Source organism: Schistocerca piceifrons, chromosome 6 (assembly GCF_021461385.2).
Source record: "Schistocerca piceifrons isolate TAMUIC-IGC-003096 chromosome 6, iqSchPice1.1, whole genome shotgun sequence".
NCBI lineage: Eukaryota > Metazoa > Arthropoda > Insecta > Orthoptera > Acrididae > Schistocerca > Schistocerca piceifrons.
In genome coordinates this window covers 339144525-339216613 of record NC_060143.1, presented here as the reverse complement: position 1 = coordinate 339216613, position 72089 = coordinate 339144525, and the positions used below count along the sequence as shown (strand labels likewise).

The 72089-nt window shown below is 41.4% G+C and overlaps 1 protein-coding gene across 1 annotated transcript; it reads left to right on the top strand.

Moving 5' to 3' along the window:
- The first annotated feature begins 24282 nt into the window (after positions 1 to 24282).
- On the top strand, positions 24283 to 56153 carry LOC124803311. The gene is made up of 5 exons (XM_047264495.1): positions 24283 to 24854; positions 39306 to 39405; positions 46863 to 46967; positions 55627 to 55788; positions 56115 to 56153. The coding sequence occupies exons 1-5, from the start codon at positions 24283 to 24285 to the stop codon at positions 56151 to 56153; spliced, it is 978 nt and encodes a 325-aa protein (XP_047120451.1).
- The last annotated feature ends 15936 nt before the right edge of the window (positions 56154 to 72089 follow it).

Here is a 72089-nt window from a genome sequence, read left to right as displayed (position 1 = left end):
TTGCATTTTGTCCCAAACGTTTCTTTGACTCATGTCCACAGGAAGAGGGCGTCTAACAAGTGTGAGAGATTAGTTATTTCTTTCTGTGAGGCCAACCCCTATTTCGCCACTCATGACCCAGGTTCTCGGAGGTAGTCCAGGGTCTGTTGTTCACAACTTGCACACTCTTTCATTAGCGTATAGAATGAGCTTCACGAGTAAACAAAAAGTACGACCGTTGCAAACAAAGTGTTCAGCTGAAGACCAAGTACTGAACCTTGCACGACTCCTACAACGATCCGGTCCTCTGAGAACAGTCGACCCTGATATTTAACGCTTCGCCTTCCAAACAGGCTTTCAGGACATGTGCTGGAATCCCGTGCACAAAGATTTTATTCAAGAGACCCTTATGCCACACAGAGTCAAATGCATGTGATACATGCATGAACTCATCCTGCAATATTTATAAGTATTCGTTTCCACTGCTTCTTTGACACGCCTCTGAACATGATGGTTATCAAGACATTTTTTTCTGAATCAAAACTGCCCCGTAATGATCAGTTGATCTCGATTCTATGTGCCGAAGGAGGCATCTTTAGTACATCTCTCGAAAATCTCGACAGCTTACATAGGGGAGAAAATCGTTACCAGGCGTTACCAGTTTCAGCACACTTGCACGCTGTCAGAAAGATTTTGATGTTATTGAAAGCAGCTTGGCTTTATGACATTCTTTGATATATCTTGTAGCACTAGGTTCATTCTGCAGTACCAGCAATATTATAACTGCTTAGGAACATGCTGGATGTGGACACTTCACAGTTTTCCCTGATCTCTGCCAAGCTCATGGTCAAGGTCACCCGTCACCCTCAAATTTCCGTGGCCCCACATCCCTACCCTGCTTTCATGGGCCATTTGGATGAGGTATAAATAGTGAGAAATTCAAAGGGGTGTTGTCCTGTTGTTTGGCGATATATGTCCAGCCTGCTTGGCAGCCAGATTGATAACCATTCTGTTGCCATCACAATGATCTAAAACATCTGAGCAACTACCATCAGAATTTAATTTACTAATGACTTTTTCCTTGGACGCAAGACTACTGGAGGTAGAATTTACAAAACTTCTAATACAACATTTAAGAAAAACATTTAAGAAATTAATCTTGTGAAAAATTTCAGAAACATTGACATTAAATCCAAATCCTAAAACATAAGGTTAGTAAGATAAACAATATGACATTTAACAATACTTAAAAAATTTAAGCTTTAGAAACCTACAGAGAGAGAAACCACTTTAGGATTATCAATTTCATTTAGTAAAGATCCATTTAGTAAAACGCACCATGTAAACAACGTGCGTGCACATATAAATTACTAGTTACCGCGTTAAGAAAAAATTACAGCACCAAAAGACAGGTGTAAAAATTTGAAAAAAGGAAACTGTGTGCTGAAATCACTTTAAGTACTGTTTAATTGAGATAACAGCAGTTACCACTGTGAAACGCAAGAAAGATTCTTCCTCACCGCCAGTTTTATAGTAAGAAATACACAATATAATGTCTTGAATGCCGGCCGGTGTCGCCGAGCGGTTGTAGGCGCTTCAATCTGTAACCGCGCGACCGCTACGTTCGCAGGTTCGAATCCTGCCTCGGGCATGGATGTGTGTGATGTAGGTTTAAGTAGTTCTAAGTTCTAGGGGTCTGATGACCTCAGATGTTAAGTCCCATAGTGCTCAGAGCCATTTGAACCATTTGTCTTGAATGACACGAACGGCTCACCAAAACCGCTTTACATTTGGCCATGGATAATCAGTATGTCGTGTAACGGAATAGCCTTTTCACGCAAAAACTACAAAGATTGGGACTGGAATTGAATGTTCATCATAATTCCCAGGAAGTACGAACACAAGTCAACAACCGTCCGATCAGTGGCTGCCACCGATTTAGTATATCGACCAATCATTTTCGTTTTCAGTCCTTTGGAACTGGCTGACAGGAAACGTTACGCAAGACCACAGTGAACACAGGCTTCCTAATAATGATTCAGATACAGGTACAAGAAAGTTCCGAAGCAACATACCGAAATAACTTCTACGTCGGGCCGTCTCCACTGATCTGGCGGACACAGGGCATCATGTAACCCACTCTGACTTACATTTCAAATCCAGCAGCCAACCAAGGATCTTATCGATCACGTCGTGACGGCGCTTACTACCCACCATCGCCACACAAAGCGTTTGCAACCAATCACTGCGAGAAAATAACATTTCCAGTGATAGCACTTAAAGCGATCTAATCGTCATGTCGTATAAAAAGGACATAGCTGGTCAAAAGATGTCTGCCTATATGAGTGTGATGCCACAATCGAACACAGCAACAAAGGCGGCGACTGGTCGAAATAGTGCGACCTATGTCATGTCACTACTCCCTCCTCTTCTCTCCAAGAAGAAAACGGGTCCTGTGTCTGATGTATAAGTACATAATACAATTATGAGGGCGCATTAGAGGGATAATTTACAAGCTCTCTAAAAGGAAATCAATTGTGCTTTATTTAAACCATTATTGCATGCATTCAGGAAGTAACAGGACACTTGAAAATGTCTACAAGACCACCTAAATACATTTGCACTGTGATCTGCCTCACTTACTATACTTAGCAATTACACTCCATAAGCAAACATAGAGCAGTGGTGGCATTAATATAACACATCGCACCTTTTAAGAGTCCTCAGATGTGCTTGAAATAGTCCCACTTATTGTATGATATACTTATTGGGGTAAGAAAGAACGAATGTTTCGTGTTGTTGAATGTAGGGCATTGCTGCATAAAAACATAGAGCATTAGGAAGGTTCATGCAACACATCCATTCTCTTAAAGGCCCCAGAGATACGTTTCAAAGAAATGTATACATCTTATGGTTGTTGTTTTTGTTTAGACACTGCTTATTTCAAGAAACCAGCATTCCTATAGTGCACAGAATACTTTGTGTAGTACTGCAGGGGTCACAAGGCCATTTTCAGAATGGCTGCTATGTCCATCTCGTTACGAAGGAAGCAGCTGCTCATGCATGCTATGCAGCCTGGGGTTGGCAGGCGAATGCCATCCATACAATGGTGCTCACATCACATCACGCTCCCTGCACACCGTATCTCCAGCAGTTCCTCACCCTCTCTGTTCTGTAACTTATGTGGACGCATCACTGGCTGCCGTCACTACCACTATCAGCCTGAGCCAGCTGCCCTTACTAATGGAGATGAGGTGCATTACCAAAAAGCAGTTCTGTTGTATCCCACACATCTCCAGCTCAGGACGTACAGCGATCCTCACTTAGGAACGTTCCCAAGCACTACAACAGCATTCCCCATGTAGTAAGTGATGTGTGAAATTGTATTCGGTAGCTGACCTTACAAACACGTAACTTTGTAACAAATACCCCATGTTTCAGCAATATTTCAGTACCTTACACTACACTTAAATTACAGCAAAGCGCATCTCAGTAAGCTAAAATGTTATATAGTCTTATGTAAAGAAGTCTGAAATCGATTACCAACATGAATAACTGAAATATGCAACTGAACTTCTACATCCCATCACTTCTTCCTTGACTGAGAGACCTGAGTTAGCTCCAACATATGTAGCCTGCAATGGACGATTTCAACTTGGTAACCCTTCCCACCAATGTATCTGCTGTCAATAATTATTAATGGTAGACAGGAAATGGAATAAAGAGAGATTGTATATGTGTGTAAATCTACCTGTTTGCATTGCTTTCAAAGCAAAATCTCTGATCAGTAAGTGTTATTTGACCAATTGTAAATAAAAATGCATCTGTGTTAGAACATTAAAGACTATGCACTTCCAGTAGTAACTGCACTAGGGAATGGACTACAACATAGAAAACTTCTGCTCTTAGACTGAGTTGAGGCACTTGTGTGGTAATTTGTAATATATTGACGGTCAGCTCACCACAGAATATGACCCATATGAGGTGGACATCAATAGGCCCTCCAGCATAAATGTCAACTCCAGCAGCAGCATCAGTCATGTTGCAGTCTCTGTAGCAACAGTCATTGGCGGTACAGCGCTGAATCATGAGAATACACATAATGTATGTTTAAAAAGTAAAGTATTATAATCCTGTGTATTTCGCCTTAAATCGAATATACCAATTATGTAGTAGTGTAAAAGAAAATTAATATAACAATATGGTTGGAAATATAATGTAACATAAATTTCATGTTCATGAACATGATTACATACATGCAGAACATAAATATGAAGTATACAGCAAATAGTCGTGAGGAAAGAACAATAAGCGCTTGTTAGTATGATTGAAAACGTATATGAGTAATCAAATTAAGATGTTTCCTTTAAGTAACAATATATGTATAATCGTCACTAAAACATATTACTAAAATTCTGTGCATTACCATTACAAGTGAAATATACCCCCTACTATTATTGTTATTAATGTTGTTATTAATGTGTCCTGATGTAAGACTTGAGAATAACTGTATTCATTAATAAAGATTAGTATTCTGTTCATCTTCAGCAGCTGTTGTCATATGTAATGAAATAATAAGCAACCACTTGCATAAAAGAAATTCAGCGGCTTTACCGTTTTTGGGCCCTTCTGAAGTAAGGCACTAAGTGCCAGAAACTGGTAAACAAATTAAATTTCATTTATACAACTTGTTGCTTATTATTTCATTACATTAAGGATGATGTACTTTTACTGTCACACAGTGAGTAGGGTAACTGAAAGAGTTATTACTACAAAACAGAGAAGTTCCATTACTGTCAACACCAAAATGACTGCACTTTTTATAAGGGCATTATAAGAAAAATGCACATTTTACTATGAGAAGAAATTCTCGTTTTATTACCTTCCACAAGCATCACACTAGTTTAAACGATTATTACAAAAATCTTCCAAACTGACTGGTTGTTGTCAAAATAATAATGACATTGATATCTAAAAGTGGTGACTTACTTTTAAGAGTTATCGTAGTCCTACATGCATAATAATACACAGCATAAAAATGGAATGAAAACATACATGGTGTCCTCCACTACACATAGTCAATTTATGTGACACAATAAATTGCTGTTATAAACAGTCGAGGTTCCCAATTTATTCATCTACACAAATATTACTAACTACAAATATAACACATCAACAAAAGTCAGTAGACAGTGTAGACTGTACTAACTTTTTGGGTGTACATATAGATGAGAATCTTAATTGGAAAATTTATATTTTGGTTGCTCATAAAGCAACTAGGTTTAGCAACATTTGCAATCAGAGTAACTGCCAATTTTACGATTTAGAAATTAGTAAGCTAACACACTTTGCATACCTTCTCTCTCTGGTGTCATAGTAAACAATGTTTTGGGGTAGCTCGGCACTTTGACAAAAAATATTCACTGCCTCAAAAGAAAGTAGTTAGAATAATGTGTTGGAGTTCATAGTCGCACATCTTGTAGGCATCATTTTAAAAGATTGGGAATTCTTACAACAGCCTCACAGTACATTTACTCACTAATCAAATTTATTCTCAACAACATGGACCAATTTAAATATAACAGTGACATTTATGATTATAACACCAGAAAAAAGAAAGACTTACACTATCCTTTACTCAATCTATCTTTGGGACAGAAAGGGGTAAAATATGATGCTACGAAGTTTTTTGGCAAATTATTAGATGAAATAAAATGTCTAACAGACAGCAGTAACAGCTTCAAAAATAAACTGAAATCATATCTCCTTGGCTACTCCTTCTATACTATAGATGAATTCTTGAACAGGAATAAATAAATCTATTAATATAGTATATGCATGTTGTGCCATTTAAGGGAATGGGGCAAATAATAGAAGTATTAATCTTTAACACTGTACTGTAATTTACATATATTTAAAAAAATCTTGTATCATATGTGCATTTCTTGTGCACCTGACATGTTCCACATCACAGCAACTTCCGCACCATGCGATTGATCAATGGATCACCAACTAACTAACTAACTAACCGCTGTGTGTGGCTTGTTGACATGTGGGAGATCAGGCAGGTATGTGTGACCTTGTTGTGATGATGACAGACGCCTCACCCAACGACTCACTGTGCTATTGGTCACTGTAAAGTCTGTATAGACTTTCTGAAGAGCTTGAAAACATCTACGATGCTCCGGTTTCCCAATACTGTCAGTAGTTCTAATGGAATGTTGTCTATTCCCGGGGCCTTGTTTCGACTTAAATCTTTCAGTGCTCTGTCAAACTCTTCACGCAGTATCATATCTCCCATTTCATCTTCATCTACCACCTCTTCCATTTCCATAATATTGTCCTCAAGAACATCGCCCCTGTATAGACCCTCTAAATACTCCTTCCACCTTTCTGCTTTCCCTTCTTTGCTTAGAACTGGATTTCCACCTGAGCTCTTGATATTCATGCAAGTGGTTCTCTTTTCTTCAAAGGTCTCTTTAATTTTCCTGTACGCAGTATCTATCTTACTCCTCGTGAGATAAGCCTCTACATCCTTTCATTTGTCCTCTAGCCATCCCTGCTTAGCCATTTTGCACTTCCTGTCGATCTCATTTTTGAGACGTTTGTATTCCTTTTTGCCTGCTTCACGTACTGCATTTTTTTATTTTCTCCGTTCATCAATTAAATTCAGTACCTCTTATGTTACCCAAGGAAATCTACTAGCCCTCGTCTTTTTACCTACTTGATCCTCTGCAGCCTTCACTATTTCATTCCTCAAAGCTACCCATACTTCTTCTACTGTATTTCTTTCCCCCATTCCTGTCAACTGTTCCCTTATGCTCTCCCTGAAACTCACTACAACCTCTGGTTTAGTCAGTTTATCCAGGTCCCATCACCTTAAATTCCAACCTTTTTGCAGTTTCTTCAGTTTTAATCTACAGTTCATAACCAACAGATTGTGGTCGGAGTACACATCTGCCCCTCGAAATGTCTTACAATTTAAAATCTGGTTCCTAAATCTCTTTCTTACCATTATATAATCTATCTGAAACCTGTAATTTCTTAGACTTTCCCGGCGATTTGATGATATCTCGTGGAAATCGGGTTTTCTGCCGGATATCAGCGTCTTCCAAACACGATATTTCAACGTCATTACTTGATGTCTTCATCAGGTGTTCCCTGAGACTGAATCAGGTAACACCTGATGCAGACGTCAAGTAATGACGTCAAAATATCGTGTTTGGAAGACGCTGATATCCGGCAGAAAACCCGATTTCCACGAGATGTTATCTGAAACCTTTTAGTATCTCCTGGGTTCTTCCATGTATACAACGTTCTTTCATGATTCTTGAACCAAGTGTTAGCTATGATTAAGTTATGCTCTGTGCAAAATTCAACCAGGCAGCTTCCTCTTTCATTTCTTAGCCCACATCCATATTTACCTACTACGTTTCCTTCTCTTCCTTTTCCTACTGTCGAATTCCAGTCACCCATGACTATTACATATTCGTCTCCCTTCACTACCTGAATAATTTCTTTTACCTCATCATACATTTCATCAATTTCTTCATCATCTGCAGAGATAGTTGGCATATAAACTTGTACTACTGTAGTAGGCGTGGACTTCGTGTCTGTCTTGGCCACAATAATGCATTCACAATGGTGTTTGTAGTAGCTTACCCGCATTCCTATTTTTTATTCATTATTAACCACACTCCTGCATTGCCCCTATTTGATTTTGTATTTATAACCCTGAATTCACCTGACCAAAACTCTTGTTCCTCCTGCCACCGAACTTCACTAATTCCCACTATATCTAACTTCAACCTATCAATTTCCCTCTTTAAATTTTCTAAGCTACCTGCCCGATTAAGGGATATGACATTCCACGCTCCGATCCGTAGAATGCCAGTTTTCTTTCTCCTGATAACGACGTCCTCTTGAGTAGTCCCCGCCCGGAGATCCGAATGGGGGACTATTTTACCTCCGGAATATTTTACCCAAGAGGACGCCATCATTATTTAACCATGCAGTAAAACTGCATGCCCTCGAGAAAAATTACGACTGTAGTTTCCACTTGCTTTCAGCTGTTCGCAGTACCACAACAGCAAGGCCGTTTTGGTTAGTGTTACGGGGCCAGATCAGTCAATCATCCGGACTGTTGCCCCTGCAACTACTGAAAAACCAGCTGCCTTTCTTCTGGAACCACACGTTTGTCTGGCCTCTCAACAGATACCCCTCCGTTGTGGTTGCACCTACGGTACGGCTATCTGTATCGTTGAGGCACGCAAGCCTCCCCACCAATGGTAAGGTCCATGGTTCATGGGGGGGGGGGGGGGTTCAGTAACATAACTCTATTATTATTTTTACACTGATGGGTTAAACAGCATATTCCCTCTATGGCGAAATACACAGCATTACATAAACTTTGTATATTTTTTCAATACAAACTATGTGTATTCTTATAATCCTGTGGTTTCATCGCTGTGCCACCTATCATTCCTACTACTGAGGCTATAACATGAGCAGTGCTTCTGCTGAAGTTGTCATCTCTGCTGGATGATAAGTGGTTGTCAACCTCATGTGGTCTGTAGTCTCTAATGAGTTGACTGTCGATGTATGAGAAATTATTGGAGAAGTGGCTCCATTCTGTGCGATCAAACAGAACATTTCTAGAATGTAGTGCAGTCTCAGGTTCAACAATGACTGCAGATTCGTGGTTTGGCACTATCCCACTATTGTGTTTCAATCTGCAATTGGTCATATGAAGTGTACTTGTGAACAAGAACACCGGTTAGATGTCTAATTTCATAGTTCATAACGATAAAAATCGCTATTCAGGTAAAAAGGAAACTAGGCATCTTTGCAATCGTCGTTCGGGAGATAGATGAGCAGATAAAACTGCATTGCATAATATGCTACAGTAAGCTGTGGCAATTTGGAAGCTCATATTATGTGGTATAGTTACAGCTTCACTATAGAGTGCGCCTTTCAGTTCTCCCCATACAAAGGAATAAGGTGTAGTGAAATCAGAGGACCAGACTGGCCATTCCATTAAGTAATACACCAAAATGCTGTCATAAATCTGGAATTTTAATCCCCCCCCCCAGATGTCTTGGACGCCTTCCGTCAGGGGAGAGTTAAATGTATGGACCACGGAATCTCAGCCCAGAAGTGTTATGTGATGACAACACCTGCCGTGAAAGCCTTCATTCTGTGAATTCAGTGTTTATGTTGCTACGAGAGACGAATGTGATTGGCAGCAATCAAATTGGAACCATATACACCATCGGTTTCAGTGGTATCTCGTCTAGAAGAAGAGGTAGAATATTCAGAAGAGAGCGTGTATGTGTATTTACACTGAATACTCAGGGTATGAAATGAGGTCCTTGTGGAATTTCCCATGGTGCCACACCATATGGTTATGCTGCGCGGCCGTTGGAGCTGTATCTGAAGAAACCAGGGGTGATTTTCCGTTGCCTAGTAGTGCCTATTACATAAATTTGCTTTACTGTGGTTTCTAAACATTGCTTCGTTGATATAGAGCACACACTGAGGAATTGTAGCGTCGTCTCCCACGCACGACATATCAAACTGAAAGAATTCCAGACGACATTCGAAATCATGTCCTCCGAGCACGTGATGTTGTGACGATGATGTAAGTGCAATTCATGCTGATGCGAGATGCACTCATCAGTCCTATTCCACATTGCTTGGAAATACATCTCGCGCCACCAATCCGATTGAGTAGTGTCATAGCTAGAACAGCTCTTTCATATCTTCTGTCAGTTGGAATCTTCCATTTCACCCTCATTTTCATATTGAAACTACGTGTTAACCCTAGTGAACTAACAACTCACACAAGTGTCTGGCATGACCAACAACGACGGTCGGAATAGACATTTCTGTACTGCTGCACCATTTCGAAAGCATTTTTTGACATTCACCACACAAATGCAGCCTGCCAACTATCTCCTCATGGGTGTACATGTCTAATTTCTACTTGCTAAGAATGTTGAGCAGGACGGGGCCTACCAAAATACGGCACTGTTCCTGATAACTATGTAGTGCAGACAAGTCAACAGTCAAAAAAGACTGATACCACTATGTGGCCTCGTGGGACTGTATTTGCAATGCAATAGCCAACCAGCCAACTTCCTTTTCAGTTTTAGATTACTTCTCTGAGTATTTTACACGCAGATTCGACCGCAAAATTAACAAGCATTATATCACTTTATCTTTTCAAGTGCTTTCAGATGCCATTATAGACAGTAAATCATTCCATTTAAAAAATCATACTCATGTCAGTATCTCGGTCAATACAAGAGTAAGACTCATTATCATATAGCAAAGTTAATGCCCCTTAGAGTCCTACCGCCTGGCGAAAATCTCGATTTGGTATCTACAACTGTTCTCAAAATAAAAGAGTTGTTGCGTCTTACGTGACTCTTCCTGTGCAACATTTATGTATACTGAGATACAGTAAGCAAGAATTTTCCTGTGGCATAAAATATATTGCAATGAAGTTTTGCTGAAACATGGAGTACATTGTTGCAGTTTGGGGGAAATCTGTTACTGTTTTTACGATTTTGAGAGGTTTTGTCACCGAATCGGACTTTTTGTTACAGTTTGGAGGCATTCTGTCACAGTTCGAGGCAATTTGTTATCATCTTAGGAAAAGTTGTTACGATTTCATTGTAACGTGGTAATTTGTAACAAATTTTACGTAACATGTAGATGTATGGGCTGAAGTGTAATGTAGCCTGCATTTCCCATCATATTACCACTTCATGTAAAATATTCAGTGTTCACTCTAGATTGAAATTCTTAGAATCTAATTATAGTAGAACATAAACCAATGTCCGGTAACTTAGAAACGAACTTTCGCTGTGGTCTGACGTAATAAGAAGTCACAATGAGGATTTCACTGTGGGCTGATGTGTAATGCATGTGTAAGAATATGTGCGTATCCTTCAGACCAATGCTAGTAACACGGGCATTTACCAAAATGATTTAGAAATCCTGCGGAAATATTTGATGTGTATGTCTGCTCTTTATGTATATTGAGATATAGGACACTCACCGCCCATTATAACGAAATGTGTTCTGTCTTTCATCAGGATGGGTGTCTGTGGTACAAGGACCACATCATGCTACGTTGGTTTTTGGTGTATATTGCTCACTGTAATGGCTGTCTGATACATGTAGTTCTAATGCTCTAGCTACCTATTACTGTGTGCTATTGGGTATTGGGTATTGCAGTTATCTACAGACGAATTGACGGAAATACCCTACAGTGAGTGGTTGTACCAAACTCTTTAAGAGAAACTCCATTATCACATCTGGTATACTAGTTGCAAAAACGTGTGTTTCATTCATTTACCTGTAGCGATACTGAGTTAGCGACATGAAATGGTGAGATTCCGCCAGGAGTAAGCAACATTTCTTTTTACCACTTTCCTACTAGTTATTGCTGGAGAGAGAGATCAAGGTGAGAGAGTATTCTGTTGTGTTCGCAATGCTAGTGAAACATCAGCAGTATACTGCTGAGTTTTAAACCTACTTACAATGATAACTTGTGTACTAATAGTAACAGCCTCTTTTTGAGAGTTCTCTTCATAAAGTTATACAATACCACAGCTGTTACATAGGAGAAACCATAAAATTCCCTGTATGCCTGCGCTATACTTCTGGTAGGATCGGTGTCTGTGAACTCTTAAAAGATTCTACGCTGTTCAGATCTCAGACGCTGAGGGTATTCCATTTGTCTGTTTCCACCAAGACGCTGGCTTCCATCATGTTTTCCAGTAAATGTATATTGATAGTAGTCGGCTATCTGTAAGTATAACGGCTAACGAACTTTTAAAAGCCAACAGTTTACAACAGAACCAGAAGCAGATTTGAAATACGTAAAACCGGAATACAATACCATTATCGGGACTTCCAATGATTTGAAAGATATAACATCAACGAAATCGTAGATGTAATCTTTTTGAGATGCTGTACCGCTAAAAATGTGAAATAATCGTGTTTACTCGAGCTACTCACCTAAATATTTAGTTCTTTCATACTAGCTCACACTTTACTACATCTACCATGGTTTTCTGATGTGCTGTATCATTCGATTTTACTCAAAACACGTGACGCCATATTGTTCTGGAAACATGGAAGAAACCATTCCAACTCTTCTTTGCTCCTACGCTCAATCTGCTGACGAGCTTTACCTACTGCGTGTCATGTAAATTGTTATTGTATGCCTCTCTATTTTGGCCATCTGCAAACTTGACCAGAATAAGACTTTGAACGTAAGCGTCTGTTCAATGGAGATGTCTTAGAAATTCTGTGAAAACATGAGACGTTTTAATCACAGTTTTGGATCCCTGTCGAACAGATTAAAGCAACTGAGATACAAGAAAATGGTTTGTGGACATCTGCCATTCACTTCCGAGACTAAAAAGAGAACTTCATGGGTTTAGTAATAAACTAAATCACATGACAACTATGTTCCTCTAAGGACCGGAGAAATAAGAAGGAAACCTACGCCTTAGCTCACTGAAGAAATGGGACACCTCATAAATCTCAGGGACGCTGCAGGTTAGGAATACAAATTACGTCTTATGACTGAAAATTATAGCAGCGGAACTGAGTCACTGAGTCTGTGAGACACGATAAACACAGGCATACGATACGACAACAAAAGACCAGCTGTCCTAAGGAAAAACCCTCTTGGTCTCAGTATAAGCAAAATGAAAGCAGCAGCTGATCCAACTGCCCCAGGTAAAAACTGAATCAGAGCTTCATGTTACCTACAACTATAATTGAACCACAAACTAACAGAGACTTGCAGATAACTTTATGGGGCTGAACGACTTCTACCACGAGAAATTCTCTCTAAATGAAGTAACTTGCAATACCACCAAAAAGGTATCTCCCTGACACAATGGCGTCAGAATCGAAATGATGAAGCTTCTCATTGGTCTGCTAATGCTTAGTATAACAAATATCTTCACAAACTCTTGCAGGCCTGCAAACAGAACTGGTTTAAGCCACTACCTAGAAAACACCAGCACCCTGTGATTACCAAACTCTTTGCATACTTCTTGCACTGTCCATTGACTGAATGTATAGTCCTTGAACAGCTAACAAACTACCTAACAACAAACAACCTACTAGAAACATACCATTCAGGTTTCCGTAAACATCACAGCAGAACATCTGCCATAATCACAGTAACAGATGACCATACTTCAGCAAATTCTTTGAGACTGTCGAGTTCGATATTTCACATCCCAGACTCAGCAGCTTAAATTTCTCACCAAATGAAGTACGATTGCTTCACTCAATCCTGACGTTTCGCCAGTAGTTCTTCATGTCCAGCACTGTGAAGTCACAATAGAGGCAGGTAGTATTAGGCGTTCCCCAGGGTTCGGTATTAGCTCCTACACTCTGTTCATTGTTTGTCAATGATATATCATGAGTTTTGTCCCACTGCAGATAACCCATGTACGGTCATGACCTCCATCTGTATCCACATGCAAAACAACTACACATGAAGAAAGTTATCCTTAGTCTCAATACCGAAGGGCATGGGTTAAAGCTCAACACATCAAAAACCCAAGCGGTACTGGTTCGTCATTCTAGGCACATTATCCCGAAATATGGGGAATCTCTGCAATCTTTAACCCTAAACTGGACAAATATCAAATTCTCTCCTCCAGAAAAGAGTCTTGGAGTAATAAAAGACTAAAATCTAAACTGGACTGAGTATTTAACTGGAATGTACAAGAAGGTATCAGCATCACTATGCCATACAAAAATATAAGATGCCCTTCCCGTTTAATTATAGCGAAGTTATCGTTGAAAGTCTTCCTGAGGAAGACAGCATGGCTGAAACACCCGTTCCCATCAGAGCAAAATCCATACTATCCTACTCCATTGTTCGGCCACTTCCTCGAGGTCCTTCTTGGAGGCAGGAACTCGAGTCTGGAATAACCTCCTGCAGGATATTAGAGAACTGAATAACATCTCCATCTTTAGAAGATAGTGTACCAAAGCAAGAATAATGATTGCCGTTCTCCCTGTATGCACTTGTTTTCTTTGTTCATCCTTCTTTCTAACCAGAGTTTCCTCCTTTCCCAGTATTCTTAGTTGGTGTAGTCTCAATAAACTTCCTTTTCCCTGAACTCTCTATATTAGAAATTATATATTTTGTACACCTATAAATTCTTTTTATGTTGCCACTATCATTATTCTTATTGCTTTCATTATTCTTGTCATAAATATTATTACTATTAGGGGCAGCAGCAGAAGTAAACCCGGAAATTAACTTTATGAGCTTATAGGCGATATTTCTTACTCACATTGTCGTTGTAGACAGTCAATACATTTTAAATTTGTGTGGAGACTTCAGTTTATAAGATGTGATTTTTTTTGTTTTGGTCTGTGGCAATATTGGGGATACCCTTAACGTGTTAGTTCATTGGATAACACTGCCACATGTGCGAATTACGAATGTTGTACTGTCTGCATTGTTCTCCATTAAACTCGTTTAAGTTACATCCATTCTCCAAATTTTCTTTTCATTTTGTCCAAATGACTGAAAAAAATCTGAGTTATCAAACTATAATCGGCAGTAAATTTCATAAGCAATTCTTGTTACATATCTCGCAGCTTGTGTCTCGCAGAATCACCGCAGCACTGGATAATTTATGTTGAATATTCAGCCATTTCACCACCAATCTGACCAATTTCGGCGTACCATTGAATGATTTCAACTCTAAATTCGTTCATTTCGACTCCGAATTGCTTCTATACTTCCTTTCATCCGACTTTTCATCTGACTTTAGCTCGACAGCTGCAGCGAATCAGAGTCAGTGAGAGGATACTCTCCCACGTCATGTTCCAATAGAGGGACAAAACTAAGATCTAATCTACACATCAAACCGTCCTGAATTCTTTGGATGTATCTTTCCGTCAAATAGAAGTCACACATCCTGTAGAATTAATATTAACTCGAAAATCTTTCGCAGATTTAGAAAAATGCAATTCTTTTTGACATATACTACGTCCTACGTGTCAAAATCTTTGCCATTATAAACAGGCCCGTCTTGTGCAACACTGAATTAGCGCTGTAACGTTTAGAGACACATTAAGACATTCCAATTTTCAAACAACCGAGGTAAAATCATATGTCTTTGCATTTCAGTACAAACGAAAAAGGGCTCTCAGCAGTGGCCTTAGCCATCAAATAACGATATTTTAGCGGGGTAGAACGAGTGTACACAGGCATAGGTATAGAATATTACGCTGCACTTACTGGGAACGAAACACTTAAAACACGCAGAATACCATTTTATAGATCGGATGTAGGTCAGTGCGTGTGTTAATAATACGTGAAGAGTGTCGATTGATGGCTCTGTGGTATTGAGCTTGTTTATAAAATAAAATTGTTTGCCTTTCTCCCATGGAATCACATTTCAGTTCTTACAGTGCTACTGATGATGTAACTCACATCTTAAAACGTACTTATTGCTATAATAATGAAACTTCCTGGCAGATCAAAACTGTGTGCCGAACCGACACTCCAACTCGGGACCTTTGCCTTTCGCGGGCAAGTGCTCTACCAACTGAGCTACCAAAGCACGACTCACGCCCCGTCCTCACAGCTTTACTTCCGCCAGTACTTGCTGTGAGAACTGAAGCAAAGGAGGTAGCGAACGTGAGGTGCAGCATGGCGTTCATATACTTTTGGCCACACCACGCAGCATGCACTTTGGTGTGTCTTATCCTCCATTCTTCACGGAACACGCTGAGGTCGTTATTCCAGACACGATTGCCTCCAGAACATTTCACACACTTCAGAGGAGATGAACGAACACCTTCAGGAGTGACCTTATCACATTTGCAAGAAGTGGCTTCTCCCTTACAACCAAGAATAATGTTGCAAAACGATGGAATTTACAACCGCGCATTATATTGGGTACATAAAACTGCACACTAAGGCGAAGGAAACGTGCCTTGATATGCTCTGGGCGTTTTGTGCTTTTGAAAGTTATTGTAAACGAGCCTGATTTGATAAGATCGCCATAAACACTTTTTATTATGTTTTGTATATCAACAATGCCTTCTTGGGAAGACTCAATGACCATTAGATTTCTGCAAGTCACACCACCTTTGCTGTAGACCATGTAGGTGTGTGACTCAGTTTCAGTGGCACGTTCCCCAAGGGATTACACTGTCTACAGGTTTGTCACTTGCTGGCAACTAGAGCTTTCGACCAACAATGTCCCATGCAGAATTCCTTGACAGATTCTAATGTACCAGCAATTCGATCTAAATCATTTTCAATGTAAAAAGGTGAAGCGTTTTCCGAACCACACTCTTTCCTGTTAAATAATAAAACGCATCCTGACTACCAGCATGCATTCAGCTCCAATGTACACTACAACTCTCAATAATTTCTGAGCCTGGGGGACTAGCTACACGAGCCCTCTTGCTGGACTGCATGTTGGTATCTAACAGCGGGCCACTCGTTCCTGTGGGTGGATGACGAGAAAATTTAGAGGGTTCGATGTCAGTCCCACAAGCATCTAGGTAAGTAAGAGTCCAGCCATACAGACCCCACTTGCCTAGATAAGCCTTATACATCTGAAGTGCGACCTCAACAGCCATGCAGCCCATCGGCTTGCAGAACATCTTGAGATTAGGGTTTCTTTTATAGAGGTTTTTACCATCCTCATGATCTGGCCTGTCAAACCAAGATCCAAGTTCACCGAGGCACACAACGTTCCACCGCTGCACTGCACAGTACTAGCTGAAGCATGCGCAGAACGTTTGGTGAAAGAGGACAGGGGTGCCTACCGGTACACACTTCAGATACTCTGGCGTTACAGGGCCCTTTCTAGAAAATAAACATTCAACTCCTGATTGCTTGACATTTGCATGGCATATATTATGTGAGGAATGCAGTTGTAACACGTGAGAAAGTCTTTGAGAATGGATTGTTATCTGTCCTGCAGTGGCGATTCAAAGGCTGCAGTGGAATTGCTTTTTAGTTACATGGTTCAAAATGGTTCAAATGGCTCTGAGCACTATGGGACTTAACATCTGTGGTCATCAGTCCCCTAGAACTTAGAACTACTTAAACCTAACTAATCTAAGGACATCACACACATCCATGCCCGAGGCAGGATTCGAACCTGCGACCGTAGCGGTCACGCGGTTCCAGACTGAAACGCCTAGAACCGCACGGCCACACCGGCCGGCTAAGTTCCATGCCTCGTCTCTCTCTTTAGCGAGGGAAGCCTCACTCGGCAGTTGGTTGTGGTTACAACCGGTGGTGGTGCATCAATGCGGATGCTGTGAACGGAGGTATGGGGGCCGCTGGCGGAGCGTTGCACAGTGACGGGCAGACAATGCAAACGTGCTGCGCGGGTGACGTTTGCTTGCGCGCTACAGCCTGCAGAGTACGCACGAACTGGGCTGTGTCCTGTATGAGGGGACGGACGGACATAGTAACAGCTCTGTAGACACGATCTCACGACATCGGCAGGAACATGCACTGTACTATGTGCACTACAGGTGTGCTTGTTATTTGAAATAAGCACACGCAAATGTTCATGTCCTATGCTAAACAACACCAGACAATCCTCCTTCGGTATCTAATTGATTACATCAGACCGTAAGTATAAAATAAATATATCATGCATTAAGTGCATACAGTTCCTTAAAACGCACCTGGGGACCCTTAAAATCTGCGATGTATTATATTAACGTTCCTATTGCTCTATGTTTATTTGCATAGTGTAGCTCCTACATACCTGAAGTCAACTGCCGAGTAAATGTGTTTAATTGGTCTTGTAAACAGTTCATAAGCGTCACAGTCCTTCCTGTCTGCTTTCAGTAATTGCGAAAATGATTCACATTTTAATAACGCAGAATCAAAGTTTCTCTCTTCGGTGGAGCTTGCGCTGATGTGAAACTCCTGGCAGATGAGAACTGTGTGACAGCCCTGGACTTGGCCCTGTGAAGTTCAGAAGCTATGAGATGAGGTATTTGTGGAAGCTGTGAGGACAGGTCATGAGTCGTACTTGGATAGCTCAGTCGGTTGAGCACTTGACCACGAAAGAAAAGAGATCCCAGGTTCGAGACACAGTCTAGGAAAGTTTTTACGTGTAACTAGTTTACAATCTAATTGGGTTTAAGTGTCCTTGTAAATCAACTCACAAGTGTACAATCGCTTTCGTTCATGTAATAGTATGTCATATATAGGAGCTGTTTTCTTTTTTGGCGAAGGGAAAGGGGATTGTAACGTCACATAGGTGGCTATCTTTTGGGAATCAATATTTTTTTGGAACGTTTCAATATGGCATCATACATGGAGGCATCTTGCCCAGATATGGCCTTTTAACCTTCCATCATGTTGCTGGACTTAAGGGTTCTTGCTGACTTGACGTTAGACTCTCGCAGATCAGCCATCATGGATGCCATCTTTATGATGTTGAGGGCTACTTCCATCAGGTTTGTGATGTTATGGTTCCACCATACAGATTGTGTCGAATTTGATAGTGATGTCATAGTGTCAGCTATATTGTATAAATGTGACAACCATGTAAGTTGGACTCATACCTACAACCAAGAACCGAGCGAGGTGGCGCAGTGGTTAGACACTGTACTCGCATTCGGGAGGACGACGGTTCAATCCCGCGTCCGGCCATCCTGATTTAGATTTTCTGTGATTTCCCTAAATCGCTCCAGGCAAATGCCGGGATGGTTCCTTTCAAAGGGCACGGCCGACTTCTTTCCCCGTCCTTCCCTAATCCGATGAGACCAATGACCTCGCTGTCTGGTCTCCTCCCCGAAACAACCAACCAACCAACCTACAACCAAGAGGATAACACACCTTCGAATTTCTCACTATTTATACCTAACCCAATTGGCCTTGAGAAGTGAGGATTGAGGGGGTGGCAACGGAAGAGGGAGGTAAGGGGTGGCTCTTACCTTGGCCTTGGATGAATCCGGGAACAGCAGAGAGCCAGCCGAAAAACCGCACTGTTCCACTGCTGCTAGGTGCGAATTTCTCTCTGAAAATGTCCACTGGGGTGTTAAGCTTGACATTCAGTTCACACAGTATCTCTTCTCCCACATAGTGGCCGGGTTTTATGCATACATCACTGAAAATACTTTATGGTTTTAGATGTTGTGGTCATCAACATGAACAGTGGCTATCCTCACAGCCCATTTTCAGTTCCTGTACTTCTCAACTGCATCCTTGATCTGATTGTGGAGGGCGATTAGCAGATCTATAATGCCTGCATACCTCATCAGTTGCCACTCAGGCCACACTGGATTCTTTTCCACAATCCCTTCTACGATTTTTAGCGGGAGCTGACCTGATGCTCTGTTGGAGGGAAGCAGGGGGATAGTGGTGCATTGCTTTCCTGTATAGCTGCCGCTTTGCCTGTCGCCAAAGCAAAGTTAGTCTCAAAATTGCCTCTACACCAAACTTCCTCAGGGTCCTACCTGCAGTAGTAGTAGTATCCAATCTTGTATGTACACAAAGTTTTGTACATGCCACTATTCCACCTACATCCATAGCTCAACACTTCCTTCTTCTGGTCACAGTCCCCACCTACCACCCTTACCTTCACATGTGCAAGTGTTCCCCAGTCCATCACCCCTCCTCCCCTCACTCCTCTTCCCTGAGTCTGATACTGTACTTCATTCATATCCACAAAACTCTATTGGCACCACACCTCATACTTAACATCCTTAGCCCAAACCGAACACTTTGTACATTCACCATTCTGAATCAGCACAGCTATTTACATCCCCTGCCGCCCATGTAATCCACATTTTTATCTGTTGTCCGAATGTCATCAAATGGACCATTTCAAACTTCAAGTAATGAATTGCTACTTGTGTCTTTTTGTGTTGCTAGTCTTTTGACAGTATGATGCGGTCCACCACGATTTTCTCTCCTGTGCCAATCTTCCTCATCTCAGAATATCAATTGCGCCCTAAATCTTCACCCTTTTTAGTATGTATTTCAGTCTCCGTCTTCCCCTGTGGTCTTTACCCTCTATAACTTCTTTAAGTGCCATGGAAGTTATTCCACGATACCTTAATATGGGTGCTATGATGCTGCCTCCTCTTCATGTCGAAGTTTTCTACACGTTCCTCTCCTTGCAGATTCCGCAGAGAACCTCCTGGTTACTTACCTTATCTGTCCACATTATTTTCGACATCCTTCTAAAGTGCGACATCTCGAATGCTTTGATTTTCTTCTATTAGATTTTTCGCACAGTACCTGATTCACTTCCACGCAATGCTGTGCTCCAAATGAACATTCACGGAAATTTCTTCCTGTAATTAAGACCAAGCTAGTACTGGAATGGAGTCCGAGGGAGCACCGGAGGCCTAGAGGAAGACCACCAGACAGATGGGACAAAGACATCAAGAAGATCGCTGGTAACACCTGGGGCCGCGATCAAGCTGAAGAAAAGATATTTTGCTACCTTGGAAGCAAAATAAGTCATTAATGACGAAGCATGGAGGGCATAAAGCGTAGTCCAGGAAATGCAAAGATGACATTCCTCGTTGAAAGAAGTCTAATTAAGTCACACATTGGTCTTAATTCATCATCATCATCATCATCATCATCATCATCATCAACCAATTCAATCATTAAATGATGTGGCCTCTTCGAGTCGTCTTCTCTACTGCCCAAGACCGTCCCACTTGGAGAAGACTGCTGAAAGCCTACCTGAATCCACGACTCGAAGAGGCCACATCATTTAATGATTGAATTGGCTGATGATGATGATGATGATGATGATGATGAATTAAGACCAATGTGTGACTTAATTAGACTTCTTTCTACGAGGAATGTCATCTTTGCATTTCCTGGACTACGCTTTATGCCCTACATGCTTCGTCATTAATGACTTATTTTGCTTCCAAGGTAGCAAAATATCTTTTCTTCAGCTAGATCGCGGCCCCAATTTTGATAAGTTTACCACTAATTTCAAGTCTGCTACTCTTCATTACTTTCGTCTTTCTTCGGTATACTCTCAACCCATAGTGTGAGCTTCTTAGACTGGCCATTCCATATAACAAGCCCTGCAATTTTCTTTCACCTTCACTGGGAATAGGAAAGTCATGAGAGAAATTTATCATTTAACCTTTCAGCCTGAATTTTTATCTCACTTCTGAATCTGTCTTTTGATTCTGTAATTTTTTCTTAAATGTACGGATTAAAGTTGGATCCCTATCTTACACTTTTTTAAACCTGAAACCTTTGTTCACTGTCTTCTATTGTTATTCTTCTTCTTGGTTCTCGTACATATTGCATATTATCTTTTTTCCTAAAGCTTGAAGGGCCTCTATGTGATGCTCTTCATGAGATTTTGTTTAAAGTAACATCACCTCAATTTAATATGTAGTTAGTAAATCTCTTCCGACGTAAAATAAATGTGCCGCTGAGTGTGTTGTTATCAGACACGGTTTATATATTTTCATACTCTGTACCGAACTTATCTGCTAACTGTCTAATTCAGATGCACTTGTGCAAAATCCATTAAGTTTTGCTACTTCTCTTCGACCCACAATGATTCACTGCCATACTTCACTGTATCTGTCCCTTCTTTTCTATCCTGCGATAATAAAACGAATGGATGTGTGTGTGTGTGTGTGTGTGTGTGTGCAATTATGAACTCCATGTGTATATCCTTGGGAATAGAGTACTCTGCCACGGTGACAGTATGGCCAACTTTATCGGATGCTTGTTGGCTAGCAAAGAGGCCCTGGTCTATCCTTTTGTGTAAGCTGGCCCAGTACTTTAGGTTTGCTCTCTGGTCACTTCCGTTGGAGAGACAACCCCCGGTTTTGTTAAGGGAGTTCGTCACTGTTCGCTGGGAGCATGGTAAAATCGGTTACTCGTAAGAACTTCCCCAATTAGTTTGGTTACTGTTTTAATTTGGGTAAGTTCAGCGTAAAGTTAAACCCTAACATCGTGAGTGTTGAATACTTGAAAATTTAGGTGATTTCATAGACTATTGTGTGATTCAAACAGTCACTTGAACATGTAGAAGTGTGTCAAAGTGGGTAACCATTCAGTTCAGTCAGCTTCTCATTTTTCTGACAGCGATTGCGTAAGACTGTTATAGTATCACATTGATTTTCAATTCGTTTTATTCCGTTCCTTCCATTTTTCGGTAGTTGCCTTGTTAGTTACCACGATATGTTAATTTTAACGTTTAGGAGCCTTCAGCTTTGACATCTTGTTAGCTTCGTGATCAATTCAGTGCACATCTTGTATGTCTATCATTTAAATTTTCTACATCTACATCTACATCTACATTGATACTCCGCAAGCCACCCAACGGTGTGTGGCGGAGGGCACTTTACGTGCCCCTGTCATTACCTCCCTTTCCTGTTCCAGTCGCGTATGGTTCGCGGGAAGAACGACTGTCTGAAAGCCTCCGTGCGCGCTCTAATCTCTCTAATTTTACATTCGTGATCTCCTCGGGAGGTATAAGTAGGGGGAAGCAATATATTCGATACCTCGTCCACAAACGCACCCTCTCGAAACCTGGCGAGCAAGCTACACCGCGATGCAGAGCGCCTTTCTTGCAGAGTCTGCCACTTGAGTTTATTAAACATCTCCGTAACGCTATCACGGTTACCAAATAACCCTGTGACGAAACGCGCCGCTCTTCTTTGGATCTTCTCTATCTCCTCCGTCAGACCGATATGGTACGGATCCCACACTGATGAGCAATACTCAAGTATAAGTCGAACGAGTGTTTTGTAAGCCACCTCTTTTGTTGATGGACTACATTTTCTAAGCACTCTCCCAATGAATCTCAACCTGGTACCCGCCTTACCAACAATTAATTTTATATGATCATTCCACTTCAAATCGTTCCGCACGCATACTCCCAGATATTTTACAGAAGTAACTGCTACCAGTGTTTGTTCCGCTATCATTGTGTATTCCAACGGTAACTTTACATATTCACCCCGCGAGGAGCAACTTCTCTTTGCTAGCCACATGTGCTCATGACGGAGGTCTTTTGTTCTTACCTTTTCTCTGTGTAAATCTCATCAACAGCATTTGGATGTTACGTACGTGTATGATTAACCCAAACTTTAATTTTCCCGTTCCATAAACGACGAATTTCGTAGCAGATTCGGATACAATTTGTGTCATTTATCAAGTATCGAACTTAATATATATCACGCACCAACCGGCACGTTTTACTATGTTCGCAAGCGTTTTTGGTTAAGTTATCGAATTTCATGCTCGTTCATTTTTACCTGCAATTATATTCAGTCCTTCCATAACAAATTCATCACACGCCTATAGAATTTCCTTGCGCAATACTGTGGTACAAGCCATCGTTTTTCATAAATTATGTGTCATTTAAATTAGTCCAAGGTTACAATGGTTACCATGCAGAGCAGCAACTACCAAACCAGAGCCAAGATTATTCATGCTGCAGCCGCAGTCTTTAAGCGAGGAAATTCCCGCGAAATACGGAAGCTAGCTGTAGTAGCAGCGATCATGCTGCTTCTCTGTTTAATATTACACCCCTTAACAACTAAGAAACAACCTTTTGAGCTTATCTCAAGTTTCCGGAGAATTTAGGACGCCGTGACCCATTTCACATTGTTAAGCACTTTTTCTAGGTCCACAAATCCTACGAAAGCATCATATGTTTTTCTTAGGTCGTCCCTCCACTCACAAACATAGCTTCAGAACTATATCTCTGGTACCTTTCACCTTTCCTAAAATCAAATTGATCGTTATTTAATCGTTCCTCAGCCTTATCTGCATATTACGGTAGATTGTTATACCAGACAGCCTTTCTTTTTTCCTGCAGCTGACAACTGTAGAGCCTTCAATAGCCAGCATTCGGGAGGATAACGGTTCAGACCCGTGCCCGGCCATTCAGATTTAGGTTTTGTATGATTTCTCTAAAGCGCTCCTGGCAAATGCCAGGAATTTCCTTTCAAAAGGAGCGGCGGATTTCACTCCCCGTCCTTGACACAATCCAAGCATGTGCTCCGTCTCTAAAGATCTCGATGTTGACGGGACGTTAAACTCAATCTTCCTTCCTTCAATATCCAGCTGAAGACCTTTGGATGAGGCTGGGATACATAATCTATATTGGCGAATAACACGACCTGTTTTAACGTTGTAGACGAAATTTGTTGACTTGCCATCATTTTCCAGTCTCTGCTCACCACGCTGAGTCACCACAGTGCCTTGCAGAACACAAATGCTGGCCACAGGTGCGTGACGACTTTGGGGAATTCATGGCTCCACGAGATGTACCCGTGCTGCTGTGTCGCAGCCGCACACTGCGGCGCTTCGTGCTGGCCTACCTGTCGCTGGGCGTGTGTGACGTCACCATGTGGCTGACGTTTCCCATGAGGGGCGCGGGCCTGCCGCTGGACGTGGTGCTGCCCTTTGATACGGCGCACCCCGTTGGTTGGGCGGCTGGCTGGCTATACTGCGCCTTTGTCACGGTTCACGCCATTGTGATGAACATGATGGTTGACGCCTTCAACGTTAGCCTCATGGCACAGCTCAGCATGCAACTCGTCATTCTAGGAAGAAAGATTGATGACTTGGCCAACGACGGCGAAAGCATGGCATCATCACCGCCACAGACGGCATCCAAGGGAGATGAACAACCACGGACGTTTTGTTCTCGCATATATAATCACTGCTCGTCGAAGAAGATCAACAATCACAATCAGAGAATGAATTCCCTAGCACTGGATGTAGAAACCAAGGAAATTCGGCAGTCTGAAGAACTTTCCAGCAGTGGTGATATTCACTATCGATTGAAAAAGATTATCCTGCACCATCAAACTATTATCAGGTAAGCACCTAAGTAGTTTATGGGGCAGATTATCAGCATTTAATAATTCTGACACAAATATAAACCCATATGTTTGTTAATATTCACTGATGACCAGTTCGTGTAGATTCTTGAAACACTTCATGGAACTGCTGAGGAAATAGTTTGCAGAAAATTCTTTACATAACGTAAGACCCACGGTGTGTAATAACAGCTAGCTGATTCTGCAATGAGAGAACTGCAGAGTGCAAACTTACTGAAGAGCGCAACAACTGGTCGATGTGCAACACCAAAGAGTGTATCTACATTCGTGACAAGCTCACCAGACAAAATACTAACAGCCATCTTCCATAGAACGCGAATGACGGCAAATGGGGTTGAGCTTTTGCTAGGTCGTCATGTGACCCTGCACTGGTGACAGAAACCATGGCAGTGAAGTGGTTTCCGTGTGTCAGTCGGTTCTATGGAACCAGCCCAGAAAGATAGGTCGACGTGAAGAGATGTGGGGGAATGGTAGAAGGAAGCGTTTTCGTGAAACTTCCTGGCAGATTAAAACTGTGTGCCGGACCGAGACTCGAGTTCGGGACCTTTGCCTTTCGCGGGCAAGGTTGGGGATGAGGTACTGTCAGATGTAAAGCTGTGAAGACGGGGCGTGAGTCGTACTTGGGTACCTCAGCTGGTAGAGCACTTGCCCGCGAAAGGGAAAGGTCCCGAGTACGAGTCTCGCTCCGGCACACAGTTTTAATCTGCCAGGAAGTTTCGTATCAGCACACACTCCGCTGCAGAGTGAAAATCTCATTCAAGCGTTTTCGTGTTTTGCTCTAAGCACTATGAGACTTAACATCTGAGGTTATCAGTCCCCTAGACTTAGAACTACTTAAACTTAACTAACCTAAGGACATCATGCACAGGCAGGATTCGAACCTACGGCCGTAGCAGCAGCACGGCTCCGGACTGAAGCGCCTAGAACCGCTCGGCCACCGCGGCCGGTGTTTTCGTGTTTGGACGTGCCGACGACCACATCGTGAACGATGATTTCCGTTGTATTGCTCTATCAATGCGGAATGTGTAAGATGTCTAGAAGAAATAGTGTACCACACACAACCATGTAATATTGACGTATGAGCAGACAGGGAACGGAGACGAGTTGCAGCCACCTTCTTACACAAGAAGTTGTGTCAGCTGCTATTTTACAAACATTTTGACTACGATCATTTTACTGATGGCTAATTTAGGAAATCGGGCTAAATATTCGGGAGGATGACGGTTCATATCCCCATCGATCCATCCACATTTTGGTTTCCCGTCATTTCCTTAAATTCCTCTAGCCAAATGCCATGACCATTCCTTTGAAGAGGGCACTGCCAATTTCTTCACCCATTATTTCGTAATCCTACCTTGCGCTCAGTTTTTAATGACAGCGCAGTCGAGAGGACGTTAAACTCCAACCTCCCTTATTTCTATATTTTGGACTCAAAGGTTATGATTCCTCTCCAAAACATAAAATAATCAGTGCAGAAGCCAGTGCAGGCTGCAGATCCTTTCTGTTAAGTCACACAAATCTGAAACTGTGTGTTATAGAAAGGTAAAATTATGATTGTTAATCCTTCTCGGACATTCCTATTTTTAACAATTAAACAAATAGAAATAAGCAAATCGAAATGATTCAAAGCAAAGTTTCTGGTACAGTAACTATTTCATGAGAGGTCTATTAAACCAACTTTTGTTTGTAATATTGAGTGTGTACTTTTGTATGAGATAGTAATTAACGAGGAGGTCACTCCCTCACACATTAACAGTTACAAAAATATTCCGAATGCTTGTGAACTAAGAAACATCTAAGCTAAACGAGGAAATTAATATGCAGCCCTACATTCTTTGCGCAGTTCCATAAGCACATGTACACATAAATGAAGATGCATATGCCACACTTTCTACATCTACATCTACAAATTTGCCTCCTTTTTCACCTATCTCGCTATTCAGAAGAGTTACGGAACACGCATTGCTCTGTCGAAGGAAACATGGAAGCCCTTTAGCCAAATAGGAGATCTATAGACAGGTGTGCTTTCGAGAAATGTTCGGTTTAACTTTTTTGAAAACAGGGTTTTGATTGGGCCAGTATTACTGATTAGTTAATTAAAATTATTCTTTATTTACTATTATAAATAAGTATTCTGCATGTGTGCTTTTATTTTAATTATTGGTTTAGTTATTAGTTTTAGTTGGTTTAGTTTAGTTCCTTATTTCCTTATATCTTTACTCTCCTGAAAAGTTGGAAAATATAAAAATTTCGTTTTAATTACCACAGGAGAGCCAGAGTTGTATTCCATAGCGGCGACCTCGCGGAAACTTCTCGTCGTTATCTGCTCAACGTGAAGTCTCTAAAACCTTTACTCACTACACAGATTGTTCGGCACAAGTATGTGCTATGTTGTTTGATGAATCTGGATGATATGTCTAACAATTTAGCAAGTTAAAGTTAATTAATTCGGAGATAATGTCTCGACGAATTACGACCGTGGGAAATGCAGGTTCGCTCTATCGTTCCAAACTTCACCTCTGAGCGATCTACGTCTTGTAATATCTGTACCACGGCAATTAACTAATTTCGGTATGGAGATATATACACCTTGGATAGTTGATGTTAGTTATTGTATTTTAGGTAATTTCCAAGAATCATTGCAAATCGAGGTGGCGGGGTCCAATCGATACATATCGAATGTGTGATCGTAGATTGATCATGCGACTCTGGTGGCGGGCGTTATGAGTATGTTTATGGTGGTCGCCACAGCAACGACAAAAGAAGAGCATTACAAAAATACTTTTAATTGCAAAGGAGACGACTTACCTTACTCGTCGTCGGTGTTGGAATCATGCGAAAGTCCATTACGGTGGTCTGGATGGATAATTTGGAAGAGTCGAACCATGTATTCTTCCTGATACTCATTCGTTTTCCGTACTGACCACAATGAAATTGTAAACGTATTTCAGCACCGAAGCTGTTCTTACGAAGTTTTACACGCTTCACACCACCACAATCTACAAAGTCCCTTCTTTCCTCGTGCAGTAGTGCTCCATATTTGCGACAAAAAGTTGAACAATTTTCGACGCTCGATAAACATGGAATTAGATTTTTCCATTTCAGTGAAGCCGCCGAAGAAACGTCAAGAACACCAGACATCCCACTCACTAACCACATAAATCGTCTGGAATTCCATAGCAATTCACAAATAATTCGCGGAGGTACGTAATTTAGAGCAACTAAGGGAACGACGGGAAACAGATAAAAATGACAATCACAAATAACTGATCACAACGCCTGCCACCAAAGCCGCATGATCGATTTACGATCGCACGTTCGATATGTATCGTTTGGACACTGAAACTTCGATAGACAATCTTACTTGAAAATTATCGGGTTTTATTTTGTGCAAATAACTATTTGAACAGTTACTATACACCGTAACGACGTCTCACAACAATACAATCTCTCTCCTCTTCTCACACGTCCGATCTGGCCGTTTACTTCACAAAGAGTCCATGAAACAAAATCTTCGGTTCGATAAGACACAGAGATGCGTTCGGAGCACGGAACGTCCTATTATCGCAATCGGTATATGCCGTTTCCCACAATAATAATTCGTCGCACGAAAATTAGAGCATTGCATGCATTGGTACGCTGTTGCCCACAGATACATTGTGTGTCTATGTGTACTGATTTCATTCATCAGTTTTACAATCATATCACGAAGAGGGAGAGGTCTCCAGGCTCTGGCTGCCCGCCTACGATCGAGTGGCTGAACTGTAATGAGACAGGTAAGAGCACAGATTGTTTAATGCTATTACGTGTTTTTCATTTGTCAGAACTCGTAAACACCTAATGTTAAAGCAGTGTCGTACATGATCGTCATCAAGAGAATAGGAACTATAATGGTTTGGAGCTCTTTACCGAGCGAGGTGGCGCAGTGGTTAGCACAACGGACTCGCATTCGGGAGAACTCGCGTCCAGCCATCAACATTTAGCTTATCCGTGATTTCCCCAAATCGCTCCAAATAAATGCCGGGATGGTGTCTTTGCAGGGACATGGCTAATTTCCTTCCTCATCATTCAGACAGTCCGAGCTTCCGCTACATCCGTAATGACCTCGATGTCGCCGGGACGTCCAACCCACTCATTCTTCCTTCCTTTCTTGGATTTATTTACAATAATGAAAGAAGTTTGCAGTTCTGCTGGTGACTTTCTATAACACAAAAATAATCCTCAACGGCCACATACGAATAAAGTATTTATGTAACTGAATTTGTGGCGTTTTGTTGGAGCTGCGAGACAGATGGTAACGTTCTCACTTCGGTCCCTAACAGTTTTGTTATCACGCTTAAATATAGGACAGCAGCTGACAGTGTTCCTGCTGCAGATTTGCTGACGTATCTGCTAATAGCGTGTGCGAAGGCTGCCAAATGTGTTATAAGAATGCAGATATAAAGGTGGCATAGTGATTGCAGACAAGGTTACAGAACACAGGAAAAACGTTCACTGAGAATGAATACAAGTACAACAAATGGATATACGTAATAGAAGAACAAGCTAAACATTTTCTTCTTTAAAGAACAGTCACACTAATACATGAAATTATGTGCATAGTGATATGTAAAGTGATTTCAATACAGGCAGTGTTGAAATGGGTGTTATATAGTGACAGAACGACATTTTGATGCTGATGTAACTGGTTGAGTGTTGAAAAAAGAAACAAGGGTGTTCGTCCCCAAGCATCAATGTCGCATAGACTAGTAATGAGTAAACACAGAATAAAGGGAAGCATAATGCTTCAATACGTAAAGATTGTAAAGGTAGTAGATCTGGTCCTGCTGAAGTCAGAAAGACAGAAAATATAGGACAGCATCGGTGGTGCAGTAGTCGAGAAAATTGAGAGGTTGGTGACAAAAAGTAGCTGGTCAGTGTCTGAATGCAGTTGCGAAACCATTGCAGAACACACAGCAGCAGAATGAGTAACTGCAAATATCTCTGAACGCAGCAGCATAAGCAACCACTGATTGACTAAATTGTTCCCCACTAGTCTCGGACGCGTGTTAGGAGTGAAGGAAAACCCGAAATCAGAATAGAGGCATCACTGAGGCTATTACGTCTCTTACCACGTTAAGAACTTTTATAGAAGCAGGCAGGTTATGACACACATTTTTTGGGTTTTGCCAAAATGCAGACATTTTCATTAGTGGTTTCGGAGAAAAAACTGACGACTGGGACCTTGAGAGGGCGGTGGGGGAGGGAGAGCAATAATTCAGCTGTTTCAGCAGCTGCTAATCGTCACAGTATTATTGCGTCCTGGGAGGTAAACAAACTGTTCTGGAATGAAGGATATACGGAATTTAGGCGACTAGGCGATCATCATTTCTACGTCTGTTGTGAAACTTCCGTTTTGCCTGTACTGACATCGCCCAAGGAAGGTCGTTTACCAAGTCTTGTCTATGGGGGATAAACGAGAATCAAAGATACTGGGAGTGTTGGATGACCACACTACGGTTCTAGCCTGTCGAAATGTTTAACCACATTGTTATCAGACAGTAGAAATTCACCAATCACGAATGGTGAAAGCCACAAAATATGATATGGTTCCCTATACAATGGGGAGAGTATCTCGGATATTCCCTTTTTAATTGAAAGACTTCTCAATAGAATCCAATCAGCCTGCCGAACCGATGGTAGAAGTGTACCTTTAATTGTTGATTTTCCATCTTATGGTTTTAAGTCTCCATACTATGACTTTACGTGAGTCAATATCTGCTGTCAGTTTTCCTAATTAGGAAGGAAACCTCATTTTCAGTCCATACACAACCTGACAGTGGGTTAAGCAGACGCGATCCATGGATTGCGTTGCTGTGAGCAGGTATAATATACGGCAAATACTTATCCAAATCATTATGGTTTTTACAGACACAATAGGAAATTTGCTTAGTTGTGATTTTCGCCCATTCTATCCTTCCACTTGCCTTAGGGTGAAATAATGTTGTCCTCCGTTACTTCATTCCCAAAAGTTTAGAAACTTGAACAAATAATGAAGGTATGAAATTTGTCCCTTGATCTGTGACTATCATGTCATGACAACCAAATGCAAGAACTAAATGTCTAAATGTGTAACGAATGCTTGTCCCACGAGTTCTACTGTAATGTCAGCAATCGGGACCAAGACTAGGAGATGTGATAAGTGGTCAGTTATCGAAAATATGTAGTTATTTTCTTGTTGCGTCTGTAGAAATTCTACTACAGTGTCCAAACTTGTTATTTTAAAAGGGCTGGAAATTTGGTAATATCTGAAACAGAAATTTAGGGCTAGCCTGTTCTGAATGCTGTGCCCAGCAGTACATATGCAAATGTAATGTTCAGTGTAATCCTGCCATTATTCCCACCAATACTTAGGCAAGTTTGAATATAGTGAAGACACGACACAATCATGTCTCACTCAAGTGCTTTGGGTATTATCAGTCATTTCCCTTTCTGGATTTTATGATGTAAAATACTGTGTTCAGATTTACTGGGTGATCAAAAAGTCAGTATACATTTGAAAACTGAATAATTCATGGAATAATGTAGATCGAGAGGTACAAATTGACACACATGCTTGGAATGACATGGGATTTTATTAGAACAAAAAAAAAAAAAAAATACAAAAGTTCAAAATATGTGCGACAGATGGCGCTTCATCTGATCAGAATAGCAATAATTAGCATAACAAAGTAAGACAACGCAAAGATGACGTTCTTCATAGGAAATGCTCAATATGTCCACCATCATTCCTCAACAATAGCTGTAGTCGCCTCCCCTCATGAACCATAGACCTTGCCGCTGGCGGGGAGGCTTGCGTGCCTCAGCGATACAGATAGCCGTACCGTAGGTGCAACCACAACGGAGGGTTATCTGTTGAGAGGCCAGACAAACATGTGGTTCCTGAAGAGGGGCAGCAGCCTTTTCAGTTGTTGCAGGGGCAACAGTCTGGATGATTGACTGATCTGGCCTTGTAACACTAACCAAAACGGCCTTGCTATTTGGTACTGCGAACGGCTGAAAGCAAGGGGAAACTACGGCCGTAATTTTTTCCGAGGGCATGCAGCTTTACTGTATGGTTAAATGATGATGGCGTCCTCTAGGGTAAAATATTCCGGAGGTAAAATAGTCCTCCATTCGGATCTCCGGGCGGGGACTACTCAAGAGGACGTCGTTATCAGGAGAAAGAAAACTGGCATTCTACGGATCGGAGCGTGGAATGTCAGATCCCTTAATCGGGCAGGTAGCTTAGAAAATTTAAAGAGGGAAATGGATAGGTTAAAGTTAGATATAGTGTGAATTAGTGAAGTTCTGTGGCAGAAGGAACAAGACTTTTGGTCAGGTGAATACAGGGTTATAAATACAAAATCAAATAGGGGTAATGCAGGAGTAGGTTTAATAATGAATAAAAAATAGGAGTGGGGGTAAGCTACTACAAACAGCATAGTGAACGTATTATAGTGGCCAAGATAGACACGAAGCCCATGCCTACTACAGTAGCACAAGTTTATATGCCAACTGGCTCTGCAGATGACGAAGAAATTGAAGAAATGTATGATGAGATAAAAGAAATTATTCAGGTAGTGAAGGGAGACGAAAATTTAATAGTCATGGGTGACTGGATTTCGACAGTAGGAAAAGGGAGAGAAGGAAACATAGTAGGTGAATATGGACTGGGGCTAAGAAATGAAAGAGGAAGCCGCCTGGTAGAATTTTGCACAGAGCATAACTTAATCGTAGCTAACACTTGGTTCAAGAATCATAAAAGAAGGTTGTATACATGGAAGAATCCTGGAGATGCTATAAGGTATCAGACAGATTGTATAATGGTAAGACAGAGATTTAGGAACCAGGTTTTAAATTCTAGGACATTTCCAGGGGCAGATGTGGACTCTGAGCACAATCTGTTGGTTATGAACTGTAGATTAAAACTGAAGAAATTGCAAAAAGGTGGGAATTTAAGGAGATGGGACCTGGATAAACTGAGTAAACCAGAGGTTGTACAGAGTTTCAGGGAGAGCATAAGGAAACAATTGACAGGAATGGGGGATATAAATACAGTAGAAAACGAATGGGTAACTCTAAGGGATGAAGTAGTGAAGGCAGCAGAGGATCAAGTAGGTAAAAGGACAAGGGCTAGTAGAAATCCTTGGGTAACAGAAGAAATATTGAATTTAATTGATGAAAGGAGAAAATATGAAATGCAGTAAATGAAGCAGGGAAAAAGGAATACAAACGTTTCTAAAATGAGATCGACAGGAAGTGCAAAATGGCTAAGCAGGGATGGCTGGAGGACAAATGTAAGGATTTAGAGGCTTATCTCACTAGGGGTAAGATACATACAGCCTACAGGAAAATTAAAGAGACCTTTCGAGAAAAGAGAGCCACTTGTATGAATATCAAGAGCCCAGATGGAAACCCAGTTCTAAGCAAAGAAGGGAAAGCAGATAGGTGGAAGGAGTATATAGAGGGTCTATACAAGGGCGATGTACTTGAGGACAATATTATGGAAATGGAAGAGAATATAGATAAAAATGAAATGGGAGATACGATACTGTATGAAGAGTTTGACAGAGCACTGAAAGACTTGAGTCGAAACAAGGACCCAGGAGTAGACAACATTCCATTAGAACTACTGACGGCCTTGGGAGAGCCAGTCGTGACAAAACTCTACCATCTGGTGAGCAAGATGTACGAGGCAGGCGAAATACCCTCAGACTTCAAAAGAATATAATAATTCCAATCCCAAAGAAAACAGGTGTTGACAGACGTGAAAATTACCGAACTATCAGTTTAATAAGTCACATCTGCAAAATACTAACGTGAATTATTTACAGACGAATGGAAAAACTGGTAGAGGCCGACCTCGGGGAAGATCAGTTTGGATTCCGTAGAAATGTTGGAACACGTGAGGCAATACTGACCTTACGACTTATCTTAGAAGTAAAATTAAGGAAAGGCAAACCTACGTTTCTAGCATTTGTACACTTAGAGAAAGCTTTTGACAATGTTGACTGAAATACTCTCTTTCAAATTCTCAAGGTGGCAGGGGTAAAATACAGGGAGCGAAAGGCTATTTACAATTTGTACAGAAACCAGATGGCAGTTATAAGAGTCGAGGGGCATGAAAGGGAAGCAGTGGTTGGGAAGGGAGTATATTGAGCAAGCAGTAAAGGAAACAAAAGAAAAGTTTGGAGAAAGTATTAAAATCCAGGGAGAAGAAATAATAACTTTGAGGTTCGTCGATGACATTCTAATTCTGTCAGAGACAGCAAAGGACTTGGAAGAGCAGTTGAACGGAATGGACAGTGTCTTGAAAGGAGGATATAAGATGAACATCAACAAAATCAAAACGAGGATAATGGAATGTAGTCGAGTTAAGTTGGGTGATGCTGAGGGAATTAGATTAGGAAATGAGACACTTAGAGAAGTAAAGGAGTTTTGCTACTTGGGCAGCAAAATTACTGATCATGGTCGAAGTAGAGAGGATATAAAATGTAGACTGCCAACGGCAAGGAAAGCGTTTCTGAAGAAGAGAAATTTGTTAACATCGAGTATAGATTTAAGTATCAGGAAGTCGTTTCTGAAAGTATTTGTATGGAGTGTAGCCATGTATGGAAGTGAAAAATGGACAATGAATAGTTTGGACAAGAAGAGAATAGAAGTTTTCGAAATGTGGTGCTACAGAAGAGTGTTGAAGATTACTTGGGTACATTACGTAACTAATGAGGAGCTATTGAATAGGGTTGGGGAGAAGAGAAGTTTGTGGCGCAACTTGACTAGAAGACGGAATTGGTTGGTAGGACGTGTCCTGAGGCATCAAGGGATCACAAATTTAGCATTGGAGGGCAGCGTGGAGGGTAAAAATCGTAGAGGGAGACCAAGAGATGAATACACTAAGCAGATTCAGAAGGATGTAGGTTGCAGTAGGTACTGGGAGATGAAGGAGATTGCCCAGGATGGATTAGCATGGAGGACTGAAGACCACGACAACAACAACAGCTGTAGTTGAGGAATAATGTTGTGAACAGCACTGTGGAGCATGCCCGGAGTTATGGTGAGGCGTTGGCATCGGATGTTGTGTTTCAGCATGCCTAGAGATTTCGGCCGATCACGATACACTTTCTGCTTCAGGTAACCCCAAAGCCAATAATCGCACGGACTGAGGTCTGGGGACCTGGGAGGCCAGGCATGACGAAAGTGGCGGCTGAGCACACGATCATCACCAAACGACGCGCGCTTGAGATCTTTCACGCGTTTAGCAATATGGGGTGGTTGTAATAAAATCCCATGTCATTACAAGCATGCGTGTAAATTTTTACCTCTCTATCTACATTATTCCGTGGTTTATTAAGTTTTCAAATTTATACTAACTTTTTGATCACCCGGTATATTCCAGAAGGGCGGCAAGTAGATGACATCCCTAATTCTTTTTTCCCGTACCTCCTTCCATTCAGCTATGACAACGTCGTCTCCTTGTGACAAATATACTTTCTTACTGAATGCGTCAGCATTTTGGTGAAGTTGTCAGGTTTACGCTAGACTTCGTAACTATAATCGCTAAGTTTCAGGGCCCATTGTGTCAGATGTCTACTCGGGTCTTTTAACTTTACAAGCCGTAGCGTGAAGTCTGGTCACTGAATATTTATGTAAGAAGTTTGTGGTGAAGGTAGAACTTGAAATAATTTACACCAAATACAAGAGCTGACTGAGCATTGCTGAAGTTAATTTCTGCATTGCTATGCTCATGGGACATGTATTTTTTCCTGGCTTAGAACATAAACAATAGTACAATCACTGCTATCACAGAACAGGGTGGACTGTTTTTCTAGGTCTCGGTAAGCTAATAGCGCGGATTTGTCTAAAATCTATAATTTCCTGCTGTATCATGCCACATTAAAAGTAAAGAAGTACACCTTTTCTTAGTAATTAATCAAATGCTTCATGCCCGTGGCATAATCTAACGGTAATCTGTAACAATATACTGCGCAAGAGAACTAAAGGATCGCCGGCCGGAGTGGCCGAGCGGTTCTAGGCGCTACAGTCTGGAACCGCGCGACCGCTACGGTCGCAGGTTCGAATTCTGCCTCGGGCATGGATATGTGTGACGTCCTTAGGTTAGTTCGGTTTAAGAAGTTCTAGTTCTACGGGACTGATGACCTCAGAAGTTAAGTCCCATAGCGCTCAGAGCCATTTGAACCATTTGAACCAAGAACTAAAGGATCACTTTTCCGAAGTCCAGTAATTATCACCCATTGCGACATTTGAAGCATTTGAAAGTGCGCTCAAAGGAGTGCACATCTTCCCGTTTAGTGACGCAAAAACGTGAGGCCCTACGACGTCTCCCTCTGGCAGGACTGTGCTTCAAACGGCAAGATTTGACATTTTCGAAACAAAAGCCATAGCTCGGGAACTCGTGTGACGTGTCAGATGGGTTAATGACGTTGCAATGGCGTAAACGTTCACCACAATTCTGCCCAGAGCCACCGTGCACATGTGACATGATGCCCCTCTTACCCACATTTCATTGCTTCCACCTCAGCGGTGGATAATAGAGCCGCGACGCCCGAAGATGAAATCAGGCGGCTTTCTAAAGAGTGGCCGAGGAAAATATTCCAGACACACCGCCGTTCAGAATCGGAACGAAATTGCCTCAGGGATGGCATAAGTGGCGTCAATAAAGGCTTCCCTTTCCCTGGAGTGTTCATTCCATTTTGTGGTCGACAACGTCAGGTTGTAGTGCAATGAGCAGCAGGAAGAAGTCCTTCAAAATTCTTTGACGCTGCTGGAATCCTCAGGCGTTTCAACACTTCTGTGAGGATACTGTGGTGATACATCCCCACTGACTGGCGAAGCCATCGGTGCCACACACTTACCGTTATTGGGAATTTTAAATATTTACCTATCTACGAGGGTTGCCCAGAAAGTAAGTTCCAATCGGTCGCGAAGTGGAAACCACAGTGGAAACCAGAAACGTTTTATTTGCATCAGTTAGATACGCCTTCGACCTACTTTTCTACATATTCGCTGCTCCAACTTCGAATTTTGTCGTACTGTTGTATCAAATTTCAAACATCCTCGTCATAGAAAGCAGCCGCCTGTGCTTTCGGCCAGTTATTTGCACTGTTCTGCAGCTCGTTGTCTGTGGAAAAATTTTGTCTTCATAGCTAGCGGTTCTTGTGAGTAGAGATGAGGCTCAGGGGGTGCCAATTACGGACTGTATTGTGGGTGACCAAACACTTCTCATCGAAAACGCTGCAGGAGCGTCTTCATTGCCCCTGCAGTGTGCGGCCGAGAATAGGCATGAAGAAGGAACTGCTCGACAGTTGTGTTATGTGGGCTGCGTGACACTGGCGAAATCTCTAACCAGGCCCTCATACTTGGCGGGAGACGCTTTCCCTACGCATCTTTACGTGCTCACTGTTCACTCAAAACTGAAAAGAGCGACGCGACACGATCGACGGGCATACTACAGACACTGCCCAACTCATCTGTGCAAAGCTTTATCGGATTTTACCAGTGGTTTCCATTTCGCGACCGATCGGAACTTACTTTCTGGACAACCCTCGTAGACAGAAACTATGACGATATCCCAGGCGCTTGCAGACTGGCAACCCCTTTGACACTCTCTGACTCCGGATGACCTACTATCAGGCGCCAAGACCAGTTTTGTAGCAGCGAAAGAGTAGCAGCGTAGTTGTCATGCAACGTAAAAATTGATCATTAACATGACAATATACTGAAAGTGCTCCCCTCGACTTAGGACTTCATAAAATAATCGCCGTTCTCTGACAGCTGTTCCATGATTGGCATCCATAGCTGGGCACGTCAGCAGTTGCAAGGAAGTGCTTCAACCGCATGTAATAAAGCAGTCTCGAAGTTGAGGTGACAATGGAGCAGCGAGACATGAGCAGCTCGTGTTTCGAGGCAAGAAGTCTAGGCTGCAGCAAACTGGAATTGTGTTTCGCGATGTACAGCAGGTGTGTTTGGTGGCGTGGAACGCAGCTATGGCGTAGTGCCCAACACTGGGCGGTGGCAGTTGGGCGGCTCATATTGACTCTATCTCTCGCCAGTCCAGGTAGATTCTCACGCTTCATTCACTGCAGATGATGACATGGTATTACGGCCTCTGTTATAGACAAAACGGCGTGGAGTCCCATTCCTGAAATCAGTTTGTACAGGCGCAGAATGTGGCCTGACCGTGACAGATGAGAATTTGAGCACCTGGAGGGAGATTTTTCAATGAAAGCGTTGGCTAAAACTCATTTTATTTGAAAGACATTATCCGTGAGGTCACTCCCAGGTTGTCCTGTGATACTGTCATTCAGTCAAGGTGATCATGAGAAAATGTTAACTTGGTCGTCGGAACAAAGTACAGGGGATAAATAGAGAGGGACAGGCATCATGTCATTGATAGCTGAAAGCCGGCGCCAGGGAGAGATTCCAGCCTCGATCTGATGATCCAGATGCTTGGCAGCAGCTAACAAGCGATTTCTCTTCCATACATCCTACTGGTTACTCACAACGATGCATAGTGGGTTGTCAGTTAACGTGTTACACAGGAACAAGTAGCCTCTGCTGAAGCAACGATCCTAGTTAGCACCCAAGTGACACTGAATTGTGCTTAAACATTGGAGGAGAAAATGAAGGTGAAAAACCGGAAAAAAATAAAAACTTTATATACCAATTCGACATTAGCACTCTAGGTGCCATTCAAAACAGAATTTTCCACATGCACATAATTTTCGGTGTATTCCTGACATTGTGAGCGAGCCCATTTTGCTCTTCCCCGATCTCCGTCACTCTGTGATCTTCTTGCTCGGTTTTTAATTTTTTGTACGCCCCATTTATGCAGCATACGGCTGATCTTGTCCATCACCCAGAGGATGTATAATAGAAAGCCCATATCTGACATTTCTTCTGATGACGAGTGACGTAAATGTTTGGTAAACATCATTACATTTCTAATGCAACATTTCTAGGCCAGTTCCCATAAAGAGCGTGTTAATCATTCCTCTATTCTGGCTTTGATGATGATTAGAAAGTCTGCGAAGTCTGTACAGGTATCGTCCATTTGCGCCAGTTTTAGATTTACGCTGTGTCGCCATTTCTCACCATTCCTAGTACTTTACTTCGCCAGTAGCGAAGAAACTTTGACGGTGCCACTCTTACTGGAGAAACAGATAGGTCATGAAACAAACACCTGTCGAAGACCCCGAGAGCTAACAGGCAGCCGGCAATCAGTCTTTTCAGTTTTTGTATTGATCGTCTCTTTTGTGTCAAGCTTGCCTCATCAGTTTCAGATACAGGACTTCAGATTTTCAGTGACACATTCTCCTACAACCCTATTGATTATCAGTTCTGTGGAGTGATACTTTTCAAGTACTGAAGTGTTTTCTCTTTGTTGGCAGGAACGTCCAGTTCCTGCAGCAGTGCCTGGGAGATATGTTACTGGGACAGAGCCTCGGACTTGGTATCGCCATCTGCATTCTGCTGTTACAGGTCGGTCTGGTGAGTAATGTTTTCTTAATGTCATGTGTAACTGTAATTAAGCTCACATTGCTATAGTTCCATATTATATTCCCCGAGTACTCACAAATGTTAGGAACATTCGAAAATTAATCGTGCCTTGTTTCATATCCCCTTCCAAACTATAAATCTGTTCACAGAACGTATATCTTTACAACAAATACTTGAATAGTAAGCTGTAATGCAGGATTTCAAAAGTATTGGATCTAGCAAGGTTTGATCAAATATTTTATTCGTTTAGCCTTAACATATTTCGAGAACTATCTTATCCGTGGAAGAGACTGGACAGTACGTCAACAGTAATATGAATTTTCCTTTTAATCTGCCGCTGGCTATCATCTAACTGTAATATACATGTTTTCGGACAAGAGTATAAATGCCCGATAGGATTTACGTGAACGAATTTCGCCTCATCAATTCTTATCTGGAGACCGAGCCAACATTGCTGAAAAACAATTCCTCTTTTAATAGAATTAAAGATTATAACGTCCTTTACGGACTTGTTAATTGTAATATAAGTAATAGAATGCAGCTCGAGTTGATTTTATAATGCGAACTCGGTGATAATGGATTACTTTGAAATTCGATATTTTATTCACTAAAGTGCAACTCTGTAGTAGTGGCAGTAGTTATTTCAGATCTACCAGGTAGCCAAAGTCACAAAAATGACTCAAAGTGTCTTTCGCAGTTCTTAAATAAGAGAAGCTGAGCTATGCAGCTAATGACTCTGGTATTAAAGCCCTGCAGATGAAAATATTCCCTTCGTTCACGAAATCGTGATCCAAGAGTATGTAGAAAAGAAATCTGACTTCTGTCGCTCAAATACCAGGTAGCAAGCAGACTGCCATAGTCCAATGAAGTATGTGAAGAGACCTCTATCATGTGTGAAAGTAGTACAAAATTACAACCAAAATATTCAAGTATAATGTGCTACCTATACATTGTTGTGCCTTCTGCTAGAGTGAAAAGGCGTGCTATGCTCATGTAAACTGAAACTTGTATCGCGTAATACCTGGTACCAGAACGCCAGACTCGCAAAGTAACTATATCGCGATAGCTTGTTAACTACAGCATGAGTCTCGAAGTTCTCAGAAGTTCAAACCTACCACGTAATGAAAATGGCGTGCATAGAAGGGTATCCTATATGTTGAAAGCAGCTTGTCATTATATTAATTCTGCTGAATGCAGAGTGCAATTCAGTGAGCTGTGCTCTCATTAATTAGGAATGGTGACAAAGGTTAACAATGTTCACAGAAGTTGAGCATGAATGACGTGCGATTTGATTTATAGGAGGAAAACTAATAAAAGGATGGACTTCAAATTAACTCACATTATTATTCAAGCATGAACGTTCAGAAGGAAAGATACATATCACCTTTGTCAGATGACGCAGAATTGCGACACCACATATTCAAGAAAAAATAAAAAAGCCATATAGTCACACATCCTCGACTTCTTATTAGATGAGTGTAAAAATGCCTGGAGGAACGACCTAAATCCAAGGAAGACTTAATAACCAATACTAATGCGTTTTCATTGGAGAAATCCTAGTTCGAAAGAAATAAATCTAAACTTGCACTTGATTTGTCGACATGGTTCTGCCTTTGAAGTATATCGAACACATAAACTTTGCTATATATCCAGAGATATAAGATCCAAAGCGAACAAAAAAGTGAATAGATAGTCTGTGAAACATTTTAATGACTTTGAATAGTGATAAATTACTATGAAAGATGTTTTTGACAAGTAACTTTCAAATTTATCAACTGTTTGATTTACAATGTGTAAACTTAAAAAAGTTTTTCAGTTCCTTCTAGGTCACAACCTCAACTGGACGCACAAAATAATCGAAGGTACAAAGCTTACACTATGAGATCACTTTCCCAGAAATCTAATTATACAAAATATTTACACTCTCTCTTCCTGAACATGGAGCTCCTGACTGTGGTTAAGTCCAGACACTAAGGCCTGGACCCTCTAATGCCTATGAGTCTCGGCAACCCTGTCCTACTAACTATGCATTCTTCCCATTACTACCGTCAGCTTCGTGCCTACTGGCTGCCACAGTCATCTCTTCCCTACTACGTTGCTTCGATGTAATGATGTACATTATCCTAAGATTAGGTAACACAGCTTTTGAACCAGTCGGTCAACATGATTAAAATGAGTTTCGCAAATATTCATTTATGGGTCAAAAATATATCAGTCCTATTTATCTAAGAAGTTGGAAAAAAGATGGCCAAATGTTTTGTGAAATTATTTGTCCAAAAGGAAGAAATGAAATAAATTAGAGAAATATTGGCACGCCTTTGAATGATGCTCTAAATTATGCACAGTAAATAAGACACCGATTGAGAATTTAAAATTGCTTGTTTAATTCAGAATATTAACATTTTGTAGGGTTCTAGAGGAATTTTTCTCCTAAATTATGTAGACTGTGTAGTCTGCAGTTCGTGGCCTAGACATACTTCTATCATTTACGCACGAAGGCGTAAAAAATTTCCTCGAACCACCATCTTTTCAGCATCAAAATTTTTTCAGTATTGAATCCTTTAAATACGAAGAAAAAGATGGGCATTCTCAATCGACACCTTAATTTCTAATGATTATATCGAGAATCATTCAAAGAGGGGTCAAGCGTCCCTCTACTACATTTTAATGTTACTTTTAGACAAATTAGTTTCACAAAACACTTGACCGTTTTAATTTTTAAATATATTATTCAAAGGAAGCCATTTAAAAAGTCAACTATCATATCCTTGAAGAGATGAACTTTTTGGCCCCTTATTTGCCTTCGTAGCGTTTTATGAGTACTTTATTCCAAGAAGCGTTTTTGAAAGAGGAATGTGGTTCATTCTTCGGATTTCTTTCAAATTCTTGGAGTTTCTTTCACATAACTAGACCTCGTACTGATTTATTAGCTATCTCAACTTTTAATTTGCCTCTATACGTCTGGGTATGATAATTGGGAGAAATACTTTTTTAAAATCACAAATTTTTTTAATACTATCGTTACTGCCAAGCAAGTTATACTTTTCTTGCTGAACTAGACCCCACGATGGTGAATATGATATCCGTCTTTTCAGTTTCTCACACGTTTTTCTCTTATGAATACTCAAGTCAGTAACTAAGATTTTCTTACTTAAGCGCATTAACATCAAGCAAATTAAATAATTTTTTGTAAAACTATTTGACACGCTTTTCAATTTGAAACCCAGTTTATACATTTGCAACTCTTCTTAGGCTATGAAAACTAGGTCGGATGTTTTCTTTCAAATCACTAATTAAATTTTAATTACTACCAGGACTACATTCAATTAGTTAAACTCTGTTTTAAAGAAGCAGATCGCTCACTGATTAATATCCCATTTGTCGACTTCCTTCTATCCGTTTGGGTTGACAATTCGGACAAAATCTATAGCGAGTCATACCTTTGGTACATTAATCATGTGACTTATGAATTACATTTCGTGTAACATTGTGTTAACATGAATATTCTGTTGTTGACCTAAGACATAAGTAATTGTTCATTTTCAGTATTAAGTAAAAATCCATGAGTTCAGAAATAAAGTTAATTAGCTTTGACTACTGCTTTATTTGCATTACAAGTTTGTAAGTGTGGTTTTGGAAAAGGACGCGTGGTCTACAGTAGTCTTTGGAGAGTGAAAACATTCTGGGTCCCGGTTTGAATAAAAACTTAATCAAGATTGTTGAATATACCCGTCGTAATGCGTCATCGTCGGTCTGTTAACAATCTGGTCAAAAAAAGGCAGGAAAGTTGACAGAGCTTTGCAAGAAGATCTTGCCTTTTCACTGAGAAATTACCCTTAAGAGGCTGAACAATCGGTAATGATAAACAAATACTCACAGCACATGTGTTCTGTAACTGGAAAAATTTCATGATGAGCTCTATATTTAGAAAAGACTGTGGATCAGCCCCCCCTTTCGGATCTCCACGAGAGGACTGTCGAGGAGAGGCCGCCATAAGGAAGAGATTGAATAAGCAACGAAAAGTTAACGTACTACAAGTCGGAGCGTTAAATGTCAGAAGTTTGAAGGTGGTACGAGAGCTAGAAAATCTCGAAAGGAAAATTCAAAGGCTCCGTCTGTAAAGGGAGTCAGTGAAGTGAAATGAAAAGAAGATAACGATTTCAGGACAGGCAGATATATGTAATATCAATACCAGCAGTAAATGGTGTAACAGGAGTAGGATTAGTAATGTACAGGAAAATACGGCAGAGTGTACTTACTGCGAACAGTCCAGTGATACAGTCTTTTTCATCAGAATCAGCAACGTACAATCGCAAACAATAGTAGTTCTGATACATATGTCGATGCCACAAGCAGATGAAGACAATACACCGAATGTATATGGGGATACTCAACAGGTAATTCAGTGTGCAATACTAGACGTTAGCTGTCAGCGGCTACGGAAACATGGTATTAGGCGAAGGAAAATAACAAAGAGTTACAGCAGATATAAACGTAATGAGAGTAGAGAAAGACTAATTCAATTCTGCTCTATGTTTCAGCTAGTATTAACGAATACATTGTTCAAAAGTCACACCGCCCAGAGAGATGAGATTTTCAAATAGATTTTTATCATGATCGGGCAGAGTTTCCAGTATCAGATTCTGGATTGTAAGGAACACTTAGGAGCAGATATGGACTCTTTGGTATTAAATATCACTCCAAAACCTGTGTAAACCCATGTTAAGCTTCCCGACGAATGATACGAACGCTAGAATGGTATAACAAAGTAGTTTATAGAAGAACATGAATAGTGTACGAACATAATATTTATTTCCATGTGGTGACCAATGTCGAAGCATAATGCACGTCATTAGAATGGGGTCGTTTTTGCAGTGACTCCGCAAGAGGAAGTATCTCTGTAGGCGTTTGTGTACTCTCATTGTATCACCAGCCCAGATGGGATTCTCGAAGCATCAAATATTTGTTGTAAGAAGATTATTGTATTGAAATACTGTGTAAGATGGCTGTTTTTATGATGTTATTGGATATGTTAATATTTTTAAAGGAAAATGAGGTATTTGAAAAATTGTGGTCAGAGAAACAATCAGCAGACAACATCTGTGTCTACGATGGCCACACTGTATAATCACAGAATCTTTGACAACCAATAGTGGGTAGTTGTGGTGTGCAGCAGGTGGGATTCGTTGAGTGTACAGTGTAAGGCAAGTGGAAGCACTTTTGGAAATATGGTAGTTGCAGATTTATTACGAGGAGGAATGGTGACTGAGAACAATGGTTGGATGGCATACGGACATAAAAAAGGTTTCGATGTGAAGAGGAAGGTCTTATTTGATTAAGTAAAAGTTTATTTTTATTGTTGTAGACTTGTATCGTTTGTCCACTTCACCCTCGTCACAGTCGGGTTTTTGACAATTATTCTATTGATTGAATACATAGTGCGTAGTGGGGCGATCATTCTGTTGTAGAAATAATTCAAAAACCAAGATAGCATAAATACTGTTTACTGGATAAGTGGTTTTAATACACTAAAGGTGCCATCATCGGATCTGATATTAGATTAACATTTATAAACCATTTGGATATAAGGACACATGAGGTAAACCAGCTGCAGTAAAAACATTATCACTAAAAAAAAGGAACTGGACTCATAGTCATTCTTTTTCATATGATATGTAAAACTGAAGTCACAAGATAAAACTATTTGGTACATGACCGCTGCTCGTCTAACAACGGTCGGTATCAAACTCAGGGGCAAGGCAATAATGTCAAACCTAAGACGTCAGACCTCTTTTCCTGGAAATGTGTCAACGAGAGAGGTCGTATACAAACACTCACCCACCCACACACACACATACACACACATAGACTCACAGACACAGACAAACACGTACACACACACACACACACACACACACACACACACACAGACAGAGACACATATTTTGCATTGCACTCGCAATCACAGCCCTGTAATTCACACGCAAACACATACTTCGCTCACAGTAAAATAATTCACTGGCCATTAAAAAGGAAGCAGCCAATCACAGCTGTATTTAGCCGCTATCTTGTTGCCAATGTTCAAAAGTACCAACGTGATCTAAATATTGAGCCAACTTCAAATGAATTTGATCATTCAAGAAAAATACGGAAAGGGTATGGCATGCAGTAATTCCACATTTCTATTATCAATCAAGAATTCATAAGTACTGAAGAAATTATAGAGCACAAATGTGTATTGTAACATGTACAGTAAACTGGTTTTTCACGCTAAGCAATTATTGTTGATATAGCTCACAGGCCATACTGTCACTGAACTTTCTTCCGTCTTTGTACCACACCTGGAGCAAGATAAAATTAAATATTTCCACATCTAAAATGTCTGTTTCATTCAGAAGAAAAGCGAGAGAGAGAGAGAGAGAGAGAGAGAGAGAGAGAGAGAGAGAGAGTGTATGCATGAGTGTATATGTGTATGTGTGTATGTGCGTGTGTGCATGTGTGCGTGTGTGTGTCTCTGTGCAAATTTTATATTTTTGGTAAATAATGTGGAGATCTTAGACTTTGGAGTATTTAATTTTGCCTTGCACCGAATGTGGAACAGAGGAATAACTATACTTGTTCACAAGCAAAGCATAACCTGTAAGTTATATTAGCGGTGACTGAATAAGATAAAAAAATAAGTTTACACCTTACTACAGACATTTGCCCTCTATAAATTTTTTCTCTACAAATATATTTTGGGTAATTAGTAGATTGTTCCAAGGAGGTTCGGGACTGCAGCCCTATGACTTCGACCTTCTGATATGATATTTCGGCTGACAACCATTCAGCCATCAGGTGAGTGTTTGCCACTGAAACATACAAAACGCTCTAATGGAGATGGCTGAATGCTTTTCAGCGGATATATCGTGAAAGGAAGTCGTCATTATCTGGCTGGAATCCCGAAACTCCACGGAATAGTAGTAGAGATGCAGGAACACTGCAAGATGCCCCATTTAGTATTTTCATAATTATTCGAGTACTTTTTAAAATCGCACAATGCTAATATCGTTCCAGTAATTTTGCACATGGACACGATTCTGACTACATCTTGATTGGTTTTTTTGTGTTAATGGCCGGCAAAATAGTGGGCTGTGACTGGGAGAGCAAAATGTGTGTGTGTGGGGGGAGGTCGGGGGGAGGGAGGTTAGGGTGTTTGTGTGTATGTGTGTGTGTGTGTGTGTGTGTGTGTGTGTGTGTGTGTGAATTGTTTCTTTTCTCCAGCATTCACAAGGTTCAGTTTACTATTCATGTTTCTACTACTTTCAGCTAGGGGTCAATGTTATGAAGACATTAGGATTTGTTTCGAGACCTGTTAAGAGCTTCAGTACATAGATGCAATTACATAATGTCTCTTTCATCATTAAAGATTGTCCCGTATGACCAAAGTTTTCGATTTAATGTTCCAGAGCGCGCAGAATGTGCGAGAGACGGGAAAATTTGGCGCCTACTTGTGCGCTATGTTCACCGAGCTGTCTGTCTACTGCTGGTTTGGAGACCAACTCATGTCAGAAGTGAGTTACATTACGACTACCTACAATTCCATAGCGGAACAATTCTTTCGCGCTAGTAGACATTTGTAAATCATTCCTTGCGTTGACATTTAAATGCACCAGACAAAATGTTAGCCAGTCACATAAAAGAGTACGCTGGTCACTTTCGAGTGCTTTAAGTGGTAAGGAACTACGCAGGTGGTCATGTGATCCTCTGCTGCTGACTTCAGTCGTCATGGCTGTGATGCACTGTGTGTGTACCATATGGCTGAAAAGAGTCAACCCCATGAGGTAGGCTGATGTGTATACTTGACAGCGTGGCAGGAAGGAACTATCGTGTCTGAAAGTGTCATCCCATACACCGAATACAGTCGCCCCACATTTTGATGTATCAACTCGAACCGTCGAACGAGGCTACGAAAAATATTTTACCATTCGCAGTCATGTATTACGGTCTAAGCACAATGCTGACAAAAACATCATAATCGACATCGACAACGACGAGCGTCACGCCTGATCACTGGCAGTTAGTGTCAGACAAGACAGAAACTGCTGCTGTCATTGAAAACAGGTCCATCTCCAAATGTCCGTGTGAATAACGAGATGTAACTGCAGGCAGTGGACATTTGAAGGCAGGAACTCTGCCCACAGCTAAATGTTCAGTGGGCGGAACAACACAGGAATTCGAGAGGAGCTGGCTGGCGTGTGTTGTGTGATCAGACAGGACACGAATTGCCTTCTTCAAAATGGTGCGAGTGCACGTAGGCACAATTAGAGACGGGTGATTTGCTCCTGAACTGAATAAAATATCGAGATTGGTCAACTGAAAGAAAGGAGATGTAGGTCCTCTGATCCGAGATACATCTCTGGTGACAACAGTAAGCTGAATGAAGATTCTGCCACGGCCTGCTGCAACAGCGCCTCACGTCACATGATAAAGGAAACGTTTCCCAAGCTGCAAAAAACATGCTGTAGACCATGTGCATGTACGGATTTGCATATCTGGAGTGTGCAGCTGTTCTTAGCGTTGGAAGAAAACAGAAAATAAAGAAAGATAGCTTCATCAGAACACTGCTTATTGGCATAAAACACTTTGCGACTTATATTGGTTGCTAACAAAGTACCACAGAACTCTAGAGGAAGTCGAAAAGAAACAGTTTGATGCACGGCACCGGTGGTCTGTCAGTTCAGGAAAATACCTCAAATTGGCCAAAAAACTACCTACGCTACGGTGCAGGCAAGTTGCAAGAGGTTTCCAGTATTCTCTCCCCCATTCTGAGTAGACTATTAATCCTAGAGAAAAATGAGTGGGAACTTTTTTGTTGGAAATTTCGTGTATGTTTATTTAGTGCTAGGATACGTTTTCAGTACAGGCTGCTTTTTTTGAGTTATACAAGAAAAACATACAAAAATGCCCTTCAAACCCACCTCCACTCTCGTCTCCACCAGTCAGGAACTCTGTTTCTGGTACGTAGTTCATAACGCATTATTTTCCATATTTGACCGTTTTTGATCTTCACTGACTGGGCTACTATGCCACGCACTTTCAAACTGTAAAACTGACGTTTGAGTAAATTTTGCCTCAGAGAGTTGTGGACATTGGTAGCATAAAGCTAACAACGAAATCGTTTTGTACGTTTGGCCTTCTTATTATGAAACTACTTTACTTGTAAGGGCTAAGTTTCGAGTGAGCAGTAAACGTAATTAGTTTCTGCAATAGGTTTACAAAAGTCCTTTTTCTTTCATTACTCTCAAGGGAAAGTTTAAAATAATGTTAAAGAAATAGCCGACTAAGCCTGTAGCATAATAAGGTAAAAAAGGGTCAAATACGGAAATATAATTCTTGTAGTCGCACTTGTACAGGGATAGGTGGAAGTGTCATAAACTATACACCAGAAATTCTGAAAAGTGGGAGACAAGAGTAGGGGTGGGTTTGAAGGTCACTTTCGCGCGTTTTCCTTGAATAACTAGAAAAACTCCGACTGTAACGAAAACGTATCTCAGTACAAAGTTCAACTAAAATTTCCTACAATAAAGGTTCTATTAATTTTTTCTCTAGGGTTAATAATCTGCGTTAAGAAAAGGGAGAGAACACTAAAAATCTTCCCGACCTGATGGACCAAATGCGTCCTGTATAAAATAGTGCATCTGACTTCTCCTACTCTACTGTGGCACATAGTTAACAGTTTCCTTAGCACCCTGTATGAAAAGAAAACCCCAACTTTCAGAAGCCTGATAAACATTTACGTACTGCTTAATGCGTTGTTCGTTGTTGGTGGTCATTTGAGTCACATGAGTAGCGGCCTTCAGGCACAACCTACACACAGCGGATCACAAAGCGACCCCAACCTATAAGTCGGCTGCTGCTCTTGATTGCTACCTGATCCCTTGTACCAGCCGATCTTGATCACTGGCCAGTCCTGATTGCCAGCTTATCGCTGACCCCAATTGTGGACCAATCCTGATCACTGGTCGATCTCAATTGCTGGCCAATCCTGATCGCTGGCTGACTGCACTGAGAGGATTACAATGACCCTCTGGATACATACTGCTCTGTCCGCACTTGGCTCACCCGCTGATCTAGCTTGCTGCATGCTTCCATGACACAGTGGCGCTCATCAGTGTTTGGCTTAGTGGATGCTGTTCTTCATCATAATAACTATATTTATTTACATATTTATTTTATAAACATGATAGTACTTATATAGGCTGTTTTCATTCCTTTTTTGGTTATTTAACACAGTCAGATTAATGCCTTCAGGACACCTCTGGGATTGGACCAGGGTTTTATATGCAATTTCAAAATTTATTGTATTACAGTTACTTAAAAAATCATAATACGCTTAATATGGGATGTCTTCCTTTACCTGCATGTATCAGGTATTTGTCTGTTACATCCTCTTGCGTGAAATTATTGATCTATCCACACTTTTCTCCATGTCCCTAAGGCCGTACACCCTGTGAGTAGTAATTCACCATTAATTTGGATATTCTGTCATCTTCCGTCCTTGTGATATAGTCTATCCAGTTGTTACCATACTGCTTAATTTGCTCATTTAATGTTTTCAGTCACTACTCTTCTCTGATGTCAGAGTTCATCCTCCTGTCAGATAATGTGTACCATGCAACTCTTCTTCGGTATCACTTCTCCAACACTTGTAATCTTTGTTTATTCCTTTTTTTTGTAGTTCACGATCCATTTCAAATTGTGATAATTGGTTCTGACATCATTTAGTAGAACCTAGATAGAGCTTCCTTTCTTACTTTATTTCTGAAGTTCTTTTATATTATTCTATTAGTGTAATGCCATCTTCCTACTTTTTTTAATACATCCATTTCTCTCATGAGTGAGACAGTATTTCATAAGACATAGAATAAGCTTACTCTTCATATTTATCGATCATTTATTATTTTCTGCACCTCAAAAGCCATAACTTCTGCCTTCTTTGAAGATACAAACAAATTGCATCCCTTAGTGCTTGTGGATAAAATATTGACAGCTATATAGGGGGTGTTCAGAGATAAATTATTTACAATGGAGCTGTATTTCTTATAGTGTAAATTGTCTTGAATAAATGTATGAAAACATAACAAAAACCAGTCTTAGTTTTAAAATTTTCCCAAGTGTCCTAATATATTTAAGATTTTGCTGTAATTTCTTCTAATTTTTATAGCAGATGAAATACAGAACGCTTAAATCCCAAAAAAAAAAACTAGCGGAACGATATATTACTTCCCCTTATATGACCTTCCAAAATAAAATTAAATGAGATAAAACTACAAATATAAAGACCTGAATTAAGAAGGCAACATGACTTACTTTTATTTATTTCTATGACTCAATGGTCAGTGATGAGTTATGAAGAATAGTCAGTTCATTCCAGTGAGTGAGCAGTTTTGATTCAATCTCCGAAAAGAATGGTTTTGGCCATCTCTAGGCACAATGAGTTCTATCTGTAGTGTGTGTCGAGGATATAGTTCAGGCTGGTAGTGGTAGTATAATGTTTTGCATGCCCTGACTGTGACCCTCACATTCATGTTACAATGAAATGAGAAAATTTAGGAAGGCTGTGGCCATTCAGCTGCTCCCCTCAGCAATGGATTCATATCTAGAGTCCCTCACTTCAGGACTCGGCAAGAGTATTTTTACTCTCTGCAAGTTGCCTAGATGCAGGGGCAATGATTAACAATCCAAGAAGGCAGAATGCAAAATGTTGCGGCTGAAAAATTTGAAAATGGCGCTGGCACAAAGGAAAAAATGGTCAGTTTTAGTCCAGTACTCCACCATCCATTAAAGTGAAACAAGCAATCACTGTCAAGTATCTTACCAACCATTAAAATGAAACTATCAATTACAGCCCCAAATCTTACCATCCATAAAAAAAATACCCAACCAAAACGTAGCCACCATGTTCAAAAGTTTTCGAACCATCTGAAGTTTTTGGGCCATCTTCAAAAGTAGGTATACGGCGTGAACTGTTCACCAAAATATATGAAGATATTCACAATGTTATAGTATTGTCATTTCAAAAAACAAGTAAGCATCACTTAAATTGTATAAAATAAGAACTGCCATTAGTACCCAAATGATTAGAATTTATGCATCATGTACAAAAGTATCCAAACAAATTCAATTGTTTTATCCAGAGCATGAAAGCGCATAAGCCCCCCCCCCCCCTTTCTCTCTCTCTCCCACACACACGCACACACACACACACACACGCACACACACACACACACACACACACACAATGTACACTTTTCAGGCAAGAGTGCTGCAGAAGGGGAGATGAGTAAAAGAGAGAAGATATTGGTAAGCCTTGCTTTAGATGTCATACGCATCTACAAGGCCTTGTTGAGTGAGTAATAGAGTGAAGTTAGGTACGACCTGCAGAGACTACTACCCACAAACGAGCCAATAAGCCATCGGCTTACTGTACTGAAATTGCGTTCTATCATTTCTGATTGCAGATTTATGTTTGAGGTGCATAAATACCTATCTAAGAGTAAGAAATTTTTGCACTCCATAAGCAATAGCTCGGAGAACTATTAGCATTTTAGCATTTCATTTAAAATTGAGACTAGAACCATACTCGCTTTCAAGTACCTTTCAAAGACAGCGTAACGTATAGCGATTCCATGCTAAGGAGACAGAAATCTGTCTCAGTAAAAAATGTTCCTCATTGTCTGCCGATAATGGGAACCTATGCTGGTAAACAGTGGAGACTACATGACCCTGCGGTGAAACGGTAGATAGTGACTGCCATTATCCCATTATTATCTCAGTAGCCAGTCCCATATTAATTATTCAATGAATTGTAATACTGCGCTGACTTACTAGACATAGCACCATATCTGCCAGTTCTAAAGGACCTCGAGGAATGGAAGTTTTAAACGTAAGAAACCTTAACTCTCCCATCAAATCACTCCACAGCTCAGGCTTTCAAAGTATAAAAATAACTAGTAGTGACTTTGCCTTAGCTCCTGGAAATGATTCTTACTTAAGTCCGTTTGTTAATGATTCAGGATCCTACATTTTTTGGAAGTAGCTCATGTATATTTGCAGTACACATCGATTACTGTTTAATTATTAATTTACACATTGACTGCAACAAGAGCAAGATCTCGCCAGAACAAGATGACGAGTATAGAACATATTACAGCAAGAGATGAGAAAAACTAAACAAACAAAACTCCTCTAGTCCTAAAATTATTATAAATGCATTACAGTTCTTTGTTTGGTTGTCATAAAATTAAACACAGTTATTTACTTTATATACTTTTCAGAACATCATCTATTTCAAAATGTAGATATTTAGAATTCAAGTTAATATGTGAAATATCTCCAGCAGCTGTTACATTTCTTTGTTTGGTCGTTATAAAATTTACCTTCCATAGTTTTTTGAAATCATCTATTTCAAAATGTAGATTTTTACATTTCAAGTAAATATGTGAAATATCTCCAGCAGTTAAACAACTGTTAACAGCTGTAAGTAAAGCCGTCGTTAGTCTGAAGATAATTCTGAACACCACAGCGCTTTATTAGGGTCGGTCCCGTTGGAGGTGGTACGGTTTTACCTTCCTCTGACCTTCAAAATGGCTCGGAGCACTATGGGACTTAACATCTACTTAAACTGAACTAACCTAAGGACATCACACACATCCATGCACGAGGCAGGATTCGAATCTGCTACCGTAGCGGTCGCGCTGTTCCAGACTGAAACGCCTAGAACCGCTGGGTCATATAGGCCGGCTCCTCTGACCTTAGAGATGACTCTCCCAGACAGACACTCTACCACCAAGCCACTGAGCCACCGAGCCATTTTTACCTTTTTAGAATCGAAATGACCCTTAATTGCATTTTTTGACAAACACAATATAATACAGAGCAAAGCTTTCAACTTCTGTGATAACCAGCTACCGCAATCACTACAATTCTGCCCTTACGTTCAGTCTTCTTTAAGAATTGAATGAAATCTCTCGTTATCTGTTCCCAGGACCAAATTTTGCTGTTCGATATACGAAATCTCACGGAACGGTTATGTGGACTGTTGAGAACTATTTTCCAAATCCTTCGAATTTGGAAAACTCATCTTGTATCACCGTCGTTCAACTGACAGAATTTCCTCATACGCTACTTCCCTTTCTGCAGCTGAGTTTTTCAGTTTATTTTTGACAACCGTCGTAAACTTGAAACAATCTTTAATGCTTCCTGAAGTCCTTTTCAATCATTGGCACGTCACTTCCTTCCTTCCGCTTTCAAAGCCAGCAAGAAAACTAAACGCTCTACAGATTCATTTAGATTTCATCAGCTGATATAGTCCATATCTGCTAATGTCACGTTGGAGGTCTTCTTCCAAATATTTAACGTCAATTTAATTTTCGTTCTTTACATTGCACGTTCCCATGCCAATTCTTATGTCACCATCTATTATTAGTGAACTGTCTCTTTTACCCAGACTTATTCAAAATAATTTCTAGACGTTCAGTGCTTTGTACATGTAAAAATGTTTTTATTGAGTTAAGAGAGTACCTTCTTTTATGTTTGGGAACAACACGAGAACCTGTTTTTTGTTACATTGATCTCTAGCACTACGGCAGATAGACGACTAGAGAAGCATGATGGAGTTGCACAAGAGCAAGTTCAGAACCAGAGCGCGTTTCAAATTCTGACCACATTTAATAAGACTTCACCAACGAGGCAACCCATTTACGAGAGAGTAGAGAGGTTTAAGGAAACAAGATACTTTTGTAAATGTAAAAGGATTGGGTGGCCGTCGACATTTGAATAATAAGCTAAACGGATTAGGGAAACATTTCTCAGAGTTCCCCAAAAATCGGCGTCTCGTGCAACTGATTGCAGAGGCTAAGAAAACCGTATTGGATTCAGTTGCTTCAAATTATTACATGTGGCGACAAAACTTTGTGGAAACTGTTTTGAATTGACATGCGGCACTTAACGGTTCCGGGCGACATCACCTGCACTTTAATTTTCAACGAAGAGACCACTTTTCAACTGAACGGCGGTGTATCAGCCCAATTGTGCCCTATGGGGAACAGAGAATTCCCATTTTGTGAGAGATGTCCTTTGATCCTCAAAGGTTGTCAAGGTAAAAGCTGTAGGGAACCCTCTTTGCAGAGATGGCGATCAATGGACATTCTTACATGGAGACGTATAAGCTGTATTTCGTGCTGCAAGTTCAAGAGGGCAGTGGTAATTTCATTTTAACAAAATGGTACTACACCAAACTTACACAATGACGTTCATGAGTTCTTGGACACACATAGGTAGCACGACATTGGATCGGTCGTGCAACAACAGCCCGTCTGGAGTTGCTGGTCAGGGCCCCGAGTTCACCGGACCTGACGTTGTGCGATTTTTATCTATGAGGTAATTAATTCGAGCCGTATTAATGGTAATTTTTGGTTTCATTTTTTCTTGAAAAAGTGTACAAAAGTATTTCAGTACGTGGTATGCATTCCTTTATACCATTATAATTAATATCTATTATATCCGCTTAATTCAATACATTACTACCATTGCAACATTGACGTTTGTTTTTCTCCAATGGCGATACAGGACTCTCATTAATTGCACTCTCTGGAGACTGCAAACGAATATAATATTCCGCTATTAAAGAGAAAACATGAGAAAGTTGGCAGAGAAGTACATTCCATAACATGTATTAAGTAACACTTTCTCCGACCGAGGCTTCTCACTAAATTACTATTTTGACATTCCGTTAAAAAAATTGCGAACGTAATTACTATCCATGATGCAACGCGTAAAGCAGAAGTGAAGTTACAGTCCGTCAAACCCAACCGTTGCCATTAGCTGTTCCTATAAAACTCTGTTTATTTATGTGAATAAATAAACAAAACAGAAATCTCACAATTCATGGTTTTGTCAAGTGGAACATAACGTAAACAACTGAAAAACAACCACCGTTGATTTCTGCAGCTGTTTATTTTTTTGGATTATTTGAAATACCACAAACTATTTCCATCGTGTCGCAACGTGCGATGACATAAATGGTACCTATATAGAGTCACCAAAGATATCGTCTAGGTACTGACTGCTCATTTCATCTTCGTTATAACAAAGAGTAATTACGCGATAACTTTGCTTATATTGACTAGTGAAAGACGGATGACGTAGAGAGCTGACTGGGTGTTGCAGAGCGAGAATGTGGCGTTCTCTGCGTACGACGCGGTGACGTCAATGCAGGAATGGCCCACGCCCATCAAACGGTCGCTGCTTCTGGTTATGCTCAGAGCCCAAAGGCCACTGTGTATCACTGCTGCCGGGCTCTTCCCTTTCTCCAGGGAGTCGTTCGTGTCGGTGAGTTACTTTCTGCTGTGTTTTCCCATAAAATCTAGTCTTCAGTGTTAGTCTGTCACAGTGCAAATACTTTTGTTGTAATGATTGTGATAGCCCTCGTATTATCAGTAATATTTTACATGAGTAGCCGAAGTATATCTGTTTATTTGATCAGTATAGGGTGAACACTAAAAAACCGACAACTTGCAGCGACGGATTTCTGACTGGAAATGGTGGAAGAAAGGTCCTACGAAAATGTGTCACTAAATGCATCGTTGTCACGGTAGATGGCGCGGACGAATGACATTTTCTCTGACTACGTGCCATGTGTTCATTTTGTGTTGCAGGTGGTCTTGCAGGCCACATATAATATTACTTTGGCTTAAACCATGTTGGAGGCCCACTTGCCTGGAGCTTGCACTACGATTCGTCTCAATATCTTGTAGATCCCGATCTTCTTAATTTGACGTACACACAGTCCGCCGCTTCCGTGTCGTTTGTCTTTCTGAAAGTACTATGATCACACAAATTCCCAATGGCTTGGAATGTTGTGTGATGTGATTGGTGTCTGCCCGTCACAAACATCATCTTGGCTTGTTTCCGACATGAATACCGAAGCATTATTACGCTTACAGTATGCTGCGTCAATCACACAGCCTGCAACACACTAGAAACACACGGCACGTGTTCAGAGAAGCTTGTCGTTCGTCAACGTCATCTACTGTGGCAACTATGCATTTCCAGGCACACGTCCATAGCACCTTTTTTCCTCTATGTCAGACCGAAATCGGTCCCTGCAGTTTGGCGGATTTATTAATGTACATAATTGATTACCAGCTGCACTGTCTGTGAGGGTGAAATTGTTTTCCAGTACACATGGGGCTTAGCTACTGACAGAGACTCCAGATTCCGGCAGGAAGAAAGCAGCATATGTGCCGTCCGTCCAATGTCCAGTCCCTCCGTCTGGTGGATCAGTATGAATCACGCGCTCTTCAGCCTGTCGTAATAACAGCGTGGAATGCGGAATTCACCATGCTTCCAGGCAAATTGACTTCCTAACGAGACATTCACCATGCAACCCTATCCTATAAATCACCAGCGCTGATGTTTAGAAGACGGACTGCAACTGCTTAGCCAACAGTTAGTACTAATCATGTGTCTCATACAATTTGTTAGTGGCCATCAGCAGGCTTGTTGTTTGTGTTGCTGTGGTCTTCCAAAAGAAAATGGTTCAAATGGCTCTGATCACAATGGGACTTAACTTCTGAGCTCATCAGTCCCCTAGAACTTAGAACTAATTAAACCTAACTAATCTAAGAACATCACACACATCCATGCCTGAGGCAGGATTCGAACCTGCGACCGTAGCGGTCGCGCGGTTCCAGACCGTAGTGCCTAGAACCGCTCGGCCACCCCGGATGGCTGTTGTGGTGTTCAGTTCAAAGACTGGATTGATGTAGCTCTCGATATCCGGGTAACTACTGCATCCTACATCGTTCTGAATCTGCTTAGTGTATTCATCTCTTGGCCTCCATCTACGACTTTTACCCTCTACTCTTCCCTCCAGTACTAAATTGGTGGTCCTTTGATGCGTCGGAACGTGTCCTACCAACCGATCCCTTCTCCGAGACAAGTTGTGCAACAAATTCCTCTTCTCCCCAATTCTATTCAGTACCTCCTCGTTAGCTGCGTGATCTACCTAACTAATCATCAGAATTCTTCTGGGGCACCACATCTTCTTGTCTAAATTGTTTATCGTCCACGTTTCACTTCCATACATGGCTACACACCATACAAATACTTTCAGGAAAGTCCATACTGTTAACAAATTTCTCTTGTTCAAAGACCATTTCCTTGCCATCGCCAGTCTCCATTTTGTATCCTGTCTACTTCGACCACCATCAGTTATTTTGCTGCTCAAGTAGTAAAATTCATCTACTACTTTAAATGTCTCATTTGCTAAGCTAATTCCCTCAGTATCATCTGATTTAATTCGACTACATTCCATTATCCGCATTTTGCTACTGTTTATGTTTATCTTATATCCTCCTTTCAAGACCTGTTCTTCCAAGTCATTTGCTGTCTCTGACAGAATTAAAATGTCATGGGCAAACCTCATGGTTTTTATTTCTTCACCCTGGATTTTAATCCCTACACCGAATTTTACTTTTGTTTTCTTTACTGCTTGCTCAATACACAGATTGAATAACATCCTGTCTCACTCTCTTCTTAATCACTGCTTCCCTTTCATGCCCTTCGACTCTTATGACTGCCACCTGGTTTCTATACAAATTGTAATTAGCCTATCGCTTCCTGTATTCTACCCCTGCCAACTTCACAATTTGAAAGAGAGTATTCCAGTTAACATTGTCAAAACTTTAATTCTACAAATGCTATAATCGTAGGTTTGTCTTTCATTAACCTACCTTTTAACGTAAGTCGTAGGATCAGTACTGCCTTGCGTGTTCCTACGTTACTGAGAAATCCAAACGGATCTTCCCAGAGGTTGGCTTCTACCAGTTTCTCCATTCGTCTGCAAATAATTCTAGTACTTTGCAACCTTGACTTATTAAACTCATAGTTCGGTAATTTTCACACCTGTCAGCACCTTCTATCTTTGGAATTGGAATTATTGTATTATTCGTGAAGTGTGAGAGTATTTCGCCTGTCTCATACATCTTGCTTACCAGATGGAAGAGTTCTGTCGCAGTTGGCTCCAGCAAGACTATCGGTAATTCTCATTCAATATTGTCTACTCCCGGGACCCTATTTCGACTTACGCCTTTCAGTACTCTGTCGAATTCTTCACGCAGTATCATATTTTCCATCTCATCTTCAGACACGTCGGCTTCCATTCCCATAAAACTTCCCTCAAGTACATCACTCTTGTATAGATCCTCTACATACTCCTTCCATCTTCCTGCTTTCACTTCTTTGCTTAGGACTGGTTTTCATCTGACCTCTTGACGTTCATACATCATACCTTTTCTGCAAACGTCTCTTATACTGTATTCCTCCAGGCGGCATCTATCTTACCCCTAGTGATATATGCTTCTGCATCCTTACGTTTGCGCTCTAGCCATTCCCGCTTAGCCATTTTGCACTTTCTGTCGATCTCATTTTTGAGACGTTTGTATTCCTCCTAGCCTGCTTCATTTACTGATTTTTATACTTTCTCCTTTCATCAGTTAAATTCAATATATCCTGTTTTACCCAAGGATTTCTACTAGCCCTCGTCTTTTTACCTACTTGATTCTCTGCTGCCTTCACTATTTCATCTCTCAGAGCTACCCATTCTTCTTCTACTGTATACCTTCCCCTGTTCTTGTCAATCGTTCCCTAATGCTCCCTCTGAAACTCTCTGCAATCTCTGGCTCTTTCTGTCTATCCAGGTTCCATCTCCTTAAATTCCTACTTTTTTTCAGCTTCTTCAGTATTTAATCTACAGTTCATAAATTGTGGTCTGAGTCCACATCTGCCCCTGGAAATGACTTACAATTTAAAACTGATTCCTAAATCTCTATCTTATCATTATGTAATCAATCTGAAGCCTTCCAGTGACTCTAGATATCTTCCACGTGTACAACGTTCTTTCATGATTCTTAAACCACGTGTTAGCGATGATTAAGTTATGCTCTGTACAAAATTCCACTGGGCGGCTTCCTCTTTCATCCCTTACCCCCAGTCCATATTCACCTACTACATTTCCTCCTCTTCCTTTTCCTGCTGCCGAATTACAGTCCTCAAGAATATTAAATTTTGTCTCCCTTAACTATCTGATTAACTTCTTTTATCTCATCACACATTTCCCAACTCTTTTCATTATCTGCAGAGATAGTTGGCATATAAACTTGGACTATTGTGGCACGCGTGGGCTTCGTGTCTACCTTGGCTACAATAATATGTTCTCTATATTGTTCGTAGTAGCTTTTCCATTTTTTAATTTTTTCATTCATTATTAAACCTACTCGTGCTTACCCCTACATGATTTTGTATTTATAACCCTGTATTCACCTGAGCAGAAGTCCTGTTCCTCCTGCTTCGCTAATTCCCACTACATCTGACTTAAACCTATCCGTTTCACTTTCTACATTTTCTAACCTGCCCGCCAGATTAAGGCATTTGACATTCCATGCTCCGATCCGTAGAACGCCAATTTTGTTTTTCCTTATAGTGACGTCCTCCTCAGTAGTCTCCTCCCAGAGATCCGAATGGGGGGACTATTTTACCTCCGGAATATTTCACCCAAGAGGACGCCATCATCACTTAACCTTACAGTAAAGTTTCATGCCCTCGAGAAAAATTGCGACTAATTTCCCCTTGCTTTCAGCCGTTCATAGTACCAGGCCAGCGACGCTGTTTTGGTCGATGTTAAAAGGCCAGTTCAGTCGATCCTCCAGACTGTTGCTTCGGCAACTACTGTCAAGGCTGCTGCTCCTTTTCACGAACCACACGTTTGTCTGGTCTCTCTCCGGATGCCCCTCCTTTGTGGTTGCACCTAAGGTTCGGCTATTGTATCGCTGAGGTATGCAAGCCTCCCTGGCTTTTTGGCAAGGTGGAGGGAGGGTATCATCAGGTCAACTGAACTAATTTCAATCGAATTTGGGTGAAATGAATGTTGCTAAAATGTTAAAATTACACTGCAAAATGTGAGCTAGCACAGTGAGATACACTGTGTTACATTCTCACTCCCACTCACACTTTCGCACAGATATCACTTTATAAGACGCTTTGTTAAAACAAATAGATAATAACTATACAACACCTGAAATAATGTAACAGGAAATTACGGATCACTGAATGCTGAGCTGTAGCAGTGTGACCCAGCGACCCCGAAAACACATTACAGTTTTCCACCCAACAACCAATTTAGACGATCCGACATCACACAGAATTTAACAACACGAACCAAAATCATTGCATCATCACCGTAAAACGAGGGCAGATGAGCTGGTAATCCAGTTCAGTAATCGTACCTTAATGCAAAACACATTATGTTGATATGTGACGCACAGAGAAGTTTACGTCATAAGGACTTCACACTGGTGGCTCCTCTAACTGGAAGAGGAATCAATGGATCAGAGGACACTTACATGAATGCGTCGTGTCTGCTTTTTTGAACATGTCTGAAAGAATAGACACATTTATGTAACTCATTTGCCTCGGCGGGCAATGAATCCACACCCTTCAGTGCGAATACGAATTTCGTTCGACTTCCAGCGGTTATCTAAAATCTGCGAGAGTGGAGGACGACAGGGACTGAGGTTCGTTGCTGTGTCTCAGTAAAGAGGTAACTGCACGAACGGCAGGAAAATTATATTTTAACAAAAAGCGTTACTTTAGATCGCAACTAACATTTCTTTCTTTCGGTAACCTATTTCAATAAAATATGACTAATTTCACATTGCTATCTTCATGGTGACGTATGGAGACGATGAACCGAGATGATGGACGTACGGGTAGGCACCATTCAACAACTTCTCTAGCAGAATACATTGAGTATGGGGTCAACAGAAGCATTGTGAAGTGCATGACGGAGGATACATCCTTTTGAACAAGTATTAGATTCTTTTTCTGTTCCATTCATGTATGGAGGGCAGGTGAAGCATGATTGCTTAAACAAATCTGTACACTGTGTTACTGATAGAAACTTGTCCCAGCGATTCCTACGGGAGCAATATTTAGGTTGTCGTGGTATATTCCTAGATTCACAAAGAGTTGGTTCAAGGTGCTTTCTAAGTAAGTTTTCACAAGATATCTTGCACCTATCTTCAAGCGTCGCTAGCTAAGTTCTTTCGGCATCTTCGGGACACCCTTCCGTAGGTCAAGCCAACTTGTGAACGTTCGTGCTGCCTTTCTTTGCATAGATTGAAAATGCCCTGTTACTCCTGTTTGGAATGGGTCCTACACAACTCAGCTAATATTCTAGGATGGATCGTACACTTCAAGAATATCATTACCGATCTATCGCTTTTATCGCTTGCACCTTTGTCCCTCATTTTGCGCGGGTTTGACGTGGTTAAATCGGATTTGGCACGTTAAGTTGAAGGGGTGGCTGGATGCCCTTCCTGCCGCCACCCCGTATCCCCCGGGATGGAATCAGAGTACCCCATCTGTATGCGTCTAGTGTAAATCATGGAAAAGTGTGGATGTGTTTGAAATGTCGGTGAGTCGTGTAACTGAGGCAGGACGTGGGGACCAGCTCGGTATTCACCTATAGGGATGTGGAAAACCGCCTAAAACCACATCCAGGCTGGCCGGCACACCGGCCCTCGTCGTTAATCCGGCGGGAGGATTCGATCCGGGGCCGGTGCGCCTACCCGAGTCCAGGAAGCAGCGCATTAGCGGTCTCGGCTAACCTGGCGGGTTAAGAATATCATTACCGAGACTTGATTTAAATTATGTTGGATAGATGGAGGTTAGGTGGAGGCTGAGTGCAAAGACTCGTCGTGCTATTCTTGTCCTTTTCTACAAAACATGTGCTTAGAATAACGTACTGCTATACCAAATAATACAACTGCTACCACAGATTTCATACAGAACTAAAAACTAACCTGGAAATGCTCAGCAATTAATCTTTACGAATCCTGTACATTTACTTTGGCAGAGAAAATAAGAAAATAAATAGAAGCTCAGCAGAAGTTATGCACGAACAGTTAATAATATATTATATGAGGCCGGGTATAAAGCTCGAGATAGTTCAAAACTGTATACTAGAGTCAGAAGAGAGATAAAAACAATAGTAAAGTGAAGAATGTATTTTGGGGAAAGAAACACGACGCAGGAGAGAGATATATACACTAAGTAATCAAAAGTATATGGACACCTGGTTGAAAATGACTTACAAGTTCGTGGTGCCCTCCATCGGTAATGCTGGAATTCAATATGGAGTTGGCCCACCCTTAGCCTTGATGACAGCTTACAGTTTAGCAAGCGTGCGTTCAATCACGTGCTGGAAGGTTTATTCGGAATGGCAGAGCAATCTTCACGGAGTGCTGCACTGTGGAGAGGTATCGATGTCGGTCGGTAAGACGTGGCACGAAGTTGGCGTTCCAAAATATCCCAGAGGTGTTCAATATGATTCAGGTCAGGACTCTGTACAGGCTAGTCCATTACAGGGATTAACATCCCTGCGAAACCACTACGCCACAGGCCGTGCATTATGAACAGGTGCTCGAACGTGTTGAAAGATGCAATCGCCATCCCCGAATTGTTCTTCAACAGTGGGAAGCAAGAAGGTGCTTAATACATCAATGTAGGCCTATGCTGTGCTAGTGCCACGCAAAACAAGTGGTGAAAGCCCCTTCCATGAAAAACACCACCACCTACGAATTTTGCTGTTGGCACTACACACGCTGGCAGATGCCGTTCACCGAGCATTCGCCACACCCACACCCTGCCATTTGATCGCCACATTGAGTACCGTGATTCATCACTCAATACAACGTTTTTCCACTACTCAGTTGTCTAATGTCTACGCTCCTTACACCAAGCGAAGCGTCGTTTGGCGTTTACCGGCGTGATGTGTGGCTTATGAGCAGTCACTCGACCATGAAATCCAAGTTTTCTCATCTCCTGCCTAACTGTCATAGGTCTTGCAGTGGATCCTGATGCAGTTTGGAATTCCTGTGTGATGGTCTGAATAGATGTCTGCCTATTACACATTACGACCCAATTCAACTGTCGGCGGTCTCTGTTAGTCAACAGACGAGGTCGGCCTGTACGCTTTTGTGTTGTACGTGAACCTTCACGTCTCCATTTCACTATCACATCGGAAACAGTGGACCTGGGGAAGTTTAGGAGTGTGGAAACCTCGCGTACAGGCGTATGACACAAGTGACACCCAATCACCCGACGACGTTCGAAGTCCGTGAGTTCCGCGAGGCGCCCCATTCTGCTCTCTCACGATTTCCAATGACTACTGAGGTCGCTGATGTGGAGTACCTGGCAATAGGTGGCAGCACATTGCACCTACTATGAAAAACGTATGTTTTTGGAGGTGTTCGGATACATTTGATCACATAGTGTGGGAGGGAAAAGATCAAAAGTGGCCTACTAAATAGTGAGGAACCTACGAAAAGAGAACAAGAACAACACCATAAATATACCACAGACGAAGAATGGGTGAAAATAACAAGTGTTCCTACAGTTAAAATCATGTACGATTAAGGAGAGGATACTGCCAGGATTGTCCCTGAAAGAATTATAAAAATTCCAGGAGGAATCCCAGTGAGTTGATAAAAATGCAACAGCAGAAATCCAAAAATAATTCGACCTTAACAATGGCTCGATTAACAAGAAAACTCCTAAAACAATGGAAAAAGCGTTCTCGACACCATTTCACAAGAAATGGTAAAAAAAAGGCATAAGTGTTTTCACATCAGGGAGAACGCTGTGTGGTGAACGCTGTGTGGTCGAACTATATGAGAATATCTGAAGTTATAATATGAGCAGAACAGAGAGTCTTTACTGTAAACCGATCGCGTGTAGATAAAATACTACACTCCTGGAAATTGAAATAAGAACACCGTGAATTCATTGTCCCAGGAAGGGGAAACTTTATTGACACATTACTGGCGTCAGATACATCACATGGTCACACTGACAGAACCACAGGCACATAGACACAGGCAACAGAGCATGCACAATGTCGGCACTAGTACAGTGTATATCCACCTTTCGCAGCAATGCAGGCTGCTATTCTCCCATGGAGACGATCGTAGAGATGCTGGATGTAGTCCTGTGGAACGGCTTGCCATGCCATTTCCACCTGGCGCCTCAGTTGGACCAGCGTTCGTGCTGGACGTGCAGACCGCGTGAGACGACGCTTCATCCAGTCCCAAACATGCTCAATGGGGGACAGATCCGGAGATCTTGCTGGCCAGGGTAGTTGACTTACACCTTCTAGAGCACGTTGGGTGGGACAGGATACATGCGGACGTGCATTGTCCTGTTGGAACAGCAAGTTCCCTTGCCGGTCTAGGAATGGTAGAACGATGGGTTCGATGACGGTTTGGATGTACCGTGCACTATTCAGTGTCCCCTCGACGATCACCAGTGGTGTACGGCCAGTGTAGGAGATAGCTCCCCACACCATGATGCCGGGTGTTGGCCCTGTGTGCCTCGGTCATATGCAGTCCTGCACGGCGCCAAACACGCATACGACCATCATTGGCACCAAGGCAGAAGCGACTCTCATCGCTGAAGACGACACGTCTCCATTCGTCCCTCCATTCACGCCTGTCGCGACACCACTGGAGGCGGGCTGCACGATGTTGGGGCGTGAGCGGAAGACGGCCTAACGGTGTGCGGGACCGTAGCCCAGCTTCATGGAGACGGTTGCGAATGGTCCTCGCCGATACCCCAGGAGCAACAGTGTCCCTAATTTGCTGGGAAGTGGCGGTGCGGTCCCCTACGGCACTGCGTAGGATCCTACGGTCTTGGCGTGCATCCGTGCGTCGCTGCGGTCCGGTCCCAGGTCGACGGGCACGTGCACCTTTCGCCGACCACTGGCGACAACATCGATGTACTGTGGAGACCTCACGCCCCACGTGTTGAGCAATTCGGCGGTACGTCCACCCGGCCTCCCGCATGCCCACTATACGCCCTCGCTCAAAGTCCGTCAACTGCACATACGGTTCACGTCCACGCTGTCGCGGCATGCTACCAGTGTTAAAGACTGCGATGGAGCTCCGTATGCCACGGCAAACTGGCTGACACTGACGGCGGCGGTGCACAAATGCTGCGCAGCTAGCGCCATTCGACGGCCAACACCGCGGTTCCTGGTGTGTCCGCTGTGCCGTGCGTGTGATCATTGCTTGTACAGCCCTCTCGCAGTGTCCGGAGCAAGTATGGTGGGTCTGACACACCGGTGTCAATGTGTTCTTTTTTCCATTTCCAGGAGTGTAGTATGTAAGAGGCAATTCAGAAAAGAATAACCAGGCAAGGATACGCACACATGATTTTCATCTGTTTACAGGATGCATGTAATGCCGTACCAATAAAACAATCTACGACGATATCTTGACGAGACCACAGTACATAGGACATACGTCGCTGCAGTTTAAAAAGTTATGAGGTATTCGAGACAAGATTTAAATGTAGTCCATTAACAAAGGAAGTAACTCGAATCAGCAATGGAACCAGAGAAAATCCAAAGAAGAGCAGCACGTTTCGTTACAGGATCATTTATTTAGTGCGAAAGCGTCACGGAAATGCTGCAGCAGAGGCGTTAGTTTCATGGTATGGTCTGCTGTTTACGTTCCGAGAGCACACATACCCAGAAGAGCCAACCAATATAATGCTTCCTCCCATGTATATCTCGCGAAAAGTCCTTTAAGGTAAAATTAGAAGGGTTGTAACCCACAAGGAGACTTACCAGCAATCATTATTCCCGCGAACTGTACATGACTGGAAAAGGAAAATGAGGAAGTGGCAGTGGTATACAAAGTACCCTCCATCACACACCGTAAGGGAACTTTCTGAATATAGATGTAAACGTAAATGTGGAAACTAGGAAAAGAAATCTCCCAAGTAGTGTGAAGAGTCAGTGTCCTAAGATAAGGGTGCTCTATAACATCTGCTCTGTTTAATTTCTACCTGGACAATTAGAGAATGGATGAAAAAGTGAAGCGGGACAGGCCGAGACATTTAATGGGTTCAAATGGCTCTGAGCACTATGGGACTTAACATCTGAGGTCATCAGTCCCCTAGAACTTATAACTACTTAAACCTAATCAACGCCGGCCGAAGTGGCCGTGCGGTTAAAGGCGCTGCAGTCTGGAACCGCGAGACCGCTACGGTCGCAGGTTCGAATCCTGCCTCGGGCATGGATGTTTGTGATGTCGTTAGGTTTAACTAGTTCTAAGTTCTAGGGGACTAATGACCTCAGCAGTTGAGTCCCATAGTGCTCAGAGCCATTTGAGCCATTTGAACCTAATCAACGTAAGGACATCACACACATACATGCCCGAGGCAGGATTCCAAGCTGCGACAGTAGCCATCGCGCAGTTCCAGACTGAAGTGCCTAGAACCGCTCGGCCACACCGGCAGGCCATTTAATGGGAGTACCTACCAAATTTACTAGTCGTCGATGATAAAATTAATCCGATTGCAGGTGGCTATGATGAAAATCGTAGAAACATAGAAAAAGGTGAAAATTTTTTTTCCTAATCAAGTTTATCTTTAAAGGAAGCAAACAGCTTGAAATTACGGAGGTGCTACTGAGATATGTTAAGTGTGTAAATATCTAGAAGTTATAATCTCAGATTACGGTGTCAGTAAACAAGTAATGCCCCAGGATACAACACGAGCAAGAAGAAACCTTAATTCTGTCCTTTGATCAGATAAAATAAAGAAAAAATTAGAAAATTACATTAGTCAATAATACCCTACTGGCCATTAAAATTGCTACACCACGAAGATGACGTGCTACAGACGCGAAATTTAACCGCCAGGAAGAAGATGCTGTGATGTGCAAATGATTAGCTTTTCAGAGCATACACCGCCAGTGGCGACACCTACAACGTGCTGACATGAGGAAAGTTTCCAACCGATTTCTCATACACAAACAGCAGTTGACCGGCGTTGCCTGGTGAAACGTTGTTGTGATGCCTCGTGTAAGGAGGAGAAATGCTTATCATCACGTTTCCGACTTTGATAAAGGTCGGATTGTAGCCTATAGCGATTGCGGTTTATCGTATCGCGACATTGCTGCTCGCGTTGGTCGAGATCCAATGACTGTTAGCAGAATATGGAATCGGTGGATTCAGGAGGGACCAACTGGCTCGTCACAATACGCCAGTACTACCCTTGATGAACTGTGGTACCGTGTTGAAGCTGCACGGGCAGCTGTACCTGTACACGCCATCCAAGTTCTGTTTGACTTAATGCCCAGGCGTAACAAGGCCGTTATTACGGCCAGTGGTGGTTGTTCTGGGTACTGATTTCTGAGGATATATGCACGCAAACTGCGTGAAAATGTAATCACATGTCAGTTCTAGTACAATATATTTGTCCCATGAATACCCGTTTATCATCTGCGTTCCTTCTTGGTGTAGCAATTTTAATGGCCAGTAGTGTACAAATAGTCTGTTCATATGGAATCCTGGTTAATTTTAGACAAGAAGACTTGAACTCATGCAAATGTCTTGAGAAGATGTTGTAAAAGTTTCAAGGCAAAAGAAGACCACACAGTAATCAGGAAGATAATGAAAACGCCCCCTTCCGTTACCGTTGATGTGTAAGACAGGCGTACAAAACGGTATGGGCGTGTGATGAGGTAAGAAAATGAACGATGACGAGAAAAGTATCTTGTTGGCAACCTCCATACAAAAGAGAGATAGGAGGACTCTCTACAGAATGGTGAAAACATCTAGAAGATCATTTGCAACGAAGTAATTTGAAGTTAGATTTATACAACGATCGAGCGACTCTTTGATATGTAGTTGCGAGACGCAGTCTTAAGAGCTGCAAACAGCTCGCAAGTATATATACGAATATATAAGATATTTATGCCATAACATTCGGATATCCAGATGATCATCTTGATGACCTTATTAGAGAACTTACAAAAGCTCCTAAGCAGAAATCGTAATTTACAGATGTTGTTTCCATGACATAAACAATTAATTGTCTGCCCATGTCATCAGTGTGGTCATCCATTACAAAATTTTGGCCTAATTAAAGGTACAATACACCGAATGAGTCTTGCAGCTCGTTAAGTTGCTAACAGTCCAGGTCGCAGATGATAAATAACACAAGGTAACACTTAGGACGTACGCCACAATGCAGGTCCCACATTGATTCCTAGATTGTTGGAATCCCTGGTCAACAAAGGATTTTTCTCCTAGATAATTCTCTTTCGTAGATCATTAGAAGCACCAATATGAATGCAGTTCCTGTCGCTTAAAGTGCTATGGATTTTGAGTGCTGTGGAGATACATCTGTGCGGTCATGGCGAAGGCACATGGTTAAGAAACAGAATACAAGCAGTAGTTCGTCCTGTGATCTGCATATTCAGGAAGAAGGTGGATTGGAAAATCCAAGTAGGGTGCATATGAGGCACCCGTCAGCGTTTTCCAGAGACGCTGATCAGGAGCCGATAAATGGCCTAAAGGATTCGACCGAGTTGTCAAATAAAGCAAGTGGGATAACATGATGTGTTTGTGTAACGTCTACATTTACTTCGACAGTACAGCCCAGCTTATGTTCGAGAACGTGGAAGAGTAGCTCAATAACTTAGACAAATTCCAGTCTGCAATGGCTATAATGACCTACTCTGCCACCACTTAAGTTGGGCCGACGGCCGAAGGAGTGAAAGTTGCTGTAGCAGACATCGTTTTGATGCACAGTGTACACCATGTGATGGTCTTTGATTTTGATCGTGGAAAAGTTTTCCATTCGAGACTGTTGTCAGAGTGACAATGGCCATACACAGCATGTTAATAATACGCTGTCAGACAAAGCGTCGATGTACATTGATGATGAACGGGTAGACTGGGATGTAATGATCCCCATGTTGGTATTATCACACAAAACATACAGGAAAAAAGCGGTGGGTAGCTTTAGTAGAAGTGCAACGCAAAACTTTAACAGTTCAATTGTCTTCGATTATTTAAATTTCGCACCATTGGCTAACTGCCTTATTTTTTAAAAAAATGTTCCATCAGCACATCTTGCATTTCTGAATTTCCTGCCAACGTCATTTTGGATTTTTTGCCGACTGTAGTGCTGAATAGTGACGGAAATCCATAAATGTTCTGCTTTCCTTTATTTTTAATTTCTCATATTTCAAAGAAGTTACTAATATCCGTTTTCTGTTTCAGATCTTAAATGTGTCTTACTCATTCTTCGCCATTCTTCGAAATTTTAGAGAAGAGTAGGCGTGCTTAAACCTTGCTTTGATGTTCAAGTCTAGTGTACAACATAGGACTAGTGAATAAACATTTTTCCAGCTGCAGAGCCAAGACGCTTCACCACTTAACTGTAGTAGTATCTAAAAATAACAGTTCTCTGGGAAGTGTTGTTATTTTGTACTCTGTCACTCATTTATTGAACTCCGTCGTACGAGATTTCAGTTACAAGGCGCAATATTTAGGCGCATTTTTCAGTGTGGTCTGTTCATCCTAAGATTCCAATATTTACTCAGCTTGGTTACACAATATGCTCCTGTGTAGTATGTAGCCAGCAGCAAGTTCTGCAGTCTAGTTAGAACATTATTTACAAGCTATCTTTTGTAACAGAGGTCGGTTACTGTTACTGGTATCAAAATTTTGGTTGTGTAAATACTGGATTGTATGTTGACATAGAGATTATAATATTATTATAAAAATCTGTGAAATGTTAAGTAACTTATGCACAAATAATAATGTGATCACTCCACCAGCTTTTATGTTTCTTTTTGCTTGCAGAAAGAAATTATTTTAACACAAACATTTTCTGCGTATTCTACTCAGCGATTCAGATTTGTTAATATCCGGTCTGCAGACTGACCTATTGTTCCTTGTAGTCCTAATAATTTTGAAGAAAAGAATGAAAGATGACATAAAAGAAGCACTACCAAGTGAACTAGAACGCCATACCTATTGCCGAACCCTTAGCTTTTTAATTTTTGTCGTTGCGTTCAAAGCCTCTAGCCATTTGTACATCTACATACAACTTCTAATCTTTAGCACTTAAAATTTCTTAAGTTGTTTTTAGGTAGTTTAGGTAGATCAGGTACAACAGTTTTGCTAAAAGACATGGACAGATATAAGTACCCGGAAATTAGGTTCAGAATTAGTATGTAGTATTGCATTAGGTTCGATTAAAAAGAAGAGAGACGAAAATAGATAGACTCTAAATGTAAGATGCATATAACATTATGAGATAATACAGATACATATCAGTGATACATATTACTGATATTGGCATTACCAGCATACATGCTATATAAGTCCTAGACAAATCAATTGTAGTTGCTGTATTATATAATAGGTAATATTTTAATCTCTGGCCAAGAGGTGGCGTCTTTGACTGGTAACCAAAACTACCTCGGTCCCATGTTAGAATCTCACCGCTGGTTAAATTTTTAGTGAAAATAATCAGCGGTGGTGGCAGAAGACTTGCGACAAAATACGTCACCCATTTTGTGCCAACGTTCTTGTCAAAGAGGGTGCAGAAGCGGACAGGTGCTGGTCCTTAGGTAGGAAACTGCCCCTTTGCGACTGGAAGACTCAGTACTGATCAACGGCATGTGGGTGCAAAAGACGATGGATATCACTAGATTAAAGACACATAATGTGTATTCACAGGACATGTGGCCTGTAATTGAATCGCGCCGCGTATATCCCTCCAGTCGCAAAAGATTCCGGATCAGCTCCCATGTGAGAAGACTGAACGTGGTAGGGAAGGTGGACAATCTGAAAACTGAAATTCGACGGCTTGATGTAGATATAGTAGGGGCCAGCGAAGTGAAACGGAAAAAAATACAAGGATTTATGGTCGGGCGAATATGGGGTACTATTAACAGCAAAAAAATGGAATATCAGGAGTGGGTTTCGTTACGAATAGGAAGGCAGGACAGAGAATGTGTTACAATGAACAGTTCAATGATAGATTCGTTCTCAGCAGAATCGACAGCAAACCAACACTGACAACAGTAGTTCACGTATACACATAGACGTCACATGTAAAAGATGAGGAGTCAGAGAAACTAAATACAGGTACTGAATTGATATTTCAGCACGTAAGGGGGACAAAAATATAGTAGTCTTGAGGAATTTGAGTGCAGTTGTAGGGTAAGGTGTAGAAGAAAGGGTTACAGGAGAATATTGGGATGGTAGTAGCAATGAGAGAGGAGGAAGACTGAGCTCTGCAGTAGATTTCAACTACAAATAGTAGATGCTCTGTTCAAGAATCACAAGTGGAGGAAGTATACTTGTACAAGGCTGGGAGATACGGGATGGATCAAGTTAGATTACATCATGGTCGGGCAGAGATTATAAAATCAGATGTTGGACTGTAAGGCTTACAAGGAGTAGATATAGATTCAGACCACAATTTAGTTGTGATGAACAGTAAACTGAAACTTAAGAGCCTACTCAGGGAGAATGAATGCACAAGGAAGTACTAAGAAATGAAAGGACACTCTTTTAGTTCTCCGAGGTTACAGATACTGCTACCAGGAATAGCTCAACAGGCAGTTGAGTTGAATAGGGCAGGACATCTTTAAGAAGGGCCACCACAGAAGCTAGAAAGAAAGATTTGGGTACTTGGTAGGTAACTGCGAAGAAAGCATGGGTAACAGATGAACTACTTCGGTTGACGGATGAAAGAGGCAA

Excerpts from the sequence above, each read along its gene's own strand:
- LOC124803311 (XM_047264495.1), top strand. The coding sequence starts at position 24,283 with ATGGCTCCACGAGATGTACCCGTGCTGCTGTGTCGCAGCCGCACACTG. Across the intron at positions 39,406-46,862 it reads TGCTGTTACAGGTCGGTCTG|AGCGCGCAGAATGTGCGAGA; the intron begins GTGAGTAATGTT and ends TTAATGTTCCAG. Across the intron at positions 55,789-56,114 it reads CCAGGGAGTCGTTCGTGTCG|GTGGTCTTGCAGGCCACATA; the intron begins GTGAGTTACTTT and ends TTTGTGTTGCAG.